This window comes from Amphibalanus amphitrite, unplaced genomic scaffold (genome assembly GCF_019059575.1).
Source record: "Amphibalanus amphitrite isolate SeventyFive unplaced genomic scaffold, NRLGWU_Aamphi_draft 000687F_arrow, whole genome shotgun sequence".
NCBI lineage: Eukaryota > Metazoa > Arthropoda > Thecostraca > Balanomorpha > Balanidae > Amphibalanus > Amphibalanus amphitrite.
This window is the reverse complement of record NW_024882181.1, coordinates 1-67948: the sequence shown is the minus strand read 5'-3', so window position 1 is coordinate 67948 and position 67948 is coordinate 1. Positions and strand designations below refer to the sequence as shown.

Here is a 67948-nt window from a genome sequence, read left to right as displayed (position 1 = left end):
ATTCGCACAGACGCCCGGCGGACCTGCAGTGATGTCACGTGACCGGGTTTGCAGCGATAGCATGTGACTTGGGGGGGAGGGGTGCAGCGGTGCACTGTGGGGAGGGGTGCGTGGGGGACGGGAATGGACGTTTGCACGGTAGGAGGGACGGAGAGGGAGACTTGGGGCAGAGGGAGGGAGGAGAGAGGGGTCGGGGCAGAGGAGCGGGAGTGGGAGAGGGGGGGGGGGGTGGACGAGATAGCCTGCAGTTTGCAGCGGAAGGGGCCGGAGCCAGGCGGTTTGATAGACTCTGTGCTGCTAGTGCTAAAATATTTTGGCGTTTGCTGTGCGATGCTCATCTTTGTTGTCAGTTAGTCAGGCGTATGCTTTGGCAGAGGAAAGTGTCCGATATTTATGTCACTTATACAATATACAGGCTACAGCCAGCATAGTACACAGTTGGTTTGACTTCAGCATTCAGAGACTAACAGCGGGAAATATATCGATCAGTTGCTGTAAAGGGAATACCTAAAAATATATGTCCGCTAAAAATCAGCTGCTACCAAAGCCAACGCAATTTGACGGAGAGGGAGGAAGATTATAGAAAACATAAGTCGTTAAAATTATTTGTTTGGGCAAAAATGTTTTTTTTTTCGGGATTTCTCTGAAGCATATATTTGCGTATATCTTTGTACTTTTCCACAAGACACTGGAGGCAAACCACCTTATCCGAATCATAATAGACGCGTTTACATAGGGTTTGTTGCAAGCTTATATCTCCGTCCGTGATGTTGCAAAGGATGCCAATGGTGCTAAACAATTTACAAAATGATCCCCTCTAAATAATTGAAGACCACTGCAACGAAATTATCGCCAAATTAACGAGCTAGAGCCTCGTCAAATATGCTATGTAAACCGGGTTATTGACATTGTTGGGAACTTAGGTTTTACACATATAAAGGTTGCAACTTCATTGGCCCTTCACTGTGTGCGGCCTTCCTTACGACTGCCGCTATCCGATCACCATGGTCACTCTGCCACTATATGCACGTCTCTTATTCACACAATGATGCAAATGCAATATAGGACAGCCACAGGAATGCTACCACAGTACTTGCAAATGTATTTAGGTACAAAGTTGTGATTTCATACTCTCTCATTTCGTCGCGTCCGCACAATTACCACGGACATTTCAAAGTAGTATAGACTATAGAGTTCCAATAGAGCTATAATTAGAGCCTTTATAAAGCTGTGAGAATCATAGGAGGCTCATTTACATTCTCTCTGTTATTTTACATAAAAATGGTGTAAAACATAATATTTTAATATGGTACATACTGGCCGTTTTCACGACAGAATAGCAAGCATCTATTTAATCCCCATTTGATCCTTTGGTTCCTCAGGAATTTTAGTAGTTCTTTTTAGTAGGTTCCCCAGCTTTCGAATGAATGGTGCGTTAGTTTGCTATTTTTCTATTAAATATCACATCGATTTACTTTTTCTAAGGATTTATCACTAATATCAACATAAAGCGTAAGCGCAATTATAAAATTATGAAATTATTAAATACTAGTACAATAGTTAAAAAAAGATACTGAGTTGCCAGGCTACAAAGAATATATTCATTTATGGCGCACGACAGACATTTAGAAAGCAGCGCCCTGTTTTATTGCACGCTGCTAGCCGCTTCCATTGGGTTTTGCAGGCCGACGTCATTGGTCGTTACACGTATGATGTCACGCGACTTGTGGCCTGTCACGGCTCTTTAATGATCTCCACTAAATGAATGCAACAATGGCCTTTTAAGTTGATCTCTGTGGCCATCTGTCTATGGAGCGACCAATATGAAAGTTGGGTGAATTTACCGGGGTTACATGACTATGAGCAAGCAAATGTGTATCAGGAATGGATTTAGGTGGAGAATTGCGCTGGACCATGAGTGCTCGAACGCTCCCAATTCCACGCCGGTTTGGCTTTGGAGCCGAGACAGACGATGCGGGTCAAGGTCACCGCTGGGGTAACGGTGGATTGGCTGCGCCCGAGCACCCGTAACGCGGCACAATTCTCCATCTATGGATTTTCCTATTCGCTCAGCATTGTGATAGGCGTTCGTAATAGCATTTACTCTGCTCATGTACCTATCCCCGGTTATTCAAAAGAAGTTTTTGTGGGGGAATATCACGGCTTTAGGTACTCGGTGGCCCTATTCACGACTTTCAAAGAATGCTCCGATAACTAAACACCGCACAGACCTACTGCATTAGTGAATCTGACAGAAGGTCTGTGGAATTACATCCCCCCTCACCACACCCCTAAAAACTCATCCAGTGTCCAAAACCACTTTTATCGACTCGCCAAAAAAAAAAACACACACACACACATACACACACAAAGCATGGGGCATGTCAGCTCTCAGTTCATTTATCATTGTCTTTACCATGGTTCAATTGCATTGCGCGATTTAAGCACGTGAGTGCCTATATAGTATATATGTAGAAAATAATATCTACAGCAAAACATCCAAAATTACAAAGGCTACAATGCTAAAAAAGTAGGTTCATCAAGGAAGCCCATTTTTACTTGCGTTGTGTTCCCAACCATGCGATTCCAACGCGGGCTATTCGCAACGTCTGTTAACCCGCGCCCCGCTGGGGGGGGGGCAGAATCTGCCCCCCCTCCCGTTTTTCGCCAATAACTTCTAAACGCGTTACGCCAGCGACGTCAAACTTTCAGTACCTTATCATACATCAATTTGACACGTTCCCTGAAAATTTGAGCGAAATCCGTCGGAAAATTTTTGAGAAATTGACGTTTTAGTGACGTCATGTTCGCCATTTTCGCCTCAAAAACGGCAAAATTTCAAACGCCGCTAACATCTTCATTTTTAAAGGAATCAAGACGTAACGAAAAAGGTTATACGTGAATCTACTTTGTCTATCAAATGGCTATCTCGGTTTTTTGAAACTTTTGGATTTTGGCCCAAATTTTTTCAAAAAACTGACTTTTTTGTGAAAATAATTATAAAATCCAAAATTTTGAGTATCGAAAAAACCGGAAAATATGTCAGAGAAGTGGTCATGTGCACCTACATACCAATTTTTAGAAAAATCGGTTCAAAAATGTGGGAGTTATTCAAAATTTTATGACGTGACGACACAGAAAATTTTTGAAAAATGATTTTTTTGGAAGTTCTAGACCTCCTACGGAAACAAAAATAGCACCATTCGATTCGCCGTGAAAAACTGCATCAGATAGACACCTTTTTAGGCCTTAACAACCAACTTCAAATTTTTTTGACCTCACTTGACCTGACCTTGACCTGACCTCGACTTGAAATTCATCCAGAGGTGGTCCATATCACCAATTGAGTGTGCCTATTGAATTCTATGAGTAAAATGACCCATAAAACATGTGTCGCACATGTCCTTTTCTATATTTTGTTTTTGGTGACCTGACCTGACCTGACCTGACCTTGACCTTGACCTTTGAATGACATCTTATGCAACGAATATTGTTTTGGTAGTCTAAGGACACGTTTTGGGCAATCAGGCTCAGTCCATTCTTCGGCAACTACGGTGCAAGGCCGATACTGTAGAAACTTGCATTTTGTACCCTTGACCTGACCTTGACCTGACCTCTGACCTACTTAAGCAAAAAAATTTTGGGCTCTTAAGATCCGTCTTGTTGAGAGCTTTCGATTGCCGTTTTCCCCGTCTTTCTACGACCATCGGTTTGGAAGTTAGACAGGGGGGGCAGAATCTGCCCCCCCCCCCAGCAGGGCGCGTATGGCTGAATAGCCCAGCGGGGCGCGGGTTAACCCTCGCCGGACCTATTGGTTTTCTACATACGCGCCGGCCGAGGGGGGGGGGCGGGTACGACCCCCCCTCGCCGTTTCGCCCCTGGTGGAGCTAGCGCGTCGCGGAAAAAAACGAGCGTGTGCGCCGTTACGAGACGCAGAGATTGGTACCCGATTTTAAGGTCCTTGGTCAACCGATGACCTCTGAGGTCAGGTCAAGTGCCCCAGGGTACGGTTCAGTTTTTGGTGAATAACTTCGCAAAAAACGGCCGCAGAGCCGCGATTTTGGCAGCATCGTGTTCGCCTTGATCAGGCGCGTCGAATGATATACTTTTTGTCCGGGTCAGGTCAACTTGGGGCGTTGACCTCAGGTCAAGGTCAGGTCAGCACCCCCAGGTCACGAAGTTGGTCGAAAGAGGTCATGTCGCATATCATTCGATTCGGCAGGTCTTCCTGAGTCCATTGGTGGCTTTCCCGACTCGCTAGCTCAATTTGATCGGAAGTTATTGACGAAAAACTAAAATGACCTTGATGACGTCATAAATGACGTCACGGAAGGTCAACATTGCAAAAGTGACGCATCTAACCTTGCAAGGAGTGCATCAAATCACGATTCTGTGTGCTTGAGATAGTTGGAGATCGTTCCCGGCGCCAGAATAGCAGTTTGAATTTTTCCCCATTGACTTATAATGGTGAGGTCACGAAAATGACCTGACCTCATATGACCTTTAGGAAAAATCCGAGATATACAAGTTGTGAGACTCATAATGGATACTAGCTCCTGCAAGTTTCATTTCCCTGGGACATCTCCTCTGGCAGTGAGGGCGTTGCGAAGTTGCGACATCTGAAGACCGTGCAGAGGTTCACTTATGACGTCATAGGTCAGTGACCTGACCTGACCCAAAAATGCGGTTGGTGTCAAAAGATGCGGCTTGGATCAAAGGTCAGGTATGCCAAGTTTCAGCTCTCTATCGCCAGCGTGTTCGGAGCTATCGCGAAAAAACCCTATGGGGGGGCGGCACCCGCCCCCCCCCCCCCCTCGGCCGGCGAGGGTTAAGGCACGTTAACAACTGACAAGCCGCCACCGCTGCCACTTATTCATAGATGGTTGATATCGCAGCTTGGGCGTCAGCAGCGCGGCCCACAACGCGTCGGCGCCAGCGCACGCAGCTGTTGGCACTCGGCAGCCGGTGTTGCGACTTAACGGCCGGCCGCCCTATTCCTGGCGGGGGGGCCTCAGGAGCCCCCCCCCCCCTGAGGTTTTTTGGTTATTTCTCCCAAACGCGTTGAGCTAGGAAGCTCAAATTTTCTGACTTTTCCTAAAAGGCTTCTACGCAACATGTCTGAAAATTTTGAGTTGATCTGACCTCAGGTCAGGTCACCAGAGGCGGTTTGGTGACCCTACCTCAGAAAAGTTTGCAATCACGCCAGAGCTAGAGTTTTTGACCGATCAATTTCTTCTCTTCAGGCTTTAGTAAGGGGACCAGTATGTGCAATTTGTATATCTCGGAATTTTGATATCGGTGACCTAAGGTCAGGTCAGTTTCGCGACCTCCCCATTATAAGTCAATGGGGGAAAAATGAACTCCCTGTTTTTACCACTAAAACGGGTCGGAATGGCCCCATATACCATACATGACTTCATATACGATCAACCTTCACTACCTTGAGGTCTGTTTTGCTGTTGGGCAGCTGTGAGGTCATGTGACGTCATCAAAGGTCACCAAAGGTTTTTGGCCAATAACTCCGTACAGGAACAAGATACAGACGCGTGGATGGTCTCATTGTGTTCAGCTCGTCAAGGCGCATCGAATGATATACATGATGACCTCGAGGTCACGTGACCTGAGGTCAACCTTTGACCTTGACCTTTCGAGGTCAACATATATATCATTCGATGCGGATTGACGAGAGGATCACGATGATGCCCTTAATTTGTTCCTATCTTGACTAATTCGAAAGTTATTCGAGAAAAACTCTCTCCATATCTAGCGCCGCCATTTTGACTTTTTCGACCCCTGTGACGTCATCTTTGACCTGACCTGAAAATGACCTTTGTAAAAATTGTAGACCTTGTCCATGCGTATCCGATGCCGTTTACCGCTTGTCGCTATCTTGCTTCGTTCTCGAGATCTCAGGGGGGGGGGGGGCCGAATCGGCCCCCCCGCCAGTTTCTTGTCCCCGCGGAGCCCGCCAGGAATAGGGTTAACGGCCGGCCGGCCCCATGAAGGAGAAGCTCTTGGTGAAGCTTTGTGATCGCCTCATAGCCGCCTTGGATGTCATCTTTCTTGGCAGATCCATCCGTTCAGATGGTACGGTGCAGTCTGGATAAAGGACGAAGTCCAACGCCGCTAACCCCGCGACCGCCACCCCACAACGTGGCCGCAGACCGAACGGGCGTGAGGGCCGTAAGGGCCACCCCGCCATCCGGTAGGTGGCTGAGCAGCCGGGCGCAGCGGCGCCTGGGCGGCGGCCGCGCTGAGATGAAGTCCCAAACCGCCATGTCGCCATCACCGCCATCACCATTGCTGCAGCTGTTCCCAACCGCCTCAATCGCCGCCGTTTTGCCAGCAGTCGCGCCGCGGAATGGCAGAAGCTCCAGAGTAGCCTCCAGCGCCCCTCTCCGCACGTGTGCAGGTGCACTGCGGCCGCCGGGTCCGACGTCCAGGCAGAACATGATATTTCCATGCTGCTCCGACGGTTGGCTGGTCTTGTTTGGGCGTTCCTCCACTGTGACGTCGGTCACGCCTGCCCCGGCCAGGGCGCAGAGACCGACGTGTCACCATCCGGTTGCAGTCCTCAGTCGGGTCGCAACGTGTACCTCTTCCGCAGCGTGGAGCGCGCTCCCGCTGGGCAGCGATACAGCCAAAAGTAGCATAGCATGCGGGCGGCCAGCGCTGCGCCGGACAGCGGACCCATGCCGGGGGTATGCCTGTCTCGGCCATTAGCGGGGTCGTCGGGGCCGAGGCTACAGCTGGTGACCGCGTGAGCCGCCAATCGAAGCTCACGGCTTATAAGCTCGACGCGGGCATCACACGCCGTCCCGATGGGAGCTCCACGACGCCGCCGCGAACTCCAGCGCGGCTCGCAGCGCGAAGACCAGTACGGACGGCCGGGGCAAACGGCGTGCGGGAGTCGCAGGCGACGTTCTGCGGACAGAAAGGGTTGGGCATAAGCTGGTCGGCAGGACACTCTTGAGCCGAGCCTTTGATTTAATTACAGATGATCCAGAAGCATGCACAAAAATTCATGACACACTATTCTCATTTATGTATTTGTTACATATGATATGATATACCAGCTCATGATCAGTGACGCATTCTGGGCAATATGTTCTAAAGTGAAGTAACTGAAGTTACAGCTTAAAAGCTTAAAAAAACAGCTTAAAAACACACACACACATTCGATAGCTTATGAGAATAACATGCCTTGTGTGCTTAATGCAGGAAAATATTTTTTCACTTTTTTAGAAACAGCAAAAGAGTTGTCAACAAGCCATGTCAACTATCTAAACAATTTTTATGGAAACTGCTCTAGCTAGCTTAAAGTTCCACAACGTTTCCGGAGCACCGTACCCAAACTCAGTTCATGTTACAAGAAAAAACAGTAATAATGCCTCCTAATTTTGAATGAAATATAGGTATGAGTAATTTGATTTGGAAAGCAACAAATTTCCGCACATCATTTTAGCAAAATTACTATTTTCTTCAGCCATCAGGTTACACAAAACTATAGTAAACTTTATGATCTAGTTTACACAAAACCAAAGCCCCGATTTTAACAAATGTAGATAAAATTTAAACAATTTTAAAAAATGTATCGTGGAGAAAATGAAAAGTGTAGATTTGTAAAGCCGGGATATTTCAATTTCACGGATTAGGCACTTAAAGAAATATCTTCACCTTTCTTTGAGCCACCAGCCTTCACCCAAGTTTTACACGAATGTAGTGAAGCAGACAATGTGGCAACTCAAAATTGTGATGGTTTGAGATAATTATGACGGTAAAAGAAAAAGCAACACAAGGTTCCTTACCCTCGTTTTTTTCACATGGGTTCAGATGAGGCTTCAACTGTTGCCGACCTGAGGAGCTATAGGGACTTGAGCTTTCCAAAACTCAATTTCTAAAGGCACTGAGCAGTGTTTGGCTTTCACACGAATGCGATAGTAAGTTATATGAAGTTGACAAAGCAAGAAAGCAAAGCAAAGCATGATGCCCCGCGCGTCCGCCCGCGACCACGCCCCGCGTCCGACTCCCGACCGCCGCGTGACCCGAGGCGCCCGGCGGTCACGTGACCTACCGGCCGGGACTGCAAACGGCCTTCACCACCATTCTTGTATGACGTCATATCCTACTGAGGTGCTGATTGGTCGGAATTAGATACCTGAAGGTAATTATCTGCCGTAGTTATTGTTGTTTCATTGTTTTGCGTGTTTTCTTATATGAAATGTAATTAAAAAAAATTGTCATATTTTAATCACCATTAAAACATAACTGAATAGGTATAAAAGAGAACTCGATATATATGTTGCGGGCCAAGTGCGAAGGCTAGTCCATTCGCGAATGGCCTAGTCCAAGTGCGATAACGCACTTGGACTAGGTCGTTTGCGAATGGACTAGTCCATGTGCGTTATTGCAGTTGGCCTAGGCCGTTTGCGAATGGACGGGCGTTTATGCTCCCAGTCCAAGTGCGAAGTCAGGCCAAGTGCGAAATATCCAGCAAAGTGACGTCAACTTGGCAAGTCAACTTGGCATGTGCAAAGTCCCGTGTGAAATGATGCGTGCAAAGTTTTGGTAACTCAACCTTTATATTTCTTTATTTCCTTTAACCTTTAACCTTTATTTCAACCTTCACTAATCCTTTATTTCACTGATCGGATCAGTGAAATAAAGGATTAGTGCGATTACAGCCTGCTTTCCGTAATTTCCGATTCTTTTTTATTCTCAGCCGATAAAACGGAGGCATTCGAACCCTAATCCACTTAAAAACATGGGTTCCGTGAGTACGGGTCGGAATTACAACCCTAATCCTCCCGTAATCCGCTATGTTTCAAAGTGCCCATGGAAACCGGGTCAGTGTCACCCTTACTACATCCTGAAAGTTTCATATCGATTGCTCAACAGCTGTAGCTTTAGTGCAAGTGCAAACTTTTTCGGAGGTGACGTCACTTAACCTGGCCTGGTGACCTGACCTTAGGTCATCTGGAGTCAGCATTTTCACACAATGTGCGCAGAATATGGGAGAAAAAGTATACAAAATTTGGCTTTGCTGCGCGCCGCCGTTTTCTCGTGATCTGTGAAAAACCACAGGGGGGTTGAAAGCAACCCCCCCTGCAGTGCGCGTATTGTTAAATGCAATGCAACACAACAGTTTTTCGAACACTCATCGCACCGCACTCACCACACACAAGCCGCACCGTCCCGGTACACCACACCAGAGCAGAATGAATCGAGCGCCACAAACTCGACCAAGGTCAGGTCGGGTCATCAGCGGGGAGCCCGGAGCACGGTACTAATGGTCTCCGCACACCACGCGACTCTCCGCTGTTCGAAGGTCACGGGGATATTTGACCTCCCCAGATCCAGATCGGTGGCCGAAGCCTGGCCAGCGGCAACACGTTGCTATAATTTCCGCGTTGTGCAGGGTTCAGCGGAAAGTCGCATCCCGAATGGACCAGGTGTGTGGAGACCTTAACCCAGAGTTGCGCCAGCTCGCAGATCTGCTCCGGAGAACAAACTAAACATATAGACGCAGTGGCGTCGCCACGGATTTTCGACTAGGGGAGCTGGTCGGACGGTCAGTCAAAGTAATCCCCACCAAATACTGAAAACTCCTCGGATTTAGACAATTATATTTTGAGAATGCACCAAAATCGTTCTTAAAATATTTTATTTTATTCTTGATCGATTTTCGTGGCCAAAAGTGTGGGGGGAGGGGGGGCGTCGGACCGGCATATTTTCAAGAGTGTGTGTGTGTGGGGGGGGGGGGTCCGGACCCCTCCGACCCCCCCCCCCCCCCCGTCGGCGATGCCCCTGCATCGACCAGCGGTCCCCCATTCATTCGGAATCGTACCCCAATCCGAGGATCCATGCTTCCGGCGGCTAAGTGCAACGCCACAAACCCGTCCGTTCGCAAACGGCCTAGGCCATTCGCGAATGGCCGGCCATTCGCAAACGGACTAGTCCGTTTGCAAACGGACCGCCATTCGCAAACGGCCTAGTCCATTCGCGAATGGACTAGTCCGTTCGCAAACGGACTAGCCTTCGCACTTGGCCCGTAACATATACTTTCCTTGTTTTTAAGAATTCCGGAATTAGATACCCGAGGGAGCAAAGAGGGAGCAAGTTGCCACGCTGATTTAATACCTCATAGTCGAAAGGTGGGCTACTAGAACCAAAAATTGCTGTGTTTGTAAATAAATAAGTGATTTGAGGGCAAAAAAATGCCCGGATTTAAACTTCTAAAATTATTTTGAACATAAAATATTTCAGTTTGAGGGATGTTAAGGCCTCTAAGGGTAGGTACTTTTTAGGTATCAAATAAGTTCCTCTGCGAAAGTTCCGTCGTGAAAACGGCCAATATGATATATTATAACCGGTTCTTTGTATCTCGATAGGCGTTATCACAAGTGTATTCGCGGCCATTGGGGCGACGTAAGAAAAGAAGAAAACAACTGGCCCCAAGAACTTTAAATTATCAGTTACCATGCACCTTTTCCTTGATGTGTAGATAATTTACCATTAATTGTTAGAGAAAATTGCAATTAAAAATTTCCATTTATGCTTTTTTTCATCGTTTGCACAATATGTTCTTTTGCTAAGCTAGAAACATTAATTAGAAATAGTTCCCGCATCATCGTCAAGAACGATAGGGAATGCTTGAAGTGAATACAATAATCTAAACGGTTTTGTTATCTATGTGGAGACACTTCTAAAATTGCCTGTAGAAATATTGATGGCAAAAGTTCAACTTTTTCACAAGACTGATGTCTATAAACCTATTCAACGTGTGACAACTCAGCCGGTATTTCGTCGCCTACCTACAGTCGCCTCTTACCTTCATTCTCATATTTATACTTCGAACTGTGGATTTTGTTTTCAGTCTGAATGAATGTTCATACTCGTGCGGTTCCCTCATACCGTTGTGTGTGTTGATGCATTTTATTTTCCTGACTTCACCTGTTAGTGGAGAATTTCTCTGTTGGTGATAATTACAAATAAACAAATAAACAAAACAAAAACAGCCCAGCTTTCCCTAGTGACCGATAGAGGCGCTGCTGTCGATGTCCGCCCGTGCCGCCTATCGTGGTGCGCTTTGAGGACCCCTCAGAAACCATTGGTTATTCCTTCTCGCTGTTGAATTGAGCCAAAGCTGCAAAACTTGCAGGACCCTGGTATGCTGGACCAGCTTCCCACTGTTCTGCAGCGCCAGGAACCAGGCGTGATTCTCCCGTTCTGCAGCGCCAGAAACCAGGCATGGTTCTCCCGTTCTGCAGCGCCAGAAACCAGGCACGGTTCTCCTGCTCTGCAGCGTCAGGAACCAGGCGTGGTTCTCCTGTTCTGCAGCGCGGTAGGTGGTTACCGGAGCATGATGGCTCCACTCTGAACCAGCAGATGAAGACCTTCCCTCACCACCACACTGTCCCTCATCAGCCTGGAACAGGAGCCCTATGTTAGTACGTGAGGAGCCATAGACCTTCCCTCACCACCACACTGTCCCTCATCAGCCTGGAACAGGAGCCCTATGTTAGTACGTGAGGAGCCATAGACCTTCCCTCACCACCACACTGTCCTTCATCAGCCTGGAACAGGAGCCCTATAGCCCCTATGTTAGTACGTGAGGAGCCATAGACCTTCCTTCACCACCACACTGTCCCTCATCAGCCTGGAAAAGGAGCCCTATGTTAGTACGTGAGGAGCCATAGACCTTCCCTCACCACAACACTGTCCCTCATCAGCCTGGAACAGGAGCCCTATGTTAGTACGTGAGGAGCCATAGACCTTCCCTGACCACCACACTGTCCCTCATCAGCCTGGAAAAGGAGCCCTATGTTAGTACGTGAGGAGCCATAGACCTTCCCTCACCACCACACTGTCCCTCATCAGCCTGGAAAAGGAGCCCTATGTTAGTACGTGAGGAGCCATAGACCTTCCCTTACCACCACACTGTCCCTCATCAGCCTGGAAAAGGAGCCCTATGTTAGTACGTGAGGAGCCATAGACCTTCCCTTACCACCACACTGTCCCTCATCAGCCTGGAACAGGAGCCCTATAGCCCCTATGTTAGTACGTGAGGAGCCATAGACCTTCCTTCACCACCACACTGTCCCTCATCAGCCTGGAAAAGGAGCTCTATGTTAGTACGTGAGGAGCCATAGACCTTCCCTTACCACCACACTGTCCCTCATCAGCCTGGAAAAGGAGCCCTATGTTAGTACGTGAGGAGCCATAAACCTTCCCTCACCACCACACTGTCCTTCATCAGCCTGGAACAGGAGCCCTATAGCCCCTATGTTAGTACGTGAGGAGCCATAGACCTTCCTTCACCACCACACTGTCCCTCATCAGCCTGGAAAAGGAGCCCTATGTTAGTACGTGAGGAGCCATAGACCTTCCCTCACCACAACACTGTCCCTCATCAGCCTGGAACAGGAGCCCTATGTTAGTACGTGAGGAGCCATAGACCTTCCCTCACCACCACACTGTCCCTCATCAGCCTGGAACAGGAGCCCTATGTTAGTACGTGAGGAGCCATAGACCTTCCCTCACCACCGCACTGTCCCTCATCAGCCTGGAAACGGAGCCCTATGTTAGTACGTGAGGAGCCATAGACCTTCCCTGACCACCACACTGTCCCTCATCAGCCTGGAACAGGAGCCCTATGTTAGTACGTGAGGAGCCATAGACCTTCCCTGACCACCACACTGTCCCTCATCAGCCTGGAACAGGAGCCCTATGTTAGTACGTGAGGAGCCATAGACCTTCCCTGACCACCACACTGTCCCTCATCAGCCTGGAAAAGGAGCCCTATGTTAGTACGTGAGGAGCCATAGACCTTCCCTCACCACCACACTGTCCCTCATCAGCCTGGGAAAGGAGCCCTATGTTAGTACGTGAGGAGCCATAGACCTTCCCTCACCACCGCACTGTCCCTCATCAGCCTGGAAACGGAGCCCTATGTTAGTACGTGAGGAGCCATAGACCTTCCCTGACCACCACACTGTCCCTCATCAGCCTGGAACAGGAGCCCTATGTTAGTACGTGAGGAGCCATAGACCTTCCCTGACCACCACACTGTCCCTCATCAGCCTGGAAAAGGAGCCCTATGTTAGTACGTGAGTAGCCATAGACCTTCCCTCACCACCACACTGTCCCTCATCAGTCTGGGAAAGGAACCCTATGTTAGTACGTGAGGAGCCATAGACCTTCCCTGACCACCACACTGTCCCTCATCAGCCTGGAAAAGGAGCCCTATGTTAGTACGTGAGGAGCCATAAACCTTCCCTCACCACCAGGGCTGCGGAGTCGATGGATTTTCGGCGACTCCGACTCCGACTCCGACTCCGGCTTTCAAAAACCAGCTCCGACTCCGACTCCGACTCCGGGCAGAATTGTCGACTCCGACCGACTCCAACTCCCGACTCCGACTCCGCAGACCTAGCAGGGCTGCGGAGTCGACAGATTTTCGGTGACTCCGACTCCGACTCCGGCTCGGGTTTCTAAAATCGACTCCGACTCCGACTCCGACTCCGGTCACAACTGTCGACTCCGACCGACTCCGACTCCGACTCCGACTCCGACTCCGCAGCCCTGCTCACCACCACACTGTCCCTCATCAGCCTGGAAAAGGAGCCCTATGTTGTTAGTACGTGAGGAGCCATAGACCTTCCCTGACCACCACACTGTCCCTCATCAGCCTGGAACAGGAGCCCTATGTTAGTACGTGAGGACCCATAGACCTTCCCTCACCACCACACTGTCCCTCATCAGCCTGGAAAAGGAGCCCTATATTAGTACGTGAGGAGCCATAGACCTTCCCTGACCACCACACTGTCCCTCATCAGCCTGGAACAGGAGCCCTATGTTAGTACGTGAGGAGCCATAGACCTTCCCTGACCACCATGGGTGTAACTTTGTATACTTTCGAGGTCCCATTGGGACCCCAGTGCGAACATTTGGGACCCCAATTGTCATTTTGGGACCCCAATAGTGGAGGCCCCCGAGACTCACCAGCTACTTTACAAACGGAGATCCGATATTCATATAGAAGGTTTTCTGTATAAATAGGAGGCCCCTTGGACAAATCGGAGGCCCTGTTGGACAAATGGGAGGCTCCCTGGACAAATAGGAGGCCCCCTGAGCAAGTAGGAGGCCCCCTAAACAAGTAGGAGGCCCCATGAACAAGTATTGGACATAGGAGGCCCCCTCTGTACGAATAGGAGGCCCCCTGGGCCTGGACAAATAGGAGGCCCTAGACCTAGACAAACAGGAGGCCCCCTGGACAATTAGGAGCCCCCTCGACAAATAGGAGGCCCCTTTCACAAAAGGAGACCCCCTGGACAATTAGGAGGCCCCCTGGACAAATAGGAGGCCCCCTGGACGAATAGAAGGCTCCTGGATAAATAGGAGGCTCTCTGAACAAGAAGGAGGCCCCCTGGATAAAGAGGAGGCCCCCTAAAAATAGGAGCCCTCTGGATAAATAGGAGGCTACTTTAACCAATAGGAGGCCCCCTGGACAAATAGGAGGCCCCTGAACAAGGAGGAGGCCCGCTGGACAAATAGGAGGGCTCTTGGGCAAATAGGAGGCCCCCTAGGAAAATAATAGCCGCTTGGACAAATAGGAGGCCCCCTGGACAAATAGGAGGCCCCCTGTACAAATAGAGGGCCTCTTGAACAAATAGGAGCCCCCATGGACAAGTAGGAGCTAGAGGCCCTCTGTACGAATAGGAGGCCCCTGAACAATTAGAAGGCTCCCTTAACAAAAAGGAGGCCCTTCAAAAAAGGAGGCCCAAGTAGGAGACCCCTGGACAAATAAGAGGCCCCTGCACAATTATGAGACCCCTGGTCAAATAGAAGACCCCTGGATAAATAGGAGGCCCCTGGACAAATAGGAGGCCCCCTGGACGAATAGAAGGCCCCTGGATAAATAGGAGGCCCTCTGAACAAGAAGGAGGCCCCCTGGATAAAGAGGAGGCCCCCTAAAAATAGGAGCCCTCTGGATAAATAGGAGGCTACTTTAACCAATAGGAGGCCCCCTGGACAAATAGGAGGCCCCCTGAACAAGGAGGAGGCCCGCTGGACAAATAGGAGGGCTCTTGGGCAAATAGGAGGCCCCCTAGGAAAATAACAGCCGCTTGGACAAATAGGAGGCCCCCTGGACAAATAGGAGGCCCCCTGTACAAATAGGGGGCCTCTTGAACAAATAGGAGCCCCCATGGACAAGTAGGAGCTAGAGGCCCTCTGTACGAATAGGAGGCCCCTGAACAATTAGAAGGCTCCCTTAACAAAAAGGAGGCCCTTCAAAAAAGGAGGCCCAAGTAGGAGACCCCTGGACAAATAAGAGGCCCCTGCACAATTATGAGACCCCTGGTCGAAAAGAAGACCCCTGGATAAATAGGAGGCCCCTGAACACGTAGGAAGCCCCCTGGATAAAGAGGAGGCCCCCTGGAAAATAGAAGCCCCCTGGATAAATAGGGGACCCTCTGGACAAACAGGAGGCCTCCTGAACAAATATGAGGCCCCCCTAGACGAATAGGAGGCCACTTGGACAAATAGGAGGCGCCATTAACCTATAGGAGGCCCCCTAGACAAATAGGAGGCCCTCTGTAACAGAAGGAGGCTCTCTGTACGTACAAATAGGAGGCTGGCGCTCGACCTGTAGAAGCTTAGCTGTATGTACAAAAAGGAGGCTCTCTGTGCAAGTAGCCGAAGTAGGAGGCTCTTGGTATTGTATGTACCTACAAATCAGAGGCCCCCTGGGCAACTTAGAGGCTAGGTACACAAATCGGAGGTCACCTATAAAAAGCGGGACTCTGTTGGAATCAGTGACGTACCCAAGGGGGGGGCACGGGGGCCAAGGCCCCCCCTGAGCGCCTTCGGCGCTCAGGGGGTCCCTCAGGCCCCAGGATATTTTTTAAACACTGGATAAAACGTCTTTTACTCGGAAGAAAAATTTATATTTAAGTTTCATTTATGTGCCCTGGGTACCCGAGGGGCCCCTGCAGTCATCCAAGGGCCCCCAGTTTCCTGGGCCCCTGGTCGCCTAGGGGGCCTCTGGTAGCCGGGGGCCTGGTCTCATGGGGCCCCTGATAGCCTGTGGCCCCTAGTCGCCTAGGGGGCCCTGGTCGCATGGGGGGCCTCTGGTCGCATGAGGCCCCTGATCGACTGGGGGCCCCTAGTTGCCTAGGGGGCCCTGATAGCCGGGGGCCTGGTCGTATGGGCCCCTGATAGTCTGTGGCCCCTAGTCGCCTAGGGGGCCCTAGTCGCATGGGGGGCCTCTGGTTGCATGATATTGAGGCCCCTGATCGCCTGGGGGTACCTAGTCGCCCAGGGGGCCCCTAGTAGCCGGGGGCCTGGTCGCATGGGGCCCCTGGTTGCCTGGGGCCCCCGGTCGCCCCTAGTCGCCTGGGGGACCCTGGTCGCCTTGGGCCCCTGGTAGCCTGGGATCCCCTGGTCGCCTGGGGGCCCCTGATCGCCTGAGGGCCGCTGGTCACCTAGAGGGCCCCTGGTCGCCTGTGGGCCCCTGGTAGCCGGGGGCCTGGTCGCATGGGGCCCCCTGGTCGCATGGGGGCCCCCTGATCGCCTGGGGGCCCCTGATCGCTTTGGGGACCTGATCGCATTGGCCCTTGGTCGCCTGGAGGGCCCTGGTCGCCTGGGGCAGTGGGGCCCCTAGTCATCTGGAGGACCTGGTCGCCTGGGAACCCCTGGTCGACTGGGGGCCCCTGGTCGTCTGAAAGTACGCTTATCACCTGATTGATCCCAAATCATCTGAGTGGCTACTGGCTACTGGATATAAGTAGTGACTGGAGTAGGCACTCATCTGAAGGAGCCAATATCTTTCACAGTGCCGGAGATATCACAGAAAAACAAAAAGGCTAAACTGAATACCCCCCAACCTTTGCCCCAAAGGCGTCATTGGCTAACACAGGGATGTGGGTCGATTTGCAATCGCATTTCCTCCTAAGTCCTATTCCTCCAATTAATACAGAGTGTCCCAGAATTACCCAAGCATTTATTTTCTGGCTAAAAGTACAATTGTGCTCGTTTCCTAGTGAAACATATAATAACCGCGTTTACATAGGGCTAGTTGCCAGATAGTGGAATTCCGATAACGAGACATTTATTCCCCAGTATTATATTATATACCTACATATTCGGAATTGGAGGATGTTCAGTAATTGAGGCGCTCGCTCATAAAATGCCGTGCGTTTCATGCACACTCCTGAAGCAAAAATATTTTTACTTTTCAATTTTCCACATTTTCTCAAGGCTTAGACCGTTACAAAGACCGTTTTAATTGACTTTGATGAAGTTGAACGCGAGAAATCACATCCAAATGCTACATTAGGTTGTAAAGAACTGAATTGCGTTTTCCCACACACGTGGCGTTTTCTCACCTACGTCTGCAGGAGAGACCGGACCCACTATGCCCCCCCCCCCATCGAAAGGTTCTTCATGACTCCCGGGGGCCCCCGGGGAACCTGGGGGGCCCTATACACTGTGGGGGGCCCCTTCGAAAGCAGGTGACCCCCTCCTGGGCGAAATCCTGGGTACGTGCCTGGTTGGAATACCTGTTTGAATAAATTGTTTTCCTGATATTCAAATTATTTAATCCTCGCCCGCACATGGGGGGCAGTGGTTGCCACCCCCCCCCCCCCCAGGTTTTATCTGTTCTACACTCAACATTTTTATTGCTAGAAGCCGGATGTGTCGTATAGCTATAGCTGCTTCTCTATCCTTTCTTAGCGTCCATTGAAAATTCCAAGTTTCTGTGGTTTTGGTTTCGGAGATATGACCTTATTCTTCAAGTGATGTCATAACCCAAGTGACAAATGCCCATACCTATCTTGCGTTGGCTATGGGTCTTATGAGCTTTTGACACCTTGATTTCGGCCTTTTTGCCAGTCTTACCTCCCACCTATCATGGAACATGTTGTTCGATGATGTAGAGACGCTAGGGTCAAGGTCAAGGTCAGCCTAGGTCATCTAAAAATTTTGCGTTTTATACGAGCTGAATTTACTTTCGTGAAGTTTCTTTGACTGTATATTTGGTAAAAGCTTCTCAGTTCATGATCTCATGCTATAGGGACACATTCATAATCGGTACACACATCAGTATTAGTGATGTCAATTACGGAAAATCGGAATACCGATACCAAACCAAATACCAACCAAAACCGTGGAGAAATACCGAAACCAAACCAACTTGGGAACATGAGGAAAATACCAACTTTTTACCGATTTCTTAGCCTTTTAAACATTAGCGAGGGTTCATGATACCAACAAAATACCAAACACATTAGGATTGAAATATCAAATACCGAGTTGGTACCGGTTTGGTATCCGTATACCAAAAAGTTGGTATCCGATTGACATCTCTAATCAGTATACACACAGACACACACAGACATACAAACACACATCATTGACCTTGACCTTACTTGACCTGAAATGACCACAGCCAGCAAAAACCTAGTCGGATAGTGTGACAAAGAGGTTCTAGCTGGCTTGGCACCACAATACGGCAGCGTCATCGGTATATGATGAGCAGCGCACGTGATATTCCAACGGGCAACGGTGACCTCAAACAGCAACGTTCTTTAGTTTGACCTGACCTGGAAGGTCAATGACTGCCTGATGAGGTAAAATTTGGTATCATTGGATTCGTCTCTTCCTAAAGAATATGTTGCTCTTGACTGCGAAGCTTAAAATTTTGTTTGAATAAATTGTGGTGATGTCGAATAAAATGCCTACACAAGCAGCGGGCCAACCCATCATATACCGATGACGCTGCCGTATTGGTGCCAAGCCAGCTAGAACAGCTCTTTGTCACACTATCCGACTAATTTGCTGGCTGAGGTCATTTCACGTCAAGTTAGGTCAAGGTCAATGATATGTGTTTGTATGTCTGTGTAGGTATGTCTGTGTATGTACTGATGTACCCTGACCCTGACATCTGTACATCGCAGACGGCAGAACAACATGTTCAATGATAGGTGGGAGGTAAGATTGGCAAAAAAACGACATCAAGGTGCCTCAAAAGCTCACAAGGCCCATAGCCAACGCAAGATATTGGGTATCCGTCATTTAGGTCATGGCATGACCTGAAGAACAAGATCATATCTCCAAACCCAAAAGCCAAAGAAACTGGAAATTTTCAGTGGACGCTGAGAAAAGATAGAAAAGCAGCTATCCAAAAATCAGATTTCTAGCTTAAAAAATGTTCAGTGTAGAGCAGAAAAACTAACTTGGGGGTGGCAACCCTCCCCCAGGTGCGGGCTAGGGTTAACCCTCACACTTTCTGGGGTCGGTTAGATTCCTTGCGCAATGCTGTGCCGTTAATTTTTTTTATAATAAAGACTTTTTGTTTTATTGTCGAAAGACGAAAGTGAAAAAGCCAGAAATTTTCGTCGATTTCGGTCGACGCGGGGGATATTTACATACAATGTCATCCTGCTGGCCTGGATCCATGAGTAAGGTCAGCTGACCTACCATTTCTTTATTAGGTAATATTAAAAAAAAAAATCATGGCATCCGGGCTGTGACGAAAAATAAGTGGCCTAAATCCAATGAGAAAACTGGATTTGGGGGTACCCTAGGTTTGGCTTCTGAGCCTCTGGTCCCCCAGTGAAAATTTCTTAGAGGAGGCCCTGACGTGGTTCGTAAATTACCGCTTCCGCAATTGGAGGCCCCTAATTGCTTGGAGGCCCCCACTAAATGGAGGCCCCCTTGGACGTTTGGGACCCCAATGGTGATGTCAAAGTTTCACCCATGCTGACCACCACACTCTCCCTCATCAGCCTGGAAAAGGAGCCCTATGTTAGTACGTGAGGAGCCATAGGCCTTCCCTTACCACCACACTGTCCCTCATCAACCTGGAAAAGGAGCCCTATGTTAGTACGTGAAGAGCCATAGACCTTCCCTCACCACCACACTGTCTGTTGCGTACTGCAACAGTGTACGTACTGTACAGGGAGAGTTAGTTCTATGGCGATATCATATTAGTTTATTGTAAAAATCGACATCTTACAAAACACTAAAATCCACCATGAACAATAATTTTCTCTCTCTTCTTTTACATGACCACTTTGTCACACTGATCTTGATTTTATTGATCCTCGCGCAGAGGCGCATGAATCTGGCATTGCAGTCCTCTGATGGACGTGCGCATCTAAATGAAACATGATTGAATGAATGAATCAATGAGAATGAATGATGCTCGAGCCGTCCTCAACATCCCGGCCTCCTCGAGCCTTGTCTCGAGATAATTGGGAGGACGACGAGTTTCCGCACCGGTCGATGGAGATGTCCGTGCATGGTCCGTACCCGTGCCGATCGGACCGCCCCATCTTGACCCGTCATCACTTCTTCAACTATGCCTTTCGGCCATAGCCCTCGTGGATGGCGTTCATCTGCCACGATGACCACGTCACCGATTTCCACATTCCGCGTGCTGTTCAGCCGCTTCGATCGCCTGCTTATAGCTGGTAAGTATTCGCGCATCCAGCGACGCCAGAAGTGGTCCGCCAGTGTTTGTGCGTACCGCCACCTCTTCCTCAAGTCGCCGTCCTGCTCTTCCGTTCCAACAGGGTATGACGCTGTCGCTCTTCCGATGAGAAAATGGAACGGTGTCAGAACGTCATCATCTGCTGGGTCCACTGAAACGTGAGTCAAGGGCGTTGAGTTCATGATCTTTTCCACTTCGCAGAGGAGTGTCATCAGCACTTCATATCTCGGCCTCTGCTCCTTTAGGATGAGTCTTAGGGTTTCCTTCACCGTGCGGATTCCTCTCTCCCAGACACCGCCGGCCTCCGGATCAGCGGGGGGAGAAAAGTGCCAAGTGATCTTGCTCACTGCTAGCTTTTCTCTCATCCTGTTCTGGTCTAGGCTTTCAATGCATTTTCTGAGTTCCTTTTCTGCGGCTCGAAGATTCGTTCCATTATCGGACCACAGCTCTCTCACGTTTCCACGCCTGGCCTGAAATCTTGAGATCGCCGTAAGAGTCGCCTCTGTGTCGAGGCTGTCTGTCAGCTCCAGATGGGTCGCCTTTGTCGCCATGCATCTGAAGAAAATGCCCCACAACTTCACCGTGGACCTGCCCCTTGTTGAAAGGATTGGATCGAAATAATCTACCGCAGTAGAGGCGAATGGACCATCCAGCATAGTCACGCGTGACCTCGGCAGTTGTCCCATCTGTGCTGACTGAGGCTGAGCCTTTCGGTTTTTACAGACTTGGCAGTGTTTCACCACAGAGCGGATTGCTGACCGCGCGTGCGGTATCCAGCAGCGCTGCCTCAGCTCTGCGAGAACAGCTTCATTAGCCCGATGACCCATCCGCTCATGTAGATGTTGTATCAGGCTGCAGCTGAACGTACCGGTGACGACGATCCAGTATTGGAGGCTGCTTTGCGCTGGGGCTCAGTGATTGAGCATGCTTCATCCTTGTGTCCACACAGAGCAGACCGTTGACCAGGATCGGTGACAAACCCGCGATCGTGCTCTTCGGATCAGCTGGCAGCCCGTCTCGTAAGTCCTTCAGCTCTTGCGAGTAGTGTTCTTCCTGAACTGACTTCATCCATAAGTGTTCTGCTTCAGTCAGCTCTTCTACCGAGAATTCGCCCGATTCTCCGTCTCGCCGGCTTGTCAACCAGCGTCTCATTGTCGCTACAGCGCGCACAGCCACTGTCCACCGAGAGAACCGGTCTGGATCGGGTAGAACTGAGGCAGTGGTGGCGGCGAGTGACGGCACTGTCGCCAGTACTGTTTTGGTCTCTGGATCATCTTTTAGGATCACATCAGGTTCGACATGATCGCTACAAGGCCACTCGGTCTCTGGAAGCCACAAGAAGTCAGGGCCGCGCGCCCAGCTACTTTCCGGCCTCAGGTCATGAAGACTCTGACCGCGCGATGCGGCGTCCGCTGGGTTTAGCGCAGTGGGAACGTATCGCCAGTCCTCCGGCCTCGTGACGTCATGGATCTCAGCTATCCGGTTGCTGACAAATACGTGATATCTCGCCTGCTGGACTGAATCCACGCAAGAACATTCTTTGAGTCTGACCAGCACAGAGTAGATTTGATCACCACTCGTGCCTCTTTCTTCACGCAGGAGATCATTCTAGTGAGCAGCACCGCAGCTTGAAGCTCCAATCTGGGGATAGAAAGTCTTTTGGTGGGGGCTAGCTTTGCTCGAGCTCCCACAAAGCTGACGTGGACTTCGCCATCTACTTCCCACCGGTAGAAGAGGACTGCGGCGAATCCTCTCTCACTAGCGTCGCAAAATCCGTGCAAGTCCACCTCCTTGATCAGATGCCCCTGAAAGACATGCCTGGGTAGCTGTACATCACAGATTCTTCGCAGCTCTTGGGTCCACCTCTGCCACTCTGTGTTGATGTCAGATGGGATACCATCATCCCAGTCGAGCTTGTAATCCCAGAGTTGTTGAAGCACCAGCCGGCCTCGAAGATGCCAGCCAGTCAAGAAACCGATCGGGTCATACACAGACATGACGGTCTTCAGAATGAGGCGCTTCGTTGGGGATTCTGGCGGCTCATGAGCTCGATATGTGAGAATGTCCTGTCCAGGTTTCCAGACGACGCCTAGAGCTCGGTGACATTCTTCATCATTGAGCGTGATGTTCTCATCATTCCGTTGCTCAGGCTGGAGTTGGCTGAGAACTGCGTGTGAATTGGAAGCCCAAGGACCCAGCTCAAATGCTCCCCGACTGAGGACTGTTGTCAGCTTGTTGATGAGCGTAGCTGCTTCATCTTCATTGTCCGTCCCAGTGATCACGTCGTCAACATACGTGTCTTCCATTACTGCTCTTGCCACCACAGAGTCGCCATCTCCAAAGTCTTCTACTGTTCGCCTGAAGCAGTAGTTGGCCACGCTGGGTGAACATGTTGCACCGAATATGAGCACTGGTGACTCATAAACATCAAACTCGCCGGTGCGTCGTGAGCCACGCCATAGGAAACGTAGGCTCGGGCGGTCTTTTACGTCCATGCTGACCTGGCTAAACATAGCCACCACGTCCGATGTGACAGCGACTGCCTTCTCCCGCCAACGCTGCAGGATGCCACTCAGCGAGTTCATCAGGTCAGGTCCTTGCATCAATGCATCGTTTAAGCTCATTCCGTGGCTTTTTGCTGCGGCGTCTAGAACCAGACGCACTTTTTTCGGCTTGTTCTGGTTCCTAACGGCCATGAGAGGTAAGTACCAGGTGTTGTCTGGCTCTCGTGACGCCTGCTCCACAGTCAGTTTACGGAAGTGACCGTTACGCAGCATCTTCTGCAGTTTCGCCTCTGTCAGATCTGCCAAGCCGGTGGGGTTGTCTCCAGAGAGCTTGTCTCTGTCCAGGCGTCTCTCGAATGCCAACGCTCTCTTTTCAGCCATTTGACGGCTCGGAGGAAACTTTTCACCTCGATCCCTTCTCAGCAGGGGTGCTACCCAACGCTCCCCGTTGTGGTAGACTTGGGATTTGAGAATCTCTTCAGATTTTCGATCCTCTGGGCTGCGAGGGGTATCGTACTGATACTTGCAGCCGAATGCTTCCGTCACCCAGTTAGCTTTGACCAAGCTCTCCAGGGAAGGACTCTCCTGAGCGATCCGATGAACCTGCCACGCGGCTCTGGAGTCTTCGGTGTCTAGCACGCGCCCTGTGAGTGTCCATCCCAGCCTAATCTTCTGCAGAATAGGACCGTTCTTGGAAGGACGCCGAAGTGACTGTGAAGCAATCAGCTCCGCGTGGTCGATCCCGATTAGGAGCTGTGGTTCTTCGCCAACGTGTGGAAGATCCTTCACTTCAGCGTACCTCTCTCGAAGTTTTGTCGTTCCGAGCGCTTCCTTTTCGAGAGGTAACGACGTCATCGTGTAGACGTCTGTCAGCGAGTAGGTATCTCCCGTCGTTACGTTCGAGATATTCACGTCAATGAGTGACGACTTGAGCTTCGTGACGCCCGTCAAAGTCTTCATCGTGAGATTGCGTGGACGCTGGTGCAGTCCAAGTTCTTCAGCCACCTTCTGGGAGATCAGTGTAAGAGAGCTCCCTTCGTCCAAGTAAGCGAGACAGAGCTTCTTACCAGCCGGCCCGCTCAGTTCGACCGGCACAGTTTTCATCAGCACGAGGCACGGCTGCGAGGCTGCTGACATAACTCCGCTGGTGTCCGGTCTTGTGACGTCATCATGAAGGAGGACATGGTGCTCCTCTGAGCAACCAGCCTTGCCGCATGGCCGCTGGCGACGGCACGCTGATGTCTGGTGACCCGTACTGAGGCACCAAACGCAAGCTTTCGTCCTTTTCACCCAGGCACGCCTGTCAGCTACAGAGAGTTGCTTAAACTGGTCACAACTTGCGATCCAGTGGTCTTCAGAGCAGAAGTAGCATTCTACCTTCCGCGCCTTTGGTTTTCCCCGACCGGCTTCCCGGCGCACCTTCTCTACGGAATCAGACGTGGCGAATATCGGATGACGTTTGGTTTTTGTAGCGCCACTGCTGGTTCTGGGAACACTGAACTGCCGGTCCCTCACGTGACTGCAGAGGAAATCATAGAAGATTTGGCAGGTCAGCTGGCTCCCGGATTCCATTCTTGCCCTGGCATAGCCACCCCAGGCGAGCTGACTCTCCGGTGGGAGCTTCTCGGCCAGTGACGATATGGCCCGATAATTATCCAGTTCTGCCTGGTATCCAATGGCCTGCAGCACAGACATAGTGTTATGCACTTCGCTGCTGTTATGTTCTTGACACAGCGGAGTATGTAGACGGCGGGGAGCTGGCCTGTACGGTGGCGACATCTAGCTCCGGTAGATCGGCCGCCGTCCGCCAGGGTCCGCTGTCTCCGTCCATTAGAGCGATCAGCTGATCGTGCAGCGGGACCGGGAGTCTGGTGCTCGGGAGTCCGCCGAGTGCGTGCGTGGAGGCCGGTGGTATCGTGACGGAGGGTGGTGCATTATGGTGTTCTGTACTACTTCAGTACACACATGGCTCTGGATGCGGTCCTCGCTGTATTTCTGGCCTCGAGCAACAGAACACCATAATGCACCACCCTCCGTCACGATACCACCGGCCTCCACGCACGCACTCGGCGGACTCCCGAGCACCAGACTCCCGGTCCCGCTGCACGATCAGCTGATCGCTCTAATGGACGGAGACAGCGGACCCTGGCGGACGGCGGCCGATCTACCGGAGCTAGATGTCGCCACCGTACAGGCCAGCTCCCCGCCGTCTACATACTCCGCTGTGTCAAGAACATAACAATTCCTCTTCCCTTAGCTTTTTAAGTTCTACCCCCTACATAATCCGCACTGTTCATACGATACTAATGCATTTGCGACACAACATACCCCGTTGGCACAGCGACAGTATCTTTCAGACCCAAAACTGATACGCGGAACAAAACTAACAAAAAACAATCCATGAACAATCCAACACTCGCCATTCACTTGACAGGTTCACGTAGATCCATACCGGTCCGGAGGTCGGAGTCGAGATCGGTCACGGAGCGCATACCGGTGTGCACCAGAAACCGACTGTCCCCCGGAGTCACCAGCTGTAGCCGCGGAGCTCGGAATAACCGCGTCGCCACGGTTTCCTTCCTCCGTATGATGACCTCCCACCGGCTTGTTCAGCTCTGAAGTAGGCTCGGATACGTTACTGCTGGCGTCTTTCTTCCTTTCTTCTGTTTCCATATTCCTTTCGTCCTTCTTCTGTTTCGTTTGTTCGTCCACCTTCTCTGCTCGATCTGTCTTCTTTGACCACTGTTCTTTTTGATCGGTTTCGTCTTCTCTTCTTCCTTCGTAGTTTCTTTCTTCCTCCTCTCTCGGTTGTTTCGTTTGGCATAGTCTTTCTTCTTCTTCGTTCAGCTGTCTCGGTCTTCTGTCTTCCTGGCTTTCAGCTTCATTCTTGCTTTCACGACCTCGTATGTGATCGATATGTCGAGTGAACACCCGACCATCATCCAGCTTCAGTTCGCACAGCTGACTGCGGACGGACGTTACGACTGCAGCATGCCACCTCGGCTCTCCTCTTCCCACTTCCGAGACGTACACAGAGTCACCAATCTTGAATTGACGAGACTGTGCCTTCTTCCTCAGGATTTGCTGGTCTTGCTGAAACTCGACTGTGCTTCGGAGGTCTGGGAAAACCAGATCGAGGTGCGTTCGGAGTTTCCGGCCCATCAGCACTTCAGCTGGCGTCTGCCTGGTTGTTGAATGCGGCGTCGTTCGGTACTTGAACAGAACGCGCGTCAGCCGAACTTCGAGTGTGCCTTCCACATACTTCTTCAGTCCTTCTTTCACCACTTTTACTGCGGCTTCCGCCTGTCCGTTTGATGACGGATGGTACGCTGGGGTTCTCAGATGTCGAACTCCATTTGCTTGCAGGAACGCCGCGAACTCGCCACTGGTGAATGCGGTGCCATTGTCAGTTACCACCACTGACGGCAGTCCGTGCGTTGCAAATGTTACTCTCAGCTTGCTGATGGTTGCTGTTGCAGATGGTGTTGACGTCACATGAGCGTCGATCCACTTGCTGGTGCTATCTACAACAATCAGCAGCCATTTTCCTTCTATTGGTCCAGCGTAGTCGAGATGAAGTCGGGTCCATGGCCGATCTTCAAATCCCCATGGTCGCATTTCTACCGGCGGTGCTGAGCTGCGATGCTGTTGACAGCGCTCACAGCACTTGACAGTGTTCTCGATGGCGTTGTTCATTGCTGGCCACCAGACTGTCGAGCGTGCAGTCGCCTTCATCGCACCGATTCCAGGATGACCATCGTGTAGCAGCCGAAGAAGCCTGCCTTGCAGCTTCTCTGGAACCACCACACGGTTCCCCCAGAGAAGACAACCCATCTCGAGGCTGAGTTCTGTCTTCCGGTTCTGGAAGGATTTCAGCTGGTCCTCCACTTTGTCTGGCCATCCTTGAGCAACATGCGTCATGACTTTGCTCAACACCGGATCTGTAGCCGTGTACTTGCGGATCTGCTCAGACTTCAGCAGCGTCTTCTCCAGTGTCTCCAGCATCATGACTGTTTCTGCTGGTACTGGTGGCGTGGCATCATCCTCCAGAGGCAGCGGATTACGACTGAGTCCGTCGCTGTTCCGCTGTTTGTGAGCAGGCGAGTACACCAGAGTGTACTGATATGCTGACAGGATCGTTCTCCAACGAAGAATCCTAGGTGACGTCATCAGCGGTAGCTGCTTGTCTGGTCCGAGCAGAGCCAGTAGCGGACGGTGATCTGTCTTGATGGTGACGCCCGCTCGGCCCAGCAGGAAACTGTGCCATTTCTTCACTGCGAAGACGATGGCCAATCCCTCTCGGTCCAGCTGACTCCAGTTCCGCTCTGTGCTGTTCAGCGAGCGTGACGCGTACGCCACCGGACGTTCTTCGCCTGCTTCATCCACTATGGAGAGAACTGCCCCGACTCCTACCGGACTGGCGTCAGCTGACACCACCAGCGGAGCGGAGGCTCGGTAGTGAGTGAGGCATGGAGCAGAGCAGAGTAGCTCCTTCGTCTTGTTGAAGCTGGCTTGTTGCTGTTTTCCCCACTCCCACACTTGACCCTTTTTCAGGAGTCTGTAGAGTGGTTCTGCCACCGTTGATAGGTTCTTCATGAACTTGTTGTAGTACATGATTAAGCCCAGGTAGCTTTTCAGTTGGTGAACATTCGTTGGTGCAGGAGCTTCTTTGATCGCCTTCAATTTCTCCTCTGTAGCATGGATCCCTTGGCTGTCCACTTTGAACCCGAGGTACTGCACCTCTGACTGGAACCATGAACACTTCTTTGGGTTCAGGCGCAGACCTGCATCATGCAGCCTCCTCAACACCTCTTCCAGGTTGCTGAGATGCTCCTCTTGGTTTTTCCCTGTGATACACACATCGTCGAGAAAGACTACTGTGTGTGGTATCCCTGCCAGCAGACTCTCCATGTACCTCTGGCAGATAGCTGGGGCTGAGGAGACCCCATACTGCAGCTTCTTGGGCATGAAGAGGCCTTTGTGAGTATTGATTACCATGTACTTGCGACTCTCTTCCTGAAGTGGAAGCTGGAGGTAGGCCTCCTTCAGGTCCAACTTTGTGAATCGTTGACCACCCGACAACTGGGTCAGCAGCTCCTCAGTGCGAGGCATTGGATACCGTTCCAGCCTGCTTGCCTGATTCACTGTCAAATCATAGCTTCCACAGAGTCGGACTGACTTCTTGTCTTTTTTTTTTAATATTTTTGTTGCCCGACCCGGGCTTTTGTCGTTAGTAGCACACATTCATACTGGGTTAGTACACTATATACACGGCAGTGGTACGAATCGTTTTCGGCACCCGCTACGCGGGACAGCCTTGACCGCACGCTTCCTGTCACGCACCCCAGGTGGCACCGCACTGGTGCGCACGCTGGGGCTATCCCGATTTCTCGGGCCCGGCAGGTCAGAGGGCTGCTCCGGGACATGAAGCGAGGCCGTGCCCTCGGGACATGTCACCGGACCGAAGGATCTGTTTAAAGGCGGATCAGGCCCGTGTACCTGCGGCCGGGGGCGCTGGCTGGCACAGCGGTAATCCCCACGACCGAGCGAACACTCCCCAGTTACTGCCATCTCCTGGGTAGGAGCCGGCCGAGGAAAACGCTGCCAGAGGTCAGCTTTGATCCAAGGACCTCCCACACCAAACGTGAACGCACTTGCCAACTGCGCCACAAGGGTGGTGGACTGACTTCTTGACTTCTCTTGACCAGACAAGAAGAAGAAGAAGGACTGACTTCTTGTCTGGTTTGACGATTGTCACTACTGGGGCTGCCCACTCTGAGTGTGAGACAGGCTCCAGCACTCCCTTCTGTACTTGTCGGTTGATCTCATCTTCCACCAGTTGCTTCATTGCCAGAGGAACTGGTCTTGCTTTGTAGAACTTGGCTGGCATTGTTTCATCCACTTGCAGTCTTGCTTCAAAGGTGCAGGTACTTGGTTTGTCTGAAAACAAGTCTGCATACTTGTTCATGAGCTCTTGAACTTGCCAGCTCCCTCCTTCCTCTGACTGAACCACACTGATGAGTCCTGTCAGATCCAGTTGGAGAGCAGAGATCCAATCTCTTCCCAGCAGAGCAGGACCATCTCCTTCCACCAGCAGTAGATCCAGGTCTTTTCTCTGTCCATTGATCTCCACTGTGACGTTCACTTTACCCTTCACTTTCAACCGCTGTCCTCCATATGATCTGAGGATTACACTGGTGGGTTCCATCTTCTTACTCATCTTCATCTTCTTGAAGCTGAGGTAGCTCATGATAGAACGGGCTGCTCCCGTATCCACATCCATGGTGACTGGTTCATTTTCCAGAGTTACAGCCACTTGATATGAGGATTGTGCCTTTTCTGCCATGTGATACATGTCATACACCTCTGGTGATTCATTCACGGTATTCACCTTCCTCTCTTCCATCTTCGTCTTCTTCCCTGGGTTCCTGCACACGGCTTTTGTGTGACCTTTCTTCCCACACTTGTAGCACTCTCTTGTTTTGTAGAAGCAGTTTTCACTCTTGTGATTTGAACGTCCACACCTGTAGCAGCTTTCTGCCTCACCTGGGCTGTGAGTTTTCTTCTGTTGGTTGTGCGGACCCTTGTTGATTCGATGAATCATCTCTGGCTTCTCTTGCACTCGCTCCAGACTGAGATGTTCCACTTCTTCTTGTGCTTTTTCATGAAGTCGTGCAATGTTGACTGCTTTCTCAAGCGTTAGGTCAGGCATGCCCAAAAGCTTCTCCTGCAGCCTTGGATAACCACATCCAGCTACAAGTCTGTTTCTCACATGAATGTCCTTATCTTGAAATGAACATTTTCTTACTTGTGAGTGTAGACGAGCCACGAAAGTCTCCACTGATTCTCCTTGTTCCCTTTTCAGCATCTGGAATTGAACTTCTTCAAACACTTGGTTTGACTTTGGCTTGAAATAGCGTTTCAGCTGTTCAACTGTCACTTGGAACACATCCAACTCTTCCTCTTCCACTGTTGGCAGAGTTTCATATATTTCTTGCATTTCTGGGCCCAAAAGATGCAGCAGCAGTCCCTTTTTCCGTTCAGGCTCAACGGCTCCTATCGCTAAACAATAGTACTCAAGTGATTTCATCCAAACTTCAAAATCTTCACCCTTTCTGAACTGTCTGACACTGGGCAAATAGGCCGCAGCCATCTTTGTTTACTTTTTCTCTGATCAGCTGATCAGCTGTTCACCTTGACCCCTACGTTCCTCCCCTTTTCATTTGAGAGTGGACTCGTCCAATGCCGGAGGCGGTGGCGGCGACGGCTCTCGTCTGGCGTGGTTCCTTGCAATTCTTCCAAAATAATCCTCGTCGCCAATTTGTTCTGTTCTTCCTCTGTTCTGTACTACTTCAGTACACACATGGCTCTGGATGCGGTCCTCGCTGTATTTCTGGCCTCGAGCAACAGAACACCATAATGCACCACCCTGCAAAACACACTCAGACTTTCCACGTCTCCGTTCCGAATTTTCGGCCCGCTCAGGAGCTTCTCCGTCACTGACTGGGTTATGATGAACCGGTTACCAAATCTGACCTCCAGCGTTTCGAGAACGTCATTCAGCGAGCCGCCTGAGAGGAGTGTGCCATGAACGGCATCGAAGGCAGGGCCTTTCAGCTTGTCCTGGAGATGCTGTAGAATCTGAAGATCCGTGAAGTTTCCACTGCTCCTCGCCTCTTCAACTTGGCGCTGGAAAAAGGGATACCTTTCCGGCTGTCCCCAGAACACAGTAAATGCGAGTTTCGGCGTCTCCTTGAGAAAGATGCACTGGGTGCCGGAGCCCATTCGCAAACTTGCATTGTCACCATATTCCATTCGTTCATACGGTGTATGGCGAGAACTTCTTGCATCGTCCTCTATTTGGGATAGATCAGGACCAGCGATCGACAAATCATGATTGTCATTGATGTCATGTACAAATTCCGCGGCCTTCTTCTCCCGTAGTCGCTTAAGAGAGAGCTGACTTTCCTGTACTAGGAGCTCGAGTCGTTTCTCCTCTTCTTCATAGCTTCTACGAAGAGACGATGACGAATCTGCAGCTGACACCGTGAGCCAGCTGCTAGATCTCGGCATAGGCGTCGGCGTCGGTCTTGCGCTCAACGATCGTCTTGGTGCCGGAACCGGCCTCCTTGAAGTATCCATGTCAATCGGATGATGCAACTCACTTTTACTACATCAACTTTACGTTAATTAAAACTGTTTCCGTTGGTTCAGCTAATACTCAATTAAAATCTTACCTCTATTGAAGGCATTGCGAACTGCAACACCGTAGCAAGGCAAAGATTATCGCCAAATTATCCCTCGCATGTGTGCGGCGTTTGCCAGCATCTAATGCGTAGGGGGGGGTCGGTTGGACCCCCCCCCCCTTGCCGTTTGGCCCCTGATTGAGCTAGAGCTTCGCGGAAAAAACGAGCGTGTTGCCCGTGACGAGAGGAAGCCGATGATACCCAATTTTAAGGTCCTAGGTCATTGGTTGACCTTCCAGGTCAGGTCAATGACCCAAAGTCGGGAAAATCGGGACCTGTTAGAAAGTCGTAAAGTGTGGCTGCTAAGGGTTTTTTCGGGGTGCTGATCACGAATATCGTGTTAGTTTTGATCACAGATGATGTCTTGAAGCATTTAGACCAGGTCGGGTCAGGTCAGGTCAGGTCAACCAGTAGGCGTCGTGACGGGTATTCGTAGTACGTGTCAACCGCCTCTGACAGCTTCGTAACATGTTACGAAGTCACCAAAACTACTTCGTAAATGTTCAAATGGTTGCTAAATTCGAATTCAGCTCCAAAAACTAGCCTAGAAACATGTAAAACTCGAAAAAGTGACCCGAGGTCACCCGAGGTCACCAAAGGTCAATGACCTGACCTGACCTTCAGGTGACCTTGACATACACGGGGGTAACATCAAATCACATGTTTGAACGTTTGAAACCACGAAAAGCTTGCAAACACGCGGCTAGTGCGAGCCGACATACGCGAAATCGCGATTCCGGCCAAACATGGTCTCGGAAAAGAGGTCACAGGTCAAAGGTCATTTGGGTCAGGGTCATGAAATTTTCAGGGAAGGTGTAAAATTGATCAATGCGAGGGTACTGAAAGTTTCGTCGCGATCGGCCGCTTTTTACGCGAGTTATTCCGAAAAACCATGGGGGGGTCCATCCGACCCCCCCCCCCTACACATGCGAGGGTTATAATGCAAATTACGCAAAATTATTGTTCATCAATGTTGCGTACTGCAACAGTGTACGTACTGTACAGGGAGAGTTAGGTCTCTGGCGATATCATATTAGTTTATTGTAAAAATCGACATCTTACAAAACACTAAAATCCACCATGAACAATAATTTTCTCTCTCTTCTTTTACATGATATTGATCACTTTGTCACACTGATCTTGATTTTATTGATCCTCGCGCAGAGGCGCATGAATCTGGCATTGCAGTCCTCTGATGGACGTGCGCATCTAAATGAAACATGATTGAATGAATGAATCAATGAGAATGAATGATGCTCGAGCCGTCCTCAACACTGTCCCTCATCAGCCTGGAAAAGGAGCCCTATGTTAGTACGTGAGGAGCCATAGACCTTCCCTCACCACCACACTGTCCCTCATCAGCCTGGAAAAGGAGCCCTATGTTAGTACGTGAGGAGCCATAGACCTTCCCTCACCATCACACTGTCCCTCATCAGCCTGGAAAAGGAGCCCTATGTTAGTACGTGAGGAGCCAAAGACCTTCCCTGACCACCACACTGTCCCTCATCAGCCTGGGAAAGGAGCCCTATGTTAGTACGTGAGGAGCCATAGACCTTCCCTGACCACCACACTGTCCCTCATCAGCCTGTAACAGGAGCCCTATGTTAGTACGTAAAGAGCCATAGACCTTCCCTGACCACCACACTGTCCCTCATCAGCCTGGGAAAGGAGCCCTATGTTAGTACGTGAGGAGCCATAGACCTTCCCTCACCACCACACTGTCCCTCATCAGCCTGGAAAAGGAGCCCTATGTTAGTACGTGAGGAGCGATAGACCTTCCCTTACCACCACACTGTCCCTCATCAGCCTGGGAAAGGAGCCCTATGTTAGTACGTGAGGAGCCATAGACCTTCCCTCACCACCACACTGTCCCTCATCAGCCTGGGAAAGGAGCCCTATGTTAGTACGTGAGGAGAGCAGTTGGCGCGCGACCTTGGTTGGGGTCGGACGCGCGGCGCGAGCTCCTGGCATGCGAGCCGAGTGAGCGCCAGCCAGTGTGCCCGGGTCGCCAGTAATCACAGACCAGTGACCACAGGTGAAATGCAGTGATTGCATGACGTGACTTTATAGTAAGAAGTGGCGTCAAGTGACGGACAGATTTTGATCGACGCGTATCGTGTTGACGAACCAGTGATGTCGTCGGACGAGAGTGGCGGCGAGTCGCCGTTCACTGACTGTGCGGCGTCCGGAGCAGAACTGCGCGTCGACACGCCGATCGGTCGCCAGCGGCGACTATCGGTGCCTGAGATGGTGCGGCGAGCTGAGAACCGCAAATCGAAACGTCCGGCGCCGGACCGTGGTTCCAAATCGCCGCATGACCCCGCACTGCCCGCGGCTAAGCGTCCGCTCGCTGAGCCGGACGAGCCGCCGGGCGTGGAGCTCAGTGCGGGTGCACTCGCCGCGATCAGTAAACTGTTGGACGTCCGCACTGCAGCAGTGATCAATGCTTTTGAAGCCAAATTCGAGCGCATGGAAAGACGCCTGAGTGTGCTCGAATCTGAATCAATGGACAAAGAAATCGAGATTCAACGTCTCGGAGACGAGCTGGCGCACCAGATTCGTATCAACACTGATCTCCAAGCACAGGTGGAGAGCATAGATCTCAACAGGAGGCTGGCATCGCTCATCTTGACCTGTGTCGACTTCGGGAAGAGAGCGTTGAATGAGAATATCGAGCAGATAGTGGTGCGTATTCTCAACGAGAGGATTCCGGGTCTAGACCTTACCACCGCAGATATTCACGCCGCGCACAGACTTCAGCGAGACGACAAGGTAATCGTCAAGTTCGCGAAACGGAGCCTGAGAGACAAAATCTACGACGCGCGGTTCAGCCTAACGTCATATGGACCGAGGGCGGACGGATCCGGAGTCTGGCCCGGTGCTGGCGGCGGGCGCGGCGGCCGACGGAGGTCGCCGCTCTACATCTCCGAGTCACTTACAGCGTACAACCAGTCCCTCTACAATCAGCTGCTGCATGCTCGGAAGACGAGTGGCGGCTCCAAGATCGCATCCGTCTTCAGTCGGCGGGGACTGGTGTACTGCCGCACCGTCAGGGGCGGACCCAATATCCGCGTTCCGGACGAAGCCACTCTGCGTCGAATCATCGGTGGTGCCGGCGGGGGACCTCTTGAGGCAGGCGGCCCGTCGCCTGCCGGGCCCCGGGACCCACGGCGGCCCGGCGCCCCCCCCGCCCCCGCCCGTCGGACCTGCGGGGTCTCGGGCGGCCGGCGGCGGCGGCGTGTCGGGCGCTCTGGATGATGGCCCCCGTGTTGCTGATCCGGCTGCGCCCCCGGAGGGCAGGACTTCGGACCCGCCTGCTTCAACGACTGAGGGACTGCCGGATTCTGCCGAGACGTCGACAGCAGCCGAGACGGTGCTGCCCCCTCACCCGGCTGACCAACCTTCCGCGGCGGACGCTCGGCTGCCCACGGTGGTGGCTGTTGGGACGCCTTCTGCTGAGCCGCCACCCGCGGCGGCCGCTGAGGCGCCCCATGAGACTTCTGCTGGGCCGCTCCCTGTAGTGACCGCTGGAGCGCCCTCTGCCGCAGCGATCAAGCTGGCAGCTTTTGCGGCTCCCGGGTCACGGGGAAGCGCGGCCTAGCGCAGTCCCCGCGATCGTCGGAGGGGCGGCTCTCCTCACCCATGTGAGTGCCTTCGGATCGGTCACGGCTTACGGCTCGCGTAAGTTATAAGCATCTCGTGAGAACAGTAGAACTGAACCTGCAAGTGTTTTCCTTTTTTTCTAGATATAAGGAAGGTGAAATTCGTTGATTGGCGACAGCACTTGATGTTAGTGCACATGTCTAGTGAGATCCCATACAGATATTTTACGAATATTGTTGAGATGTGTCTCAGTTTTTTTTTCGTTTGTCAACGACACGTGCCAGACCTGCGGCCGGGCCTGGGTTGCATGGCCGCCCATCGGCTTGGTGGTGGTGGACGGCTTGCCGTCGGCGCCTGACGGTGTAGTGGGCGCGCCGGTGGACCCGGCCTACCTCGGCCGAGTGGCTCGTCCGGCGGCGGCGGCTCGGGCTCGGCGCAGGACAGTCCCACGATAGGTTTAGTCAGAGATAATGTTGTTGCTGAACTAGCAGTTAAGTTTCGCCTTGTACCTGCTGGCGACCCGGGTCAGTTCGCCCCCCAAATGGTCGCGAGTTCACTCTGGACAATAGCTGTGTATGCAAGTTGTGTAGCCAATCGGGATCGACACGAGCGACACAAACGCTCACTCGCACATGTACGCACACACGCACACGCACACGCACATATACACTTACGCACGCTTGCAGATACACACAGTATCTGTCACGTCTCTCTGGAGCGGCGCGGGCCCTCCCTCTTGATCAGTCAGCTGTGTTTGACAACTATAGTGTTGAGTTTCCCCTTTCTGTTTAGAAGTAATCGGTACCTTTCATACTACTTAGCAAAATAGACACAATAACAATTATGTCCATGAACTGCCGAGGGCTTGGCGACACAAAAAAGCGAAGAGACGTGATGCACTACATTAGAAGTAAGCGTTTCAATACAGTATTTTTGCAAGATACACATTTAACAGCTAAGACAGCACCATACTTTGATACATTATGGCATGGAAAAGCGTACCATTCGTGGTCGTCCTCGCGAAGCCGAGGAACAAGTATTTTAATTAATAATAACATGTCATACACGTTAATATCAGAGCTTAAATCGGAGTGTGGAAACTTCCACATTTTAGAGTGCAAATTATATAATGAAACATATCTACTCGTCAATATCTATGGACCTAATCGAGATAACCCAACATTTTATAAGAACTTGGATAGTATCATTGAAACATTTGACGTAGAGCACAACAATCATTGCCGGTGATTTGAATTTCGTCATGATACCAGATGCAGATTCACTGAATTACGTAGGAGAAAATAACGTTCGTGCAAAACAAACTTTTATAGAAATATCAAACAAATATAATTTAATAGACATCTGGCGACATTTACACCAGGAAGAACGGAAATATACGTGGTTACGGAAAACCCCGTTAAAAGCAGGACGCCTAGACATGTTTTTCGTCAGTGACGAACTTCTAAATTCCGTAATAAACGCTGAAATCGTATCAGGGTATCGCACTGACCACAACGCAATCACTTTGTCGATAAAAAGTAAGCAGCAAAGAGGTAACGGTTTGTGGAAATTTAACACCTCACATTTAAACGATGACGAATATGTAAACATAATCAAAACATGCATCATTGACACACTGAAACAATATGCCGTGCCCGTATATACTGATCGGGTGTACAATGAGATGAAGTACTACGAATATATACAGTTAACAATAAGTGACAGTCTATTTTACGAAACCTTGATAATGATGATAAGAGGCGAAACAGTTAAATTTTCTAAGCGTAAGGCAAGAAACACACGGATGACTGAGTCTAATTTAGAAAAGGAAATTGCAAAAGCAGAAACGAAACTTGTGAGATCGGGCGAACAAAGTGATGCCAATCAATTAGATAGGTTAAAGAACGAGCTGGAAGAACTGAGACGGCCTATGATAGACGGGCTGATAGTTCGATCTCGAGTATCGTGGCACGAAAAAGGAGAACGAAACTCCAAATACTTTTTGTCCTTAGAAAAAAGGAACTCAGACAGGAAAAGTATCCAATACATTCAGGACGGCGACAACGTCGTTTTAAACAATAATGACATACTCCAAAACTTTTCAACTTTATATCAGAACAAATATTGCGAAAACAGAAATATAGTGCCAGATCAACCATTCATATCAGCTTATATAACGAACAAACTCAGCGAACAAGAACGGCTTGAACTTGATGCGGACATTAATTTGCCTGAACTGACATGTGCGCTAAATTCCATGAAAAAAGGAAAAACCCCAGGATCCAATGGATTTTCTGTTGAATTTTTTCGTCGCTTCTGGCTAGACATAGGCCCTTTTCTTTACCGTGCAGCCAAAGAATCATTCCGGGAGGGCGATGGACTGCCCTCACATCGAGAAGGCATTATCACGCTAATTCCCAAGAAAGGGAAGTCCCCACATTCATATAAAGGTTGGAGGCCGATTACTTTACTAAACGCTGATTACAAGATTTTATCTACCGCTATTTCAAACAGATTAAAGAAAGTAATGAGTAAACTCATCAATCCCGCGCAGACTGCCTACACCTCTGGTCGCTACATCGGTGAAAATACTAGGCTTGTTTACGACCTTATACACTGGACTAAGAAAAACAAAAAAAATGGGAATCATATTAGCAGCTGATTTTGAAGGAGCATTTGAATCAGTTGCCTGGAACTATTTAAGACTAGTCATTAAAGAATTCAAATTCGGTCCTAATATGAGGAATATGATCGACCATCTATATTTAAATAACAAAAACCACTCTCGGATTCTTTTAAATGGACATTTAGGCAAAAAAAATAATTTGGAGAGGGGAATCAGGCAAGGGGACCCGGCATCAGGGTATCTATTCAATTTGGCAGTTTCAATTCTGACCGAACAAATCAACAAGTCAAGTAAACTGACGGGAATAAGAGTAAATAATAAAAACGAAATAAGAATAAGTCAGTATGCTGACGACACAATTATGTTTCTGGACGGCTCTAAAAGATCTGTTACAGGGGCGATCGAAGAACTTGGAATTTTGGTATACGATCGGGTCTTAAAATAAACATTGAAAAAACATCCTGTATGGCAATAGGGAGTTCAATAGATGAGGAAATAAGAACAGAATTAAATATCAATTTTGTAAGTCAACTTACTATTCTAGGAATTCAGATAGACCGGGATTTGACCAATATAACAGATAAAAACATACAACTAAAAATACACATGATAAAAAATGAGCTCGCGCAATGGAACCGTCGCAGTCTTACACCCATCGGTAGAATAAGCGTCGTTAAAGCTCTGCTCCTTTCCAAATTTGTACATATATTTATGTCACTCCCAAACCCATCAGTTCCTTGCACGAAAGAGATCGAAAGACTCCTATTCAGTTTCGTGTGGGGTAACAAAAAAGTTAAACGAACGAAACTTGTACAACGATACGGAAAAGACGGTTTAAATATGGTACAAGTAGACTCCTTCATTAAAAGTATGAAGCTGTCATGGTTAAAACGTATTTACACCTCTACAACAGTCTGGACTGAACTTACAGCACAAGAGCTTCCAGACACGTGGCGGATATTAACATACGGTATGAAAAAGTTACGCATAGTAAAAAGCAAAACAACCAACGCATTTTATGTTGACGTCGTAGACGCTCTGACACAATTTAATCAAGAATACAAACCCTCCGTTAGTGAAATACTCACAGAAAACATATGGTTTTCTGACTGGACTAAATACAGAACGACAATTGTTAAGAGTTGGAATGACAAGGGACTAAGGCATATATGCGACTTATACAATGCAGATACTGGGAAAATTTACACAAAGGAAGAACTGGAAACAGTCTACAGGATACAAATGACGTTTTTATGCTACGCAACCTTAGTACGCAGCATTCCGCAAAAACTGCAAAAACAGGTCGACAAGTCCCTCCTTAGTAAGCCAATTATCCCGTATAAGATTGAAATGGTACAAAGCCGTAAAAACTTTTCAAAAATCGCGTACAACACATTCGTTGAAAATAAAGCGGACACAAATAGTAGCTCAAATGCACGTCTTCAGACGAAATGGATAATCGATATTGGCGAATATACGAAGGGAACCGTTCAGAGAGTTAAAGAAGCAACAATGTCCACGTTTCTTCTTTATCTCCATTTTCGGGTTATCAATAGAATTTATGCTACAAATAAATACTTGGCGAATATTCATGTACGTCAAAGCAGTACCTGTACCTTCTGTGAAAGTGCAACAGAAACGATCTTCCACCTGTTCTGGCAGTGTCCTACAACACAAATATTCATTAAGGAAATACTGTCACATATAAGAACACAATATCACACCAGCATAAATATCAACTGTATAAATTGGTTCATGCTATCAGATCTCACTAACATAGAAGTGGTCATAGTAACGCTCAGTAAATCTTGTATACACAAAGCACGTCTTAAATTAGCTAAGCCATCGGTGGAGGTAATGCTGCAAACACTTAAATTTGAAGCGATAAAAGAATACAATATTGCGAAGTCACATAGGAAAATTGATGCTTTTAAACGGAAATGGGGCGAGCTTGCAAAAATACTTGAGTAAATACTTGAAGACAATGGTGATATTTGTCACGGAGGGTGGTGGGTGGGCCTGCGCCGCTCCGGGTGTCAGACCACGATACACACAGCCGCAAATAAGCCCTGCACATGGATGGAACTGCGCAATACATATATTCTTGGCAAGCAAGCACGCACACTCACACCCACACACCTACACACACACAGACACACCCCCACCCACACCCACATACACCCACACACACTCACACACACCCACACACCTACAATCACACCCATACACATACTCTCACACGTTCACTCAATGAGAAACGCCTGTCTTGTATGGCGAGCCCGCCCGCCCCTAACCCAACCCGGCTAACCGGAGGCCGGCTCTATAAAGGGTCGGCCGGCCGGCCGGGCGCGCGGCTCGCCACCCTATCACGGTGACGGGTCGCGGGCCCGGCCGGCGGCCTGGGGCATCGCCCCATCGGCGTCGGATAGGCGTGTAATTCGCGGGGCGATGCGGGGCGGGACGGGATCCCTCGGTGCTCCCACCAGATGTTTGAACCTTTGTTGCGCTAGCACTGTACATGAGTGACAAGATGATACATGAATGAATTATGTGTGTGTAATGCGCAATGCCTACACTAGCACAGTACATGAGTGACAAGAAGACACATCAGTGCATTATGTGTATGTAATACGCATGCCTATTACATGAATGACAGGATGGTACATGAATAAGTTGTATGTATTTATTGCGCATGTCTATACATGAACGAAAAAAAAGTACGTGAGGAGCCATAGACCTTCCCTGACCACCACACTGTCCCTCATCAGCCTGGAACAGGAGCCCTATGTTAGTACGTGAGGAACCATAGACCTTCCCTGACCACCACACTGTCCCTCATCAGCCTGGAAAAGGAGCCCTATGTTAGTACGTAAGGAGCCATAGACCTTCCCTGACCACCACACTGTCCCTCATCAGCTTGGGAAAGGAGCCCTATGTTAGTACGTGAGGAGCCATAGACCTTCCCTGACCACCAAACTGTCCCTCATCAGCCTGGAACAGGAGCCCTATGATAGTACGTAAGGAGCCATAGACCTTCCCTGACCACCACACTGTCCCTCATCAGCCTGGAACAGGAGCCCTATGTTAGTACGTGAGGAGCGATAGACCTTCCCTGACCACCACACTGTCCCTCATCAGCCTGGAAAAGGAGCCCTATGTTAGTACGTGAGGAGCGATAGACCTTCCCTGACCACCACACTGTCCCTCATCAGCCTGGAACAGGAGCCCTATGTTAGTACGTGAGGAGCCACAGACCTTCCCTGACCACCACACTGTCCCTCATCAGCCTGGAACAGGAGCCCTATGTTAGTACGTGAGGAGCCACAGACCTTCCCTGACCACCATACTGTCCCTCATCAGCCTGGAACAGGAGCCCTATGATAGTACGTAAGGAGCCATAGACCTTCCCTGACCACCACACTGTCCCTCATCAGCCTGGAACAGGAGCCCTATGTTAGTACGTGAGGAGCGATAGACCTTCCCTGACCACCACACTGTCCCTCATCAGCCTGGAAAAGGAGCCCTATGTTAGTACGTGAGGAGCCATAGACCTTCCCTGACCACCACACTGTCCCTCATCAGCCTGGAAAAGGAGCCCTATGTTAGTACGTGAGGAGCCATAGACCTTCCCTGACCACCACACTGTCCCTCATCAGCCTGGAACAGGAGCCCATGTTAGTACGTGAGGAGCCATAGACCTTCCCTGACCACCACACTGTCCCTCATCAGCCTGGGAAAGGAGCCCTATGTTAGTACGTGAGGAGCGATAGACCTTCCCTGACCACCACACTGTCCCTCATCAGCCTGGAAAAGGAGCCCTATGTTAGTACGTGAGGAGCCATAGACCCTCCCTGATTTATCTCACCAAACAAGGAACCCAAGGGGGCCGGAAGGCAGCCATAGGCAGCCTGTAGCGAAGCATGACTATGAAGCCTGTGTTTAACCACCAATAATATGTACGGAATAATAGGTCATGGCTTGCTTGTGAAAAGGCATATTGATCAAGCCTGTAAAAAGTATTCAAGCCTGTAAAAAAGCACGGTAGAAAAGATAGATAATCGGCTAAGAATTAGGATTGAACATTAGTTAGACGGAGACATATTATCCTCATCATCTGTGTACCTGATTATCATTATCATCATCATTATCATCATCATCGTCAGCACCGTTATCACTTAGCCCCCCTCATTTTCACCTGCGCGCCTGCATGGGGTCCTCCTGCATCAGTTTGAGCGCCTCCTTCATCCTGTGATCCTGCAGACAGCGCTGTACCCCTGGCTGTTGGCTAATCCTGACCCGGGCCTGGTGGACGTCCTGGTCCAGGACCGTCAGACAGCGCTGGTACCCGGCGGCCGCCTCCTGGGTGACGTCATACAGACGGGGGGACGTCATACAGACAGGGGGCGTCATACAGACATACAGACAGGGGGCGTCACACATACAGGGGGGCGTCACACAGACAGGGGGACGTCATATACAGACGGGGGAAGGTTAGTTGGGTGTGTGACGTCACATAGCACAGACCGGTTACCGAGTGTGTGACGTCATGCAGCACAGGGAGGCAATTGGGAATGACGTCACACTCACATGCACGGCGGATAGGCCATCAGGTGTCACTTCACATACGACATGACGACACAGGACATGCCGACAGTGTGACGTCATATATCATAACCAGATCACCTATTATTACGGTATACCTGCAGCACAGACATGCAATAGGTTTGACATCACAGATGACAGATTTATCTTGATCGTGACGTCATACAGCCAGCCTGAACGTCATCAGTGGAGGGCAGGTTGACGGGTATGACATCATACACCAGACGGTTTAACGGGGCTGACGTCATGCAATAAATGTTATCCTGGAGGTACAACCTAGCAATTATATCTTTGCAAATGTAACGTGACACCAAAACATCGCCAATAGTTTCGGTTTTAATAGCCGATTATTTTCGTGCCATCCTTCGGCATAACTTTCCTATTCACTAGCTGAATAATTTCTCGCTGTTATCGCTGCGAGACTCCATTGCCCACATCACTGCATTCAGCCCACCTAATGCCCATTGTGACCACTGCTTTAGGCACGCTCACCTTGCTGTTTTTGTCCAGCTCAATGGCCGCTCTGAACGCGTCTTTAGCGTCCCATGGCCTGCTGAGCTGCAACAACAGCTGTCCCTTCTTGCAGTGTCCGTCAGCTGCCGACAGACACACGCAGGCTGTTTGGAAATTAGACAAACACTAGGCCTTTCCTGCACACTGTAAAAAATGTTTACTAACACATTAGTTATTTATTCAACATAACGCTAGTGTCATAACACATATATGTGTTATAAGAGTGTAACCTGCAGGAAGAAAATGATTTAACGAGTTCTGAAACACGGGGTGTTGCAATCACCACACGGATACATTTGATTAACTCGTTGATGTGCTTCAAAACAAAGATAAAGTGTGTGCTGCGATGTGAGTTATTAAACACATACGCGTGTTTAAGACAACCCCGGCTCAAAAATCGAGAGACGTGTTATCAAACTTGCCTTCAGCGTGCCGATCAGTAACATTACACGTATTATGCTAGTAAACCATTACACGCAGCTAAGTTACTGCAACAATGTCGCCATTTTGTGCGGATCGCGCGCGCGACTCCGCCGCATTCATCTGAGACCTGTTTGCGAAGTGGTGTCTCAAATGGTAAGTGAAGAAATATGATAAAATACCTATTGTCTAATGAAACTGTGTGATTTTCACATGCATTACATGTATTTGTATTCATTGTGCATTACGATTATATAACTATGAAACATATCAACGGTCAAGGAAGGCATGCATGTGAATGGCAGTGTCAATAGACAATTTGCCATGTACAGCACATTAACCCTCGCCCCGTTGGGGGGGGGGCCATTTTGGCCCCCCCCCTGTGGTTTTTCCTGAATAGCAAGAAAACGGCGGCGCGCAGCGCCGCCAAATTTTCAGTACCTTCCCGGGCATCAATTTGACACCTTCACACCAAATTTCAAGTCTTAGGTCACCTTAGGTCAGGAGTTATTGAGGTCAAACTGAGGTCATGTTCGAGCAAAAATGAGCAAAAAACATGCAATCTTGAAACGCTCACCAAATCTACAGTTATCAAGCAATTTCAAAGTTCTTTATATGGTCTAGTAGACAAAAGGCGGCGCTACAAAACTGCTATCTCGGATTTTCAAAATTTTTGGTTTTTGACCCAAAAAAATCAAAAAAATTGATTTTTTTAGAAAAACTTTGAAAAAATCCAAAAATTTTCCGAATTTCGAAAAAAAAACGGAATATATGTGATAGTCCCAGCGCTCTTCTATATACATACCAAATTTCAGATCGATATCTCGTTTTTTGGCCAAGTTATAGCGAAAAAAACTGTTCAAAAATGATGACGTCAAATTTTTGAACTCAATTTTTAGCAATTCTAGACCTCGTACGGCAAAACAAAGACCACCATTGAACTCCCCGTGACGAGCTGCATCGATTCGATACCCATTTTATGCAAAAATATTAACTTTAAATTTTGACCTAATTTGACCTGACCTTGACCTGACCTTGACCTGACCTTGACCAAAACGTGATCTAAGCTGGCCCCAAAGGCTGCCTGACCCATATAATCGCATTTGTCATGTAAAATGGACCATAAAACATGTATCACACGACACTTTCATATTGTGACCCCCCCGTGACCTGACCTCTGTGACCTGACCTGGTATCAGTGACCTCAAATAGCAAAATATGTGTTTGAAGAACATTTCCCCATCGATGATTTTCAATGAAATGCATTTTACTCGATTTTACAACGCATTTCTTGAAGTGCCTGTAAATGGTGAAAATTGGACCTTTGACCTGACCTGTGACGTCATCGGTTTGACCTAGGTCAATAAAATTGGGTCACAAGGTAGTTCCCCGTTGGGGCTATCCAACGCCGTTTACCGCTTGTCGCTATGTTGCGTGGTTCTCGAGATCTTAGGGGGGGGGCCAAAATGGCCCCCCCCCCAACCGGGCGCGTTGCTCGGCAGAGCCCAACGGGGCGCGGGTTAATTGCACATATAGATGATAAATTGGTTATGTTCTCCAGTCACAGGTAAAATATTTATTTCCTCCTACTCAATTCCAGTCTGCAAAATGTGGCAGGGAGCTTGACAAGATTTTCAGGGCAGACAAAATACTCAGAATGCTGAGACTCAGGGCAGCACAATTCCTGCCCCTAATAATGCAAATGATTTAACGCTATAATGATGTGGAAGGTGGTGAGGAGCTGAGCAAAGTATTTCTGTCCCAATTTTTCAACTTCTGCCCCAACATTCCTAAAACCTGCCCCAGTTTTTGCCCTGATCCATGATGACTGCTCCGATGAGATCTCGTCAAATCCTGCCATGTTTTGCAGACTGGCTACTCATGATAGAACAACCATTTTAGACTGAGGTGAGCAATAACAATGGGTATAGTTTAGTGTCAGAGGTACCTTATAGTTTTCAAAACAAGTTGATGGGCATAAAGAGCTGAGGCGAGCATTGTACCAAATATGGACATGCTGCATTTTTATATTTGGAAACGGAAGGTGCACGCTCACCTCCTTGACGAGCTACGCAAGTTCTTGCAAAACTATGCACAACACTGTTTCTAAAAATGAAAAGCTAACATTTGAATCTACGACAGATAGGTAGGTACAGGGGCCACTCCACGGTGTGACGACTGGAGGGGACATTGACCATTTCAAGTCTTCCATGCAACGCCATAGGCGTAATGTTAAAGTTTTAAAAAGTGGAGGGGATGAGATCCCCTCCGTCACACCCCTGTGGCGACGCCCTTGGGTAGGTACCATGGTTGGTGGGTCAAAATCCATGGTTAGATTTTTCCATGCCAGCCTGTGATATAAAATTTTAGGTTGTGATTGCAGATGGAGCGAAACTGGGATGAATGACGGAACACTTCCATAAATGTTTCCTTTCAAATATGATAGCCCAAACCTGGTTTGGGCTGATACTTAATTGACTTGGGCTTCACAAATATTTTTAACTTTGACAAAATTCACTCCACATTTTAACCCTCTTTATTTTCTGATGCCAATAGAATATAGATGGCAATCAGCCATCCAGTTACATTACACATTTTGCTTGGAAATAAATCACCTGGAAGTTCAGAGTTTCCACTTATGACAATGCACGATGCAAGTCTCCATTTATGGATCAAAAACTTTTCATATTTAGAAATGTTTCCAAGAATAGAAGCATTTCCATAGATGGAACGAAACTACCTACCACAATGTGCCTCAGCCTGACTGACCTGCAACCAATCTCAATCTAACATAAAAAATTGTTAGAACCACGCACAGCTTATTTAGGGGAAAAGTAATCACATGTGATCATGCTCCATGACCCACACTTAAAATACAAAGCAATCCACTTCATAAATGGATAAATGCTGAAATTCACGTGAAAATATGAAATCAAGGTCGGAGTTATATGGCCTTGCCATTACACCGTTACCGCTGGTATTTTGCTGGTTTCCCCAGATTTCCACACAAATTTCCCTATTTCGGGCACTCATTTCCCTAGATGCTCATTTGCATATAAAATTTAGTCCAAATGTCCCTGATTTAGAAGGCCTTGCTTGATTTGACCCCAGAGCGGACATCCCGAAGGATTTTACTACAAGAAAATCCTGAGCAGCCCTCATCTTGGGTAGTAATTCACCCGCTGGCCGATTCTTCGGGATATGCTTGCTCCATGGGGTAAAATCAAGCAAGCTGCCGCAGGGCCGGCGCCACAGATTTCGGACTGCGGGGGCAGCTTGTCCCGACAAAGGGCCCATGCGGAAAGGCCCAAGGTAACCTATACACAAAATCTGAAAACTCCTCTCGGATTTGGCTCAATATTTTTTCGAGAGGGGTCCAAATTATGCAAAAATGCATGTTCCTGCAATTTTTTAAAGGGCCCGGCTGGCAACTGGTGGATGGGCGGCCTCCCCCTGCCCCCCCCCCCTGTGGCGCCGGCCCTTGCTCTGCTAAATCAGGGACATTGACATTTGGACTTGTGCACTAGGGAAATGAGGGCCAGAAATAGGGAAATTTGTGTGGGAATCTGGGGAAACAAAAAAAAACAGGGGTAACGCTGGCCACGCGGATTCAGTGTTTACCTTGGCTGATTCCGAAGGTCTATGAAGCTAGGCAGTGTGTGCATAATTTGAAGATATTGATTAATAATAGTCAATTTTATGGTTTCAAAGCTTACTTAGAGGCTATAGCTAGAGTGTATATGCTAGTAATGCTGGGCGTCCTTGGAGCCTACCTAGTGTTTTGCAAGGAAGTCTAGTGTGCGCCACATTTGCCAAGCAATTGACACGTGAGAAGTTATAATTTATGTGTGTGGTTTCAGTCGGGCACACTGTGATAATTCCGTTCCATATTTTTTTTTTTTATAAATTTAGTCCAAATGTTTGATTGGGTGGCTTGAGGGATCCGAGTCCACACTAAGCATAGCTTGTTGTGCCTGTCTCTGAACAGTGAACCCACCACCCGATCACGCAATTCCAGTGCTATGGCAGAATTTCGTCTGAAAGTTTAACGTGCCCGGTAGACTGGACACGGTCCCCTCCGCCCACTCATGCTCTCTGGTCTTCGTGCGGCCCCTGCCACATACATGCACGCCATTACACGTAGGGGCCAAATGTTACCGCTCACACCTGCACTGGGGCTTGAACCGGGCTCTCACCACCAGTTCCAGCGTTGAACTCTGGCGCTTTAGACCACTCAGCTAGGAATGGGACTGGCCTTCTGGTTTTATAGAAACGTTCCTTTATTTGAAACATTCCTAAATATAGAAACACTAGGTAGGTACTGTTCCAAAACTGGAAATGCTCAGAAACGCCAATCTTTCTGGGTGATTTATTTCAAAGCAAGATGTGTTATAACTGTCTAGATGGTGGACTGCCATCTATTTATATTGGCATCAAGGAAGCACTGCAGATGGAAATGCGGTGTCAATTTTTCCAAAACTTAAAATAACAGGCGAGCACGCACCTTCCGTTTCCACATACAGAAACCCTATTCCATATTTGGAACAATGATCACCTCAGCGTTTCTATCTATGGAACATTGTTTCTATATACTGAAACGTTTCTACATATAGTATATGGCACGGAATAACCACAGTGTGCTCAACTGGTTTGGTATCTGGAGCAAGGCCTCTGGAGCTTGTAATTTTTGTTTCATATTAACTATGATGTTGGTTGCTTCTAACTTAGTATTTTTGTGGAATTTCTCTCCACCCAGAATATCAGTTTGGTTGTTGGTACCCCTGATATTCTAGTTGGAAATCAGCATTGGTTCAATTTTGGTTTTACCTAAGATTTTCATCCCACCAACTTGTTTGAGAAACTCCACCCATGGGTGACACCGAAGCCTGTCAGTTGGGCAAACTGCAGGGAAGCAGTCCAAACATGGATTGATCAAAATTAAGATATGACATCACAAAAATGGGTGGAGCAATGCCCATATAAGGAGATGTAATTTATATTAATATTACAATTCTGACTTGCTCCCTTTCAAACCCCTCGTCACCAGTCAAAGTCCCCATGATGGTGAGATATTCACTGTGGTTAAAAGGAGTGAACAGCTCTATCTAAATGATGCATCTGATGATGATGTGTTGTGGCTTTTGCATGCTATTTCTGAAGATAGGAGAGGACATCTCTGAAAATTGGATTTCAACTGTCAAAATAATCTAAATTAAAATTCAGCATAATCTATTTTAATATTAGCCACCTGACAACGTCATCTAAAGCAGGTTACCCACTTGTTTCTGTCCTGGAATCAGGTGCAGATAATCTAAATTTTGATTATTTAATTTATCTTGTAGGTGGAATTAAAATATCTTCAAAGGTTCTTTTTTGCTTATGAGATGTAGCCTGAATTATTTTCTCTAGTATCTGAAGCTGTGGTAAGCTTGTCGTTTTCCAGAGCCGTGATTTAACCATTCCAGTGAGGGTCTGCAAGCATGCCCAAATATGGGCACAAATTGTGATGTAATAATCTAAGTTAAGATCAATCCATTTTAGATTTTTTCCCCTGCAGTTTGCCTGACTGCTGTGTGTGAGGCTGTAGCCCACTCTAGGCAGAGCACCACAACATATTTGTGCACAGGTTTTATGAATATAAATGACCTATAGAGTCATTCACTGGGTAAATCTTGTGTCATGGGATCATTCAAGCGGCCGGCCCAGGCGACAGCGGCGAAGAAGGCGAAGAAGTCCAGACGCTACGAAAACTTCGAGGGATATCAAGGTATGATTACGAGCGAGTGAGCGCAGCGAACGAGCGAGTTCTTTTGAGATTAATGGGAAAATCTGAGTATTCGCGACCCGGCCCGGCCCGACCCGACCCGACCCGGCCCCATCACGCTGTGCAGTGGGTGCATTTGCTCACGCGCCGAGGCTAAACGGCTGGGGGTAGGAGCCTGAAATTTGCACGGCGCCGAGGTGACGCTGCGAACCGGTGCACCGTGGTCGTTTCGAGTCGATGCGGGCCCGGGGAGGTGCGTGGCACGCGCTGGAAAAAATGCATTTTCTCCCATTGCCTCAACATGGGAAAATGAAGGCAACGCGTCGTCAAAACGCCAAAATGAGGCCGGCAGGGGTCGCTTCCCGGGCCCGTAGCTCGGCGCCCCGACGGCCGATCGGCATGCGGCAAACGCTGCCCGATCGAGCTAGCGAATGGGGTGCGTGTCAGGGGTGTTGTGCAGCACGTGCGTTGCCAAGGGCTCTCCCGTTTAAAAAATACCCTGGACGCCCATGACACGGCAACCTGTGGTCCATGCTCACCTATGCCCAGTTCGCCAACTTACAGCCCATATGGGTCCCATTCGGGATGGCTCAATGGGTTATTTTTGGTCAAAATTAGCGAAAGATGACGTCACTGTACTCCCCTGGCGACCCGAAGCTAGGATCTTAAATTTTGTTTTAAAGATGTAAAATTGATGTCTGGTGGGGTATGCCAAATTACAAGTCGGTAGCTCTTCACATTTCGGAGTTATTCCAGGAAAACATGGGGGCGTTTCGCCCCCCCCCTCTCCCCAGCGGGCCGCGTGTTAAAGGCCGTTTCTTGCTTCAAAAATAAAACACTCAAAAGCTGCCATTTTTACAGACTACCTCCCGCCGGAACCAGAGGAGGACATGCAAGTTCACAGGAATCGGCTAAGGCAAGAGGGACTAACCGAGGAAGAGCGGGAAGCGCTGCGAGACTTGACATTCGCGGACCGCCGTCGACACGCCGTGGCTCTCTCGACGCCAATGAAGAAGTTCCTGCACATGTACCCCATGATGAAGAATCACCAAGAGGTAAGTTATAGGAGGCAAGAAGGAGTCTTGTAAGAAGGAGTCAAGGAGGCAGTCTTGTAGAGTAATATTTCGCCGGGGAACCTTCATCGGTACCTGACTCGATTGAATTTGCAATAATACCTGCAATAATACTATCCCGAAATTGTTCCGATGCTGAGATGAGGCAGGGGTTAAGTTTTAATCTTGGCTTTTGCATGATCTCTCTGTCTGTCTGTCTGTCTGTCTGTCTGTCTGTCTGTCTGTCTGTCTGTCTGTCTGTCTGTCTGTCTGTCTGTCTGTCTGTCTGTCTGTCTGTCTGTCTGTCTGTCTGTCTGTCTGTCTGTCTGTCTGTCTGTCTGTCTGTCTGTCTGTCTGTCTGTCTGTCTGTCTGTCTGTCTGTCTGTCTGTCTGTCTGTCTGTCTGTCTGTCTGTCTGTCTGTCTGTCTGTCTGTCTGTCTGTCTGTCTGTCTGTCTGTCTGTCTGTCTGTCTGTCTGTCTGTCTGTCTGTCTGTCTGTCTGTCTGTCTGTCTGTCTGTCTGTCTGTCTGTCTGTCTGTCTGTCTGTCTGTCTGTCTGTCTGTCTGTCTGTCTGTCTGTCTGTCTGTCTGTCTGTCTGTCTGTCTGTCTGTCTGTCTGTCTGTCTGTCTGTCTGTCTGTCTGTCTGTCTGTCTGTCTGTCTGTCTGTCTGTCTGTCTGTCTGTCTGTCTGTCTGTCTGTCTGTCTGTCTGTCTGTCTGTCTGTCTGTCTGTCTGTCTGTCTGTCTGTCTGTCTGTCTGTCTGTCTGTCTGTCTGTCTGTCTGTCTGTCTGTCTGTCTGTCTGTCTGTCTGTCTGTCTGTCTGTCTGTCTGTCTGTCTGTCTGTCTGTCTGTCTGTCTGTCTGTCTGTCTGTCTGTCTGTCTGTCTGTCTGTCTGTCTGTCTGTCTGTCTGTCTGTCTGTCTGTCTGTCTGTCTGTCTGTCTGTCTGTCTGTCTGTCTGTCTGTCTGTCTGTCTGTCTGTCTGTCTGTCTGTCTGTCTGTCTGTCTGTCTGTCTGTCTGTCTGTCTGTCTGTCTGTCTGTCTGTCTGTCTGTCTGTCTGTCTGTCTGTCTGTCTGTCTGTCTGTCTCTCTCTCTCTCTCTCTCGCTCTCTCGCTCTCTCGCTCTCTCGCTCTCTCGCTCTCTCGCTCTCTCGCTCTCTCGCTCTCTCTCGCTCTCGCTCTTTCGCTCTCTCTTGCTCTCACACACTCTCACACACTCTCTCGCCCTCGCTCTCTCAGATACACGGCGCGCACGCACATGTTAAATTATTCCACAATGTTTCCAGATCTGGTACGAGCTGGAGAGGATCAGCGGCGGACAGGGTTCCCGTCTTCAGGAATACCGGAAGCGATTGTGCGACTTCCTCACCGCTGTGCAGATGCACACTGAGTGCGAAGGTGAGACAACATATGCACATGGTTAAACATGCCTCTTTTCAGGGTTAACTGTCTTCATTAGATTTACATTTGAGTGAAGGTTAGCCGTATGTTGAATGGCCGAAATATGAAAAGTATAGGTACCAAAAATAAAAGTATTTCAAGGACATCTCTTCTACGGTTCAATCAACATACGCTTATCTTCCACTCATTGATCCCACTATGCTCTTCATTCATGATTGTACTTTTTCATTTCATTATAGGCCTTTATGTAGGTGGATTGTGGATCCACCTCGGGAGAGGTGCCCCGAGGCCAGTTGCATGCAATTGCAACTGAGCATCCTTCACAATCCGTGATCCCGGTATGGCGGGAAACCTTAGCCAATCGGAGTGCCCAGATTGGTTGTCATGCCAACGGTTGCTTGGCAACGACTCAGAGTAGGGAGTCGGAGGGAGAGCTAGAGAGAGCTTAGGACAGAGTGATGGGATGTGTTTTTGTTATTGCAGCAACGTACAATATAAAATGAACGGACGAACACGAACATGAATGAGAGCCAAGATGACTAAGACGCCCTTGAATAACTTCGGGTCACATTCGGTCAGGAACGTAAACCGCGAAGCATGAAAAGCTTACAATGGTGGCAGCGGAAAACTTCCTTCTCATTTTATGAGCTCTCGAATGTCACTGATCTGTAACGGCTGCAATACTGTCATCCAATCAGGCTGGATTTGGCTGAATCAGGTTGGAGCACTGATTTGATTTTGAAGACGGCAATATGCAAACTGCAATGCTACGCTGCAGTGTGGACGATGCTAGTGCGTGACTCATTCAAGGCTTTATTTGGGTGATTTTGTCGCACGACAGATGAGCGGCAAAAGGTCATGTCAGGCACGTTGCCGGTGATCCAATGGTCTGTTATGCACGAATGATGCCAGGCAAGCTACCAAGCCCTAAGACCTCGAGGAACAGTCAAAGCATGGTCTTATGTTTACTTTCGTGATGAAAATGTCGGTGGTAAATCGTTCTGCTGGAAGATACATCGAGCTTTTGCAAGACACCTATTTCAAGACAGAAACCAGTCAGAATATGCAATGTTTTCAATGACTTTTACGGTTTGTGTTCAGTAACATGCTCTCCGAGATAATTTCTCCGGTAAAGAAAAGCCAGGGGCGTCCAAGTGGGACATAACATGATCTAGAAGACTGGGACGCTGCCCCAGAAGTGTTTCTGCGAGGTATCCGGGTAAATGGAGCTGCAGCAGCCTGTTCCGGTAAGCGAATGGCGGCTCGGACTCGGTCGCAGAGACGGGAGTGGACTCTTTCGCAGCAGGGAAATGCTGAGGGCTCTAATGTGAACGATTTGTGTGTTAATGATATAACAATGTCTTCATTGGCGCTAGGTTTGCCTAAATTTGATGGGGATGGTTCGCTAAATAGGTTCGTTGAGGATTTCACGATTTATGCTTCCCTTCAGGGATGGGATGACGCGAAAAAGCGAACGATTGTACCCCTGTGTTTAATCGGCATTGCCAGAGACGCATATGACGCTATTCCAGAGGGCCGCAAGGAAACGTTTGATGATGTCGTATCGGGGCTCAGGAAAAGTTTTGGTGTCCCCAGCTCGCTAGAAAAGCATCTCACGCTTCAAAAGCTAACTTATGATCCTAGCGAATCACTTGACAACTTTGTCATTCGTTTCAAGAAACAGATGGCTGGTGCTTACCCAGGCCAGGTCTCTGACACGATCTTGCTGAATTACTTTTTGTCAGCCCTTCCCGCCGTCTATCGTAGCGCTGTCATTGCTGCGGGGATCACTAGCTTTGAGGATGCGGTAGGAAAAGTACGCAATATCAGGAGTGCCGCTTCGGCAGCTGGTGATATTGGCGCCTCCGTGCGACAGCTCGATCGCTCTGACTCTGATTTGATCCAGCAGCTCCAACGGAGGGTGAGCGAACTGGAGAGTCAGCTGGCTGCGTCATCTCTCGGGATGTCGGCCGGCACGGTGACATCGGCTCCGGGTCAAAGGTCAGCTCGAGCCAGGTCAGATCCTCGCCCGCCATCTGATCGTCGGGCAGACAGCCCCAGAGTCTGTTGGACTTGCGGTGAGTCAGGCCATGTAAAACGGACATGTCCCAATCGGAACGATAGCTGCTCACTGTGCGGTAAAAAGGGACATCGGCAGTCGATGTGCCGGGAGCGCGGTCAGGGAAACTAGCAGAGGCTCCGGGAGATTCCGGAGCCACAGCCAGCAAACATGTTCCCCTAAGTCCGTCTATGACCTTTACGGCTCGTGTCGCAGGGGCAGAATGTTCGTGTTTGCTTGATACGGGGTCGAGTTTAAATGTTATATCTAAAGCTGCCTTAGATATGTTGCCCCGCGCACCACGCATTCAGCCCACGGCGACCGTAGCCCGCACAGCATCGCAAGAAGCTCTTCCACTGCTAGGACGTGTAGTTTTGTGCTTTGAAATAGCAAACTTGCAGTACACAATACCGTGCTATGTTTCTGATAAGATTGATGTTCCCGTTCTGCTGGGTCTAGAATTTTTGCGCGTGTGTCCGTGTGTCATTGACATGAAACGGCGCTGTCTTATCTTGGCGCCCGCTGAGTCGGTGAGATCGATTTCGGTTGAAGCAGTCTCAGTAGGGAAAGTCGTGAACGCAAAAGACATTTCAGTACCGCCGGGTGCTGAGCTCATTGTACGTGGATTTTTGCCCAACTGTGATTACAGGGGACCCGCAATGGTAGAGCCAATCCTGGAAATCGAGAATTTAGAAATTGTTAGTGCTTTAGTGAATGTTTCAAGCGATTCGGTTCCAGTTGCCGTCCGAAATATCAGTTCTGAGCCGATTTCAGTTCCGAGACGCTCTGAGTTGGCTCAGTTGGAAGTTGGGTTTGTCGAGGAGTCCGATGTGGAACAGCGGTGTCAGCTAGCCACAGGACCACAGGACAAACCGCCCGATTTCAAGGAGAAAGTAACTCTAGAGGGCAGTAATATATCTCGGGAGCAAAAAGAGCGATTTTGGGACGTATTGGGGCGGTACGAGTCGATGTTTGACGGTCATTTGGGACATTCTGAACTGGTAACCCACTCTATCGACACCGGTTCCTGCGCTCCCATTCGTCAGGCTCCACGTCGCATTCCTCCACATCTCAGGGAGGAAGTTAAAGGTGCTCTCGATGAACTGGTAACCCAGGGAGTCCTAGAGGAATCGGAAGGGACATGGGCGTCTCCCATCTGTCTAGTGAGGCGTCGGAACGGGAAATTACGCATCTGTGCTGATTTCCGACGGTTGAATGCTGAGACTACTGTTCCAGCGTACCATATCCCCAGGATAGACGACACGTTAGAGGCTTTAGCGGGGAGCTCTCTTTTCATAGTCCTCGACTTTAATTCGGCGTTCTATCAGGTGTCTGTCGATTCCAAAGATCGTGACAAGACTACTATTGTGACGCCATTCGGGTCGTACCGCCACCGGCGTATGCCCATGGGTCTGTCCGGGTCGCCAGCCACGTGCGCCCGATTGTTGGACATTGTGTTGGCTGATCTCTCACCCAAAGTTGTTCTGAGCTATTTTGATGACGTCATTCTACATGGTCGTTCATTCGATGAGCTATTGACCAATCTAGATACCGTTCTGGGTCGACTGAATGACGCAGGTCTGACACTGAATTTGAAAAAGTGTCTCTGGTTCCAGCCCAGTGTGACCTTCCTAGGTCATGTGGTGTCAGAGGACGGTCTGAGGGCCGATCCCGTCAAAGTCGAGAAAGTTCGACAGTGGCCCGTGCCTAAAACTGCTAAGCAGCTGGCACGTTTTTTGGGCCTCGCTGCCTATTTGAGATAGTGATAGTGAAATGAGAAACATTTCACTATCACTTGGTGTGCCACTTTCAGTAGCAAAAGAATTGGAATCGGTGTCGGTGTCGGGTGTTCACGGGGATCGGACGTGCCTCATCGAGCTCCCGCCTCGCCTTTGTGAAGCAGCTGTGATCAGCTGATTATTGGCGCGAAACTCCAGCGTCTTTATCCAACTCAAACATCCTTAGAAATCCTGTCGCGTGTTTATAACAAATTTACACGGACAAACACGCAGGAGTATACAAAAACGGTAACTGTCAAAAATCTTCGAGGAAAACATGCCGATGGAGAGATCGCCGGTGTTATCTCGCCGTCATGGGATGGCACCTCGTCGACCAGCTGACACCCGCTCAGACCAACGCAACGAGGAGGATGCGACCACCAGCGCTTGTACTGGAGAAAATAGCAAGAAATTCGGTGTGAACATGCCCTTAGCGTCACCGGAAGGCGCCGCCAGGGACGCCGCCTCTAAAAGCGGCGATACTGCCGCGGCCGTAAAAGGAGACAACACGAACGTGGTCGTCGCGGCGGACGGTGAGGAGGACGGCAGCTGCGGAAATAAAGGTATGGCAAAAGATATAAATATGCTACCTAAAAGAGGCCAGGTAGGAAAGCTTGATGAAAGTGTATATAAAGTATTTGAGCAGGACTCGGCCAGCTCCCTCTCACGCTCATCTAGCGACACGAGCAGTGTCGAGGCCATCTGCAATGGAGGCCCTGGAAAAAAACTGTGTGGAAACCCAGTCAAAGAAGGTGAGGCCGGGGTTCTTTGTGACTGCTGCCACGAGTGGTTCCACGCCGCTTGCCAGGCAATCCCCAAAATGGCCCTTAAGGCACTGGAAAGACATGACACACTCGCATGGTTATGCTGCGGGTGCAGGGCCGAACTGAAGAAAAATAAAGCAAAGCCCACGAAAGTGTCAACACTGGAGATGAAAATCAATCAACTTGAGGAAGTGGTCCACAAAAACAACAGAATTATGCTAGACAATGCTCAGATCCACAAAAAAGCAGCGGAAGATCAGGCGATCTATCTAGAGAAATCAATCAAGGCCATCAACGAACGTTTCGAAAACCAGCACAAGTCGCTGGAGCTCATGACCCAGCAGCACAAAGCATCCTATGCTGAGGCTGTGAAGGGAACCTGTTCAAAGGTTGCTGAAACAGTGAAGTCCCAACTAAATCAACTCTCTCAAGGCAATCAAACTTGTGAAAGGAATGCAGCCACAAGGGACCTATCAAAGGTTCTTGACGATCACCTTGACAGAGAAAGACGAAAGGCCAATATTGTGGTTCATAACCTCCCCGAGCAGCCAGGCAGCTCTGTTGTAGAGAGATCAGATAGTGACATAGCACTGTTCAAGGGCATGGTCCAAAGCGAGCTGAAACTACATGTGACCGCTACCAGATCTTTCAGAGTTGGGAAGAAGTTGCCTGGTAAACCTAGGCTACTGATAGTCACACTGGACAACCCAGCCTGCAAGCATGACATTCTCAGAAATGCCCCCCAGCTCCGCCACTCTACTCTGTATCCAAACATCTTTGTCACCCCAGATCTGACACTAAAAGAAAGAGAAGCTAACAGAAAACTCAGGGAAGAGCTTGCAGAACGTCGCAAATCTGGTGAGCAAAACCTGACAATAAGAAATGGAAGAATCACTCAGGTGAAGGTAAGCCTTCCTGCAAATGACTCACACCAGAGGGCACCCGCCACTGGGCAGAACCCCCCAACCACCATCCCCCCTGCGCCTGGATCAGACCGTCGGGATGAGGTCCCTGATGGTAACGGGGGCCTCACACCTCGTGGTCGCCCCAGCGTGGAAGCGGGAGGTGAGAAGAGCGCCAACGCCCTCCAACTAGACAGGCCCCCAACCTTGACAAGCCCAGGGAGGCAGAGCAGGCTACCGCCCTTCACTGCAGTGAGAGATCATCTCGCCAGGGTCAACCCCAAACTACTGAAGAACCAGCACCCAACCAGGGGCCAGATAACCCAGAACCCCAGAGGATCTGACTAGACCAGCGAGGCTGCCATGCTAGTACCAAAGGCTTATCTGTATTGTATACAAATGCTGATCAGTTTGTCAGCAAGCGAGATGATATGTGCCAGTTGATTTGTGGAGAGGAACCAGAGCTTATCCTCATCACGGAGGTGATACCGAAGGCTCAGCGGCTACCCATATCACCAGCTCTACTTGAAATCCCAGGATACACACTATACAGTAACTTTGAGCCGGAAACCCCAAACCTAGGGACCAGTGGCATCAGGGGAGTATCCATCTATGCATCAAACCAACTCAAAGCCTCGGAAATATCCATCTCAAGTGCAGGTCAAGCTGTGGAGCATGTCTGGATTAAATTGGCACTCACTGGGAGCGACAGCTTAATCATAGGGTGTGTATACCGCAGCCCCTCCTGTGCCCTGGAAGAAAGTGTGCAACACACTGACAATATCTTCAAGGAAATTGTTTCAATGACTGCTTCCCACATACTGATCACAGGGGACTTCAATCTTCCCCAGATTGACTGGACACTGGAAACTTCATCTGCTCCAGCTCCTCATGCTTCTCACATGTTCATAGAAACAGTTCAAGACTGCCTCCTGTATCAACATGTGTACCACCCAACTCGATACCGATTGGGTGAATCTCCGAATGTCCTAGACCTCATATTCACAAATGAGGAGGGTATGGTGAAAAACCTCAAATACCAGCCAGGTTTGGATAGAAGTGACCACCTGATTCTGAGATTCAACCTGGCCTGCTACTCAGACATGTCACTGCCACGTCAACACAAGGTCACTGACTATACCCGCCTGGCGGGGATGCTCGGGGCACATGATTGGAGCCGCCTTATTGAGATGGATCTTGATGAAGCCTACACTGCATTTAAAACCACCATATCCAAAGCTACGGAGAAGTGCTCCAAAACCAAAAAGGCGCGACACAAAAACATCTACTTGAACCGTCAAGCAATGCAATTAAGGAAGAAGAAAAAATCCCTGTGGGATGTATACTCCATCACTCTGGACCCTGTGGATCATGCCAGATTCACCCGATGCCGAAACGAACTGAGAAGCTTGACCCGGAAACTCAGAAAAAGCTTTGAGTCCAGCCTGGCTCAGGACCTGAAACAGAATCCCAAAGCGTTTTGGCGGTACGCAAGTTCCAGACTCCGAACAAGGTGCCGAGTCGAGGACCTTCTGGACGACCGTGGAGTGCTCGTCTCTACCAACGAAGAAAAGGCTGAGACACTGAGTGCCTTCTACGGGACCATCTTTACCGAGGAAGGAGACGAACCAATGCCGACAATGCGCTACCGCTGGGAAGGACCCACTCTTGAAGATATCGACGTCTCTCCGCAGTTAGTGGAGAAGAAACTTGCAGCCCTTCGACCAGGTAGCTCCCCAGGGCCGGACGCCATCCACCCCCGCGTGCTCCGGGACTCATCACACGCTCTGTGTACCCCGCTCAGCATGATCTTTCGAAAATCTCTAGACGCAGGAGAGCTCCCTCCGGACTGGAAATCGGGTGAGGTAGTCCCAATCTTCAAAAAGGGAGATCGCCGAAAGCCAGAGAACTACCGTCCTGTAAGTCTCACTGCAATTCCTGTCAAAATACTGGAGTCAATCATCCGAGACAGTCTTTTGCAACACTTCTGCGGGAACGGTATTCTGCACAGTTCCCAACATGGATTCCTCCCACGAAGGTCGTGTACCACCCAACTCATGGAGGTGATGGAGCACCTGAGCGCCTGTATGGAGGATGGCGACCCGGTTGACGTAGCCTACCTTGACTTTGCCAAGGCGTTCGATTCTGTGCCTCATCATCGACTAATCCACAAGCTCCAAGCGTACGGCATCAAAGGCAAACTTTTGGACTGGATCAGGGCCTTTTTGCTCGATCGCCGACAAAGGGTCGTGATCCAAGGCACAAGATCGAGATGGACGAGTGTCCTCAGCGGGATACCACAGGGCTCAGTCCTTGGGCCAGTTCTCTTCACGATCTTTGTAAACGACATGCCCCTGGAAGTCTCCAGCCACATAAAGCTCTTCGCCGATGACACGAAGATTTACCGCCGGATGATGGTCAATCAGGATGACGTTGGCCTGCAAGCCGACATTGACGCGCTTGGTGAGTGGTCCCGAAAGTGGATGCTTCCTCTCAATGTCGCGAAATGCAAGGTAATGCACATTGGGCACCAAAATCCAAACCTGACCTACATCCTGCACGGTACCCCGATTGAAGAAACCGACGAGGAAAAGGACCTTGGAATCGTCATCGACAGTGACCTGAACTTTAAGAAACAGGCATCAGTGGCTGTATCAAAAGCTCGTCAAATCCTGGCTGTATTGAGACGCTCTTTTGCAAACATCAACGAGACAACACTACCTCTGCTCTTCAATGCTATGGTCAGGCCGCTGCTGGAATACGGGAACACGATATGGGGACCTTTTAGCATAGGCAACCAGAAGAGACTGGAACGAGTTCAGCGTCGTGCGACAAAAATGGTCCACTCCGTGAGCCACCTGACATATCCTGAACGACTACGTAGCCTCGGAATGCCGTCACTGTACTATCGCCGACGCCGAGGTGATATGATCACCGTGTACCAGCTGCTGCACGGAGGCATGGCGCTGACACCGGAGGAGTTTCTGATACGGAACGAGTCTGACCGGACAAGAGGACACCGCTGGAAACTGGACAAGCCACGAGCTAGGAAGCTTGTGCGCAGAAACGCCTTCAGCACCAGAATAGTCAACGATTGGAACTCACTCCCAGACTCCGTAGTGTCAGCGACATCGGTGAACCAATTCAAGGCGCGGCTGGACAATCACTGGAAGAACAAGATGTACGACATCCCCTTCCCCTAAGAGTCCAGAATGTACATCCTCACGAGCTCGATGAGAGCGGGATCCTCAGGCCAAGTGGCCTTCTTTAACCCGAACACCTTGAAGGTAAGGTAAGGTAAGGTAAGGCTATTTCCGGAAATATATATCCGGGTTCGCTTCCCTAGCAGCCCCTCTTTTCCGTCTGACAAACAAAGACGTACGATTCATTTGGAGCAATGATGCTCAGGCAGCGTTTGACCGGCTTAAGGACGCGCTGTGCAGCGCACCAGTTCTCGCCTTGCCCCGTTTCGACAAGGATGCAGGGGAGTTCATTTTAGAGTGTGACGCTTCAGATGACGCGGTAGGAGCCGTGTTACTGCAACGACAAGATGGAAAGGAGCGACTCATAGCCTATGGTAGCAGACGAATGTCAAAAAGCGAGAAAAATTACGGTGTCACTAAAAAGGAGTTGTTAAGTGTTGTTGTCTTTGTGCGATTGTTCCATCCATATTTGGTTGGAAAACGTTTTTCGCTACGGAGTGATCATGCGTCCCTACAGTGGCTGATGCAATTCAAAAACCCTTCAGGGATGCTGGCGCGCTGGTTAGAGACTCTCAGTCAGTATTCATTTAGCATTGCTTACAAACCGGGGAAGGAGAATACTGCAGCAGACGCCCTCAGCCGCCGACCCGAGCCGACGGCTGACGTCGCGACACAGACCGAAGAGGATCAGTGTCGCCGCATGATTCACTGCCTCGACTGGTCTTTGAGTTTCATTAAGAATGAACAGCAAAGCGACGCGGCGATAGCGGAGATTACCGACCACCTCTCGCGGGGACAGAAGCCGCATATGAAAGCGTTAAAGCACAGCGTGCCCTACCTTTCCCACTGGGCCAAATTGCGGTTACTGGGCGGCGTTTTGTACCGGGTTTATCGCAGGCGTCCCTCAGATGAGGATCAGTTGCAGGTGGTGGTACCACAGTCACTGGTACGGGAGGTGCTCAGCTCGATGCACGGTGGCCCGTCAGGTGGTCATTTTGCAGCTGATAAATTGACCGCACAAATCAGAGCTCGGATGTGGTGGCCATCCGTTCGGCGGGATGCGCAGGAATTCTGCGATCAGTGCGAGCGGTGCGAGACGAGAAACCCTCCAGTTCCTGCACCGAGAGCTTCGTTAGGCCAGTTGTCCGCATCCCGACCAATGGAGGTGGTGGGAATGGATATTCTCTCGGGGCTGCCGTGCACTACAAACGGCAATAAACATCTTTTAGTCGTTGTTGACCACTTCTCTCGGTGGTGTGAGGTGTACCCTCTGCGCGATCTCACGGCACTCAGTGTAGCTAGGGTGCTGGTGAATGATTTCATTAGCAGATTCGGGTTACCCTCGCGAATTCACTCTGACAAAGGAGGTTCTTTCGTGGGCGACGTTTTAACTAAAACATGCGATATGTTGGGAATAGAACGATCAACGATCAGCAGTTGTCACCCAATGGGCAACGGAGTAGTGGAACGGGTCAACAGAACCATTTTGGCAATGTTGTCAAAGTATCTGGAGACGAGTGACCATGACAAGTGGGATGAGCATTTGCCCCTTCTGATGCTGGGATATCGGTCACAGGTCCACCGTTCACTAGGTTTTTCCCCACATGAATTGATGTTCGGGAGAAGTGTCAGGCTCCCAGGGGAAATCAGCTTGGACAGCCCTATACGGAATCGGTCTAAAACGGTGATCGAATACTTTGAGAATTTGCAAGCCAGTCTCCAGAAAATGCACACCGAGGCGCTGCAGTCGTCCAACTCGAGTCACACCAAAAATAAGGCCATTTATGAGACGAAACTGAACCAGTTTACTTATGAGCCGGGAGACAGAGTTTTGCTCCACCGAGGAGTAGTACCGCGAGGGCAGTACTATAAGTTTATCCGGCCATACAAACCAGCTATCATTAAGGCCAAAGTGAGCGACATGAATTATCGGGTGCAGCTAGAGGGCTCACGAAGGACAATCATAGTGCACCACAACCGGCTAAGTCCAACAGCTAGGACCCGGCGTCGCACACCCCAGACAGCGAGCGAGAGAGCTGTGGTAAGAGATAGGAGCGTTTCGGTAAGCACTGACAATCAGATGTTGAGCGCTACCCATCCAGAGCCCAGCGACCCCGCTGGCGGACCGTGTACCGGCAGCACTGCGGGTGCACCTGGGACGAGTCGGGCCACGGTAAGTGACTCGGGGAATGAGGTCGAGTCCGAGGATCAGACGGCGGCTGAGACTGATGACCGGTGCTCAGGATCTGAGTGGGACCCGAGTACGTCAGTTGGTTTGCAGGTAATTGAAGCCCAACAGGTTAAAAGGTCGCCGTTGCCCGTGCCGACACCCCGGAGATCGACGCGCCAGCGACATCCTCCAGACCGCTTCAACCCAATGTGAGCTTGTAGCCGAGTCGTTTGACACATATGTGTATTATGTACATAGTTTTGTTGTGTGAGCGCCACCAAGCTGGCACGGAGTCACAACGGCAATAAATCATGATTCCTGTTAACTCGTAAGCACCCCGACTGGTTGGAGTCATGCGCAGCCAATGCCGATTAAGAGGGATCCCATATCGGTAGCGAGCCAATCAAAGGGGCATTCGAGGGGTGTGATCATGTGCTATGAACTGCTTGTGTATTGCCACTTGTGTATTTTCTGTCGCGTATGTTAACCCGCGCCCGGCTGGGGGTCCTGGATTTCCACGCCCTGCTGGGGGGGGTGTTTGAACACCCCCCCTTCTAACTCGGCTCCTGGGCCACGTAGCGATACGCGGAAGGCGGCGTTCGAAAGAGCGTCAAAAATAATGAGGAAATCACTTCGGTCAATTTTTTGGTCAGGTCAAAGGTCAGGTCACCAGAGGTCATTGAAGGCAAATTTTCGCCGATTTCCAGGTCGAATGTCGAAAATTTCCAAGAAGCCAACGCATAACTCGGGAACCAATAGAGCTACAGCGCCGCGGAAAAGCGCATTCGATAGCCCTATTAACGCCCTTTCTGAGTAATTTTCTCAGATTGGACCTAACGTCAACGGTTTTGCCTGCAGGGGGCAAAAACTGCAAAAATAGCCGATTTTTTCGGAAACAGTTTTTCTGCAATAACTTTTGACCCAAGCATTGTACGAGCTTACTTTTACCGGCATCGTGTTCCTCTCGTCAAGACGCATCGAACGAACTATAATTTGACCTTGAAAGGTCAACTTGAAAATTTGACCTCAGGTCAAGGTCATGACCTGACCGGAAAGGGTCATGTTGCATATCAGTCGATCCGTATCGTCGAGCTGAACACATCTAAGGCGTTTTCATCGCTCTAGCATGCCTCTATCAAAAGTTATTTGCGAAAAACTGTTAGATACCATTCGTGACCTAAGATGACCTCAGGGCATAAACAGGGGTCACAGACACCATTTTCATGTTCAGTGTGTCTAAACCACTTGTAATTCAGTGTTTGGGAGTGTTTATAATGTCTTTCGTCCAAAACAGGCGCATTTCAATTTTCTCCCATTGACTTATAATGGTGAGGTCGCAAAATTGACCTGACCTTAGGTCATCGATATCAAAATTCTGAGATATACATTTTGTACATGCTAATGCTCTTAGCAATCGCTGAAAGTTTCAAAGCGATCGGTCACTCGGTGTAGCTATGACAGACATTGAAACTTTCTATGAGGTGAGGTCACTTCGAGTGACCTGGTGACCTGACCTTGAATGACCTTGGTCTGAAATTTTCACAACATGTGTAGAATTGATGTATGATAAGGTGTACCAAAAACGGCGGCGCTCCGCGCCGCCGTTTTTGAGATATTCGCGAAAAACCACAGGGGGGGGGGGTGTTCAAACACCCCCCCCCCAGCAGGGCGCGGGTTAATAATATCTCGCGTCCGCCGCTCTTACGCCAGAGATGTGCAATATGCTCTGCACAATGGATCGCTTTCGTTCGCGAACTGTGCGCTAACGAGCAGTGTGTTACATGTTAAATTAATCGTGCTTGTGTGCGTATGTGGCCCTTGCGAGGCATGCCCGTCTCTTCAAGCGCGAGCCCAGGTCTTGATTTGGCGATGGGGGGATGTAGGTGGATTGTGGATCCACCTCGGGAGAGGTGCCCCGAGGCCAGTTGCATGCAATTGCAACTGAGCATCCTTCACAATCCGTGATCCCGGTATGGCGGGAAACCTTAGCCAATCGGAGTGCCCAGATTGGTTGTCATGCCAACGGTTGCTTGGCAACGACTCAGAGTAGGGAGTCGGAGGGAGAGCTAGAGAGAGCTTAGGACAGAGTGATGGGATGTGTTTTTGTTATTGCAGCAACGTACAATATAAAATGAACGGACGAACACGAACATGAATGAGAGCCAAGATGACTAAGACGCCCTTGAATAACTTCGGGTCACATTCGGTCAGGAACGTAAACCGCGAAGCATGAAAAGCTTACATTTATACCTACCTTTGACGAGCCGCTCGATCGGCAGGCGCGGGTAGAAGCAACGCAGATTTTTCATGTCTTTTAGCCTCGGTAGGCGGCATGAATAATTTAGCAATGAATGATCCATCCACTTCTTCTAGTTCGGAAATAATGAGATAACCATTCGTTTTGCCATGCGCCGAACCCTCACATTTCACACCAAGGTATTGTTTGCAAGGTTGGGAACTAAAAGTAACTGCCGTTTGTTTCAGATGATGACAAGGTGGATTCGCTACTGGAATATCTCCTGGTGGACCCAGAGGAGATATTCGGGTCCGCTGGCAGCCAAACGATGCCGCACTTCGAGGAGAGCCCGAATGGTTCTCTGACACTGGTTGTCGAGGGCCAGCGGGTGGTCGAGGACGTGGAAATGACGCGCAGCGATGCCCTTCTGCTGTGGGCGGCGTCCTTCCCAGTGTATAACCAAAAGCCGCCCACAAAAACCGCAAAAAAATGCACTCGCATTCCTGTCTGAGCAGGTTTTTGAGAAGGCCCGGGGCAGCGTGGTGGTTGGAAACCGCGCCCTGAAGCGTATTCAGCAGATCAAACAACTGACTGAATAAGCCCCTCACACACACACACACGACATCCTTTGATACAGTGCGTCTCAGAATGTTTACGTCGTCCGTGTTGTTTTGAATGTTTACGTGACGATGTTGTTCAGTTCCTGTTATAACTGAAACTGTTCCAGTTTCAGTTCAGTTCCTGTGTCGTTTTTTTTTCTCAAAATGACACAGTTCCTGTCGTCTGTGTCGTTTTTAATGTTTACGTGACGATGTTGTTCAGTTCCTGGTGGACACCTGTCCTGGCAAGGCGGCGTTCGTTTGTATTTGCAGCTCAGAATGTGTGCTATAGTCATTCGCTCCAGGCATCCAAGTCGGTTGTTCGTTTGATGCATGGCGTCTCAGATTCGTTTGTGACATGGCGGCTCAGATTGTGACGCGAACATGTTTTGAATAGATATTTATTCACAATCGATGGCAACACAAATCGAATTCCTAAATCCAGACGTTTCGACAGCAGTGTGCCTTCGTCAGTGGCTAAATTAAAAATATATATAATATCAAAAACAATCGCTATAAGTCTTGTGTCTTGTATAATCTTGTATGTGTATCTTGTATCTTGTATGTCTTGTGTGTGAACGACTTATAGCGATTGTTTTTGATATTATATATATTTTTAATTTAGCCACTGACGAAGGCACACTGCTGTCGAAACGTTTGGATTTAGGAATTCGATTTGTGTTGCCATCGATTGTGAATAAATATCTATATGTCTGATAATTTACATGTTTTGAATAAAATGTCGACAAGTTTCGAAACATAATGTGTGTAAAAGTGCAACGTGGGAGTTAAATATCGAAGACAAAAGGTGTGTTATTCGACACATATTTTGTTAGTAAGTGAAAGTATCTAAACGAGTTTAAAAACACGGTAATAAGGTATATGTGTGTAATTGGAAAACACGCTTGTCCGAGAAATACGTGTTAAGTTTACTCACCTTTGGTTAGTGAGATTTGCCCACACTACTAACTTCATGTTTTTCTTAGTTATTCTGCACACATTTTGATAGTAAGTCAGCGCTCTAAGAGAGTTTTAAAACACGGTAACAAGGCATACGTGTGTAATCAAAAGTGAGTAAGAAACCTGACAGGTGAGTTTCAAAACACGCCATCATCGTATTGCGTGTTCTGGTAAACACACTTATCTCAGAAATGCGTGTTAACTTTACACACCTTTTGTTAGTGAGATTTGCCCACATAACACGAAGTGTGTAAACATTTTTTACAGTGCAGTGGCCGTCGGCTATCGGACGGCAGAGCGTCATACATGGTCGTCACATCTCGGTACAGACAGATGATTATCTGTTTAGTTAAATGCACTTTATTAGAGTGCCTCAACGTGCTCTACATTTTATGTTTGTAAGATAACCTAATTACCGGGTGTTCATTAATGAATGAAACAAAGTAGGTAGGCATCAGAAAGATATATTTTCATCTCACGTTATCAAATCACAAAATGCATTTTCAAGAGGGTTTATCATTTATGATGACATCATCGCGATCACCGCTTGCCACTTGTGTCTCCTACAGGAAGTGCTCAAAGATAACACCTTCACTCCGCCACGCACGGCTCTGCCCGGCGCTGTGTGTGCCGGACCATCTTCCTCATCTGCTCCTCGCTTATGTTCTGGCGAAGTCCTCCACGACCTTTTTCAGTTCTTTGATTGTTTCCGGCTCCGATTCTACCACGCGATTCAAAGCTTGGGTCCAGAACGAGAAATCCAGGCAGGACAGGTAGGGACTGTATGCGGGCGAGTGCAGATGGGTACCTCCGCGCGAGATGATCCGATCGTTGAACTTCGATCGAGGGAGGCCAATCATGACAGAATCAGGATCTTCCATACCTTTCCAATGGACATTTTAAGCTCTTCGCACGCCTGCAGAGCATGAGCTGTGGCATTTTTCCGGAAGAAATCCTTGACCTTTTCCATTTCACCAGGGGTCATCGGCTGGCGCCCGGAGCGCACACATGGCCGTGTCGCTGCAACCATCCTAAATCTCTCCACTAAACGCTGAAAAGCATTCAGATGTGGTATGTGGTATTGCTGCTGGTTTTCTAGCCCGCGCCCTGCTGGGGGGGGGGGTGTTTGAACACCCCCCCTTGTGGTTTTTCGCGAATATCTCAAAAACGGCGGCGCGGAGCGCCGCCGTTTTTGGTACACCTTATCATACATCAATTCTACACATGTTGTGAAAATTTCAGACCAAGGTCATCCAAGGTCAGGTCACCAGGTCACTTGAAGTGACCTCACCTCATAAAAAGTTTCAATGTCTGTCATAGCTACACCGAGTGACCGATCGCTTTGAAACTTTCAGCGATTGCTAAGAGCAATAGCATGTACAAAATGTATATCTCAGAATTTTGATATCGATGACCTAAGGTCAGGTCAATTTTGCGACCTCCCCATTATAAGTCAATGGGAGAAAATTGAAATGCGCCTCTTTTGGACGAAAGACATTATAAACACTCCCAAACACCGAAGTACAAGTGGTTTAGACACACTGAACATGAAAATGGTGTCCGTGACCCTTGTTTATGCCCTGAGGTCATCTTAGGTCACGATGGTATCTAACAGTTTTTCGCAGATAACTTTTGATAGAGGCATGCTAGAGCGATGAAAACGCCTTATATGTTCAGCTCGACGATACGGATCGACTGATATGCAACATGACCCTTTCCGTCAGGTCATGACCTTGACCTGAGGTCAAATTTTCAAGTTGACTTTTCAAGGTCAATTATAGTTCATTCGATGCGTCTTGACGAGAGGAACACGATGCCGGTGAAAGTAAGCTCGTACAAGCTTGGGTCAAAAGTTATTTCAGAAAAACTTTTTCCGAAAAAATCGGCTATTTTTGCAGTTTTTGCCCCCTGCAGCCAAAACCGTTGACGTTAGGTCAAAACTGAGAGAATTACTCAGAAAGAGCGTTAATAGGGCTACCGAATGCGCTTTTCCGCGGCGCTGTAGCTCTATTGGTTCCCGAGTTATGCGTTGGCTTCTTGGAAATTTTCG

The 67948-nt window shown here is 49.3% G+C and overlaps 2 protein-coding genes across 5 annotated transcripts; one reads left to right on the top strand and one right to left on the bottom strand.

Moving 5' to 3' along the window:
* Positions 1-10921: 10921 nt before the first annotated feature.
* LOC122364634 (stress-induced-phosphoprotein 1-like) lies at positions 10922-45957 on the bottom strand. 4 transcript variants are annotated; one of them, XR_006253604.1, is made up of 4 exons: positions 45784-45957; positions 42574-42677; positions 41675-41838; positions 10922-11428 (listed from the first exon to the last, which is right to left on the bottom strand). XR_006253604.1 is itself a non-coding variant. In XM_043335207.1 (4 exons), the coding sequence occupies exons 1-4, from the start codon at positions 45906-45908 to the stop codon at positions 11353-11355; spliced, it is 393 nt and encodes a 130-aa protein (XP_043191142.1). In that variant the 5' UTR covers positions 45909-45922; the 3' UTR covers positions 10922-11352. The 4 variants fall into 4 exon arrangements, 2 of the variants coding, with proteins under 2 accessions (XP_043191142.1, XP_043191143.1); XR_006253605.1 differs by lacking the exon at positions 45784-45957 and adding an exon at positions 45071-45163; XM_043335207.1 differs by having other exon boundaries at positions 42574-42698; positions 45881-45922.
* Positions 45958-46644: 687 nt separating this feature from the next.
* On the top strand, positions 46645-65696 carry LOC122364620. The gene is made up of 4 exons (XM_043335196.1): positions 46645-48781; positions 49640-49833; positions 51113-51224; positions 64588-65696. The coding sequence occupies exons 1-4, from the start codon at positions 48694-48696 to the stop codon at positions 64848-64850; spliced, it is 657 nt and encodes a 218-aa protein (XP_043191131.1). The 5' UTR covers positions 46645-48693; the 3' UTR covers positions 64851-65696.
* The last annotated feature ends 2252 nt before the right edge of the window (positions 65697-67948 follow it).

What these genes read in the sequence shown, in the direction of transcription:
- LOC122364620 (XM_043335196.1), top strand. Translation starts at nt 48,694, where the DNA reads ATGGGATCATTCAAGCGGCCGGCCCAGGCGACAGCGGCGAAGAAGGCG. An exon ending in AAACTTCGAGGGATATCAAG is followed by an intron (nt 48,782 to 49,639) that starts GTATGATTACGA and finishes CCATTTTTACAG; the next exon opens with ACTACCTCCCGCCGGAACCA. An exon ending in GATGCACACTGAGTGCGAAG is followed by an intron (nt 51,225 to 64,587) that starts GTGAGACAACAT and finishes CGTTTGTTTCAG; the next exon opens with ATGATGACAAGGTGGATTCG.
- LOC122364634 (XM_043335207.1), bottom strand. Translation starts at nt 45,908, where the DNA reads ATGAAGTGGATTGCTTTGTATTTTAAGT. An exon ending in GATTGCTTTGTATTTTAAGT is followed by an intron (nt 42,699 to 45,880) that starts GTGGGTCATGGA and finishes ATTTCCAAACAG; the next exon opens with CCTGCGTGTGTCTGTCGGCA. An exon ending in AGCTGGACAAAAACAGCAAG is followed by an intron (nt 41,839 to 42,573) that starts GTGAGCGTGCCT and finishes GACGTCACCCAG; the next exon opens with GAGGCGGCCGCCGGGTACCA.